A 72089-nucleotide genomic window follows, 5' to 3' on the forward strand; every position below is an offset into this window, starting at 1 on the left:
CTCACTACATTGGTTAAGTAATAGAGATTGGAACTATAGTATAAAAGTGAGGATAATTATCTCGTTGAACTTATGATTTTTATATTAATTCCAAAAACATAGCCATAAAGATTTATGTCGAAAGTGGACAAGAATTCATATCTTAAGTCACTATTCTAAACTTGCCATTTGCATCAATCTGAAACCTCATTCTTGCATGTGGGCTCCTCCAATAGCATGCACTAAAATTAGGGGTAAATTTAAAATTGAAGCCCTATTTGATGACTATTTATGCCTTATATTTGATAATAATTTGGAACTTATTTGATAATCATTTAATTTATGGTTTTGAAAATTACTACAATTGATTTCTTTGTTTGGCTAAAAGAATTAAATACAAGGGACAAAATAAACATGAAACATAAATTTTCCCTGAAATTTTGACACAGTGGATGGATGCGATTCATGACACTTGAAAATAAAATTCTCTTTTATCTTCTAATGAGCAATAAAAATAAACCTAAAATCAAGAAAAATTAAAAAAGAATTCAACTTGATAAAATAAAAATAATGGAAAGAAACCTATACTAAGAAAACAAAAGTAAAACGTGGTTGCCTCCATGTAACATAATTTTTAAGGTCGTTATGCTCGACCCGACTCGGCTTCATCATCCATATTCATCACAAACTGCCAAGTCACCATCTCTTAACCTCAACTTAGAGGGTCGAGCACTATCCTGAAAATTTGAATAACTAGAACATATAAGCTAAGAGGCAGTGGAAATATCAATAATAATAAAACCATTAATTCTAATAAGGATATCTTTTATAAATTCTAATGGCCTGACAATGGAGTGGTATGCTAACTGCACCAAAACATCAGAAAGGTACAAGGTACGAGACTGGAAATTACACAAAATAGAAGCATTCACAATATTAATAATAGACCCTAAATCTAGCATGACATGATTAAATTTTCTAGTGCCTATCAAACAAGGCACGTAAAACATACCTAGTTCTTCCTGCTTAGTAGGTAAGTTACCTGAGATAACTACCTCCTATTTCACTTTTCCTTCTTTCTTTTCCTCAACAGAGATCTCAACCCAAACCCTAAACCCTTTTCTAATAAGCTCTTATAACCAAAAGATTATATAGAATGCACATTCCTTATGTACAACCTCTTTAGCAACAACAAACCTACTAGGAAAATGTGATATAGGAACATAAGAATTTAAATTCACAGGTGGATCAAATCTTACTCCACGTCTTCTTGGCGAGCCGATCACCTTTTCCTCGACATTCTCAGCACTCTCAATCTCAACTGGCTCAATCTCTAATTCAAAAATAGGCCTAGGGAGCTTTCAATGTAGTTATAGCAGTGGTGACACTGACACACACATTAGACATAGGTTGGGAAGGAAGCTTTCCATACTGAATGTCTAACTTGTTGATAGTGTCAACCAACTGGGAGATCTTAGTGGCCATAATTTACCTGTGGGCAGAGGTGGTTTGCTGGAACAGCTTCCGATTCTTCTTGATCTACATAGTGGACTTTGCTACACTGTTCATAATGTCCTCCAAAAACATACTCAAACTGCTATGGCATTGGTTCCTTGACTACCTCAACGATTGTAATTGTATGATCGTCCACCTTGTTGATTCCCAGCAAAAAGCACTTCAGTAGTAGGCTCCTAGAACCGTGCCTTAGTATAAGAAACCTATTTCACTAGAGTAGATAATTCATTAAGCTTAGCTCTAAGTTCACTTACCTCTTGTGTAGATTTGGATGATTAAGAAACACGATCTTGTTGGGATTGATGCCCTAAATCTTATAGGGTTCTATAGTTTGTAAAGTTTTTTTTAACAAACTCATTGTTTATTTAATAAAATATATGATAATTTATTCCATATTTTAGTTGCATTAACCACAAACATGTATGAGCCATATGGGTGTATCATGTTAAAGTAATAACCTAAATGGTCAGTAGTAGATGGATAAGGTTGGGTACCTTATCCTAGTGACATTATGAGTATGGCTCACTTTGTACGTGTTAATTTTTTAAAGTACTACAAATGATCTGATCCTGATCATTCATGTATAGACATCTGAGCGGGGATATTCTATACAAAGGAGTTTCTATAAAACCGGACCACAAAATATTTAGTCTTATTATATAATACCATTCATAATAGAGACATACATTTCACCACGATGACCATAGGTAACATAACTTGAATCCTGAGTGAGTTGTGAACTCCTGCCTATGAGGGCGGTCCTTTGATTTGTATGGGTGAGCGTTGCCAGATTGCTGACTTAATAAGTCTACCATTTTGATGATTCGTTTGATTGAGGAGCTACGATCACAGCTACACAAAAAGGAATTAACTTATTCTTCGAGGTCGGGGTAAGTAGATAAATTGCTCCCTTAAGGGCTGATTCCGAACAATATGACGCCACACCCTCTCCTGACTCGAGAGGGATTTAGTCATAGTTGGACTTTGATCTATTGTTCATAAGAGGGATCAGTGGTTCTTAAGGAGTTAGATGTAACTACAGGGGCAAAATGGTAGTTTTGGCCCAGTTGTACTTACGAACAATTTGTGAAAGGTCATCGTACTGTTGATTGGTTAATCAAATGGACACGAAATATCTATGTGGTGCAAATAGTGCAGTTGTCGGTCTTTAGTGGAGTGCCCAACAATTAATGGATGATGAATAATTTAATTAAAGAGTTTGATTAATTATTCATGCACCATTGGAGCTTCAAGCTACAGGTCCATGAGATTCCCTTGGTAGATCAATAGGATTAAACGAGAATAAGTTTTTGGATTAATTTGAATTACTCAAATTAATAAAGGGATTTAATTATATATGATATAATTATTATAATGTATTTGATACATTATAGCATTTGTGAGAGGAAATATATATTTCAATAAGATTCAAATATTAATTATATGAATTGGATTCATAATTGTTAAATTTAATATAAATTTGATATATATTAAATGCCATATGAAACAGAAAAGAAACTATAGATTATATGTTATATTTAACATATAATTTAATATATATATATATATATATATATATACTATATGATATATATATATATACTATATGATAAGTTAGTTATTATATTTAAATATATATTAGTTGTTATTTTAATTTAAGTGAAGGACGAAGTTATAACTCCCCCCTCCTCTTTTCTCTCCACTCACGTAAGTGGATGGATGGTGTTATTTGTTTTTGGATAAGGGAGAGTCTCCTTGATCAAATGTGACAGAGTAGAAGACAAAAAAAAAAAAAAAAAAAAACGTTCTGTGAGAGTTGTTGTTCTTAAAGATCAATCACAATTCCTCATCCTGCTCTCTATTCTCAATCATTCCCCCATTCTGAAATAATTAGAGTCCACCACTCCTGGGTTTTCTACTTGAGAATACCAAGGTCTCATTCGTGGTAGTGTTTGTTTCTTGATCGAGGGAATCTTGAAGAAGGTCTTCAAAGGTAAGGGTTTATGAAATCCTAAGTTTCCTTTTAATTAAGGATGCTATAATTTATGTAAATGCATAATTTGTTCTTTCTTTTTGGTAAAAAATACTTTCTCTAAAAAATGGAAATTGGGACGATCCTACTTTCGCTCAAGGTTTTCTTCAATGTGATCCTTCAATTGGTATTACAGCCATGATTGTTGGTTTACTAATCCCAAATTCCATTTCTTATTGAATCAATTTTTACAGTAATGGTGGGTTTTAATGTTCTGCATTCTGTTCATGATTCATGCGAGAATGGTTTAATGATGAATGTGGTTTTGTTGATGGATGTTTTAGGATAGGATACTTAGTTTTAAAACTTTATTCTTTTACAAGTTTGGTTTGTAAATGCTCTTGTTTTGGGCATATTTATGCGATAGAGTCGATATTGAAAGAAATCAGACATAAGGATTTCAATGAGCAGCGGAATGATCGTAACAAATTTCATTCAAAATTGAACAGAAACAATTACAATCAAGGAACAGAAACTAACCGGTCATGCACAATACAAAATTACAGCATGCTTTACCAGATAAACAAGGGAAATATTATACATACCTTTGAAGACTCATCTTCAAACTCCTTCGATCATGAACGCTTGTTCAATCTCCAAGACTGCAACACATGAACGCTCGAACACAGCGATCGCAACACCACACGATCAATCAGCAACCACCACCAAACACCGTGAACACAACAAACGGCCTCCAAAAACCTCGATGCCAATCGAGTTGAGTAAGACTCCACTACAATAGCTACCTTGGTATTCTCGTCGTGAGAATCCAGAAGTGTGGCCTATGTGTGGACTTAGTTAAAGGAAGAGACCAGAGGAGTAACAATCGTGTAAACAATTGAGCAAGTAGGAGATGACAAGAGTCTATCGTATAGACAACTGCCCAATCGTTTAGAAGATGGCAAGCTATCGTATAGCAAAAGCCCCGCGATCGTTTAGAAGACGATCAACTGAGTAAACTGTCATGTAGTGTTACTCCACGATCGTTTAGTCTCTCTTCTGCTATCATTTAGTGAATCCTATTCACTTGATAGCAACACCGTGAATATTTGCCAAAAATAGAAACTCTTTCTGAAATCTACTAAATTTAGGAAAAAAAATTTCATTTTATCTCACGGTTACCATGAAACTACCAATAACCTCCCACTCAATTGATTATTAGAGAAAAAGATATAATTATCCAATAATTGATATTTTTATAAATATATGTGATAACAAACTTACCATAATATATTTATAACCTATAGTTTTAATATTTCATCTCATAAAACATATAAACCATAGTTCTTTTTCTATTTCATGGTACTTAATGTAAATATCATTTACATTAATCCTCCACTTGATGTATCTCATACATCACACCGATCATATCATATATATCGAAATTCCAATTGTCAATTTGAACATTTCAAATCAACACCAAGAACCAATTCTCAACTTGAATCCATTGAGCTACCAAGGGGACCTTATGGACTTGTAGCTTGAAGCTCCAACGGTACGTGAATAATTGACTAAACTCTTTAGACACGGGATCCACCATCTGTTAACTTCCAAGCACTCCACTAAAGACCGACAGCTGAACTCTCCTTACTACATATATATTTTGTGTCCATATCAACCAATCAATAGTGCGATAACCCTTCACAGAACGCTCCTAAATACAGTTAAGCCAATAACCGTTATGTCCCTGTAGTTACATCTAACTCCTTAAGTACCACTGATCCCTTTAATATACATAAGTCATAGTCCTACTATGACTGAGTCCTCTCTTCCAAAGAGAAGTTGTGGCCACTACGATCAAGACCCGGAATCAGCCCTTAAGCGAGCAATCTGCTTCAGAGAAGGAGTGAATTTCATCTTATGTAACTGAGTTCCCAACTCCCAGATCAGACAAATCCCCAAAAAGGTAGGCATGTTGAGTTGGAAATCTGGCCAGTCTCACCCATACTACTCAATGGACCGCCCTCAAATGCAGGAGTTCTCAAAATACTCAGGATTGAGGTCATGTCACCTATGGTCATTTAGGTGAAATGTAAGTCTCAAGTATCAACGACGTTATATAAAGAGACTTGTCATCTCGTGGTGTGGTCTTAAAAAAAACTCTCTGTATAGGACACCCCCGCTCGCATGTCTCCACATGAATGGTTCGGATCTACCATCTGTAGTAGTTTACAATACTTGCAAGCCTCTACAAAGCGGGCAATATCCGAAATGTCACTAGAATCAGGTGTCCCACCTTAATCCGTATACTATAGACCTTTTTAGGTTATCACTTAAGTCATGATTCACTTGTATATCTCATATACATGCTTAAGTTTAAATACAATAACCATGGAGCTTTGTTTATTGGATATGAGTAAATGCCAAATAAAATAACTCTTATTTTATTAAAAAAATGTGTACAGTTTACAAACTACGAGACTGGGAGAATTATGACACCAATCCCAACAGATATTTAATGTTTCGAATCACTTGTGTTATTTCATGTGAGCTTCAAAGAGGAAATTCAAACCACTACTTCAATGAGGAAGAAAGCATTTATGCAGAATCATGTAGCTTTTTGCAACACGATCATGTAGATTTTGCTAAACGATCGTATAGATTTGTTAAATGATTTTGTAGCATTTTCTAAACGATCATGCAGCTTATGCTACAAGATCGTGTGGGTTTTTCTACACGATTGTGTAGCTTTTGCTAGAAGATCTTGCAGCAAGTTTCTACAACTTTTATTACATTGTTTGCTACACGATCATTGCAGAGAGTTCCATAGTACGTGATTTGGTTTGAGTGGTTCAAGGCATGCTTCACTTGCTTTGAACTGGATGGCTCTTATTCTTGTAATAATTAGTTTTTAAATTCCTTTTACGTGTCCTATCCCGGTCCATTCCATGTTAGTATTAAATATACATATGATGTATGTTTTTTCTTATATGTCATATTGTATGTCATATTGTTTCAAAACCCACCATAGGTTATGCATCATTTTATATTATAAGTGTTATAATATATGTATATGCATTTAAATTATATAGCATGCACACGCACCATATAGTATAAATGTTATAGTATATATATGCATGCATTTATAGCATATCCATGCATCATTTATATTATAATTGCTATAATATGTGGTTGAATGAATGTATGGAAGTATGCTATAATATGATTCATTACCTTATTATATAATTGTTATCTATGTTAGTAATGAATTTAGATTGCATGAAGCATGACACTACCTTAGGTTAATTTATAAATGTTATGATTAACCGAAGTATGTCAAGCATGCAATGAATGTTTTAATTGTTCCTTTATTTATAATCGTTATAACTAAATGAAATTACAACTAAAATCAATAATTAAGAGTTGCATGCAAATCTTAGGTGATAACCATTTTTTAAAATTATTTTAGAACATGATTCAGATAGACATAAGATCATACTTCTAATAAGATTAAAATTATTAGTTTAATCTTTTTAATCGGTTTAACAAGATTAAATTGATTCTTAATAAAAGATTAAATATGTAACAAATGTGCTTATAAGGAACCTTTTGTCTATGGTGGGTTCTGTCTAGGCTGGGGTACTTAAGTTGACGGAAACGTCGCACCCCTACCTAGGAACCTACCTGAAAAGGTGAATTAGATAGATTTGTTACATGCATGCAAGTTTGATTAGAGTCTATTAAAGAGTTTAATGAGACTTGAATAAAAAAAATTTAATCATTAAAGACAAGTGTTGTTTTTTTAGCAAATTAAACACTCACCTAGTAAAAATCAATAGCAGAGTTTTTCCTAAGTTTATTAACCCTAGGTAAAACACTCAATGGGAGGAAAATGGGGTATATGATACTTCATTTTATCCTCTATACAGTTTTTCTTGTAAATTCACATCGTGAGATCTACACTCGGCCTTGAAGCACCATGGTTGTCCCCCTACTTGTGGCATTTGGGTAGGTCAATAACATGGTGAGTAGAGAGAGTGTTTATAGTAAGTGGGAGTGGGACGTGTGACAGCATCGCCTCATGGCACTGTGAGTGTTCCTCTAAAGGATGGCACTATTGCATGACGCTTTATTCAATCTCCAAAACTGGATAGAGTTGCTTTAGTTTCATGTTTCAACCGGTTTTTTTCCCTACGAATGGCTCATTGGAGCGGAACTCTATAACCTAAAATGAGGGGTTATACTTACAAGAATTATTAAGCAAGTTAATTGATTCTGAACCGAACAATGGTGACTGTTAGTCACAATAACAAGGTGTTGTTGCTGTCTAATGGTTGATAGTCTCATTTCAGTGAAGGGATACTTGATCACCCTACAGTGACTTTTGTCTCACCTCACCGAAACATCATTGCAAAATTAGATGTCACTTACGGTACATTAAAATTTTGCTTAAACTAATTGGTTATTTGATTGGGTTAATGAAAATTAAATTAATTGTAAATAGTTTGTTCCTTTTCATCAACTTGCTCGCCACGGATAAATTATTGGCAGAAAATTATACTAGTTGGAAAAACATTATCAATACAATACTAATCATCGATAATCTTCGTTTTGTCCTGATGGAGGATTGTCCTCCCATTCTAGCTCCCAATACTCCTCGAAATGTTCAGCAAGCTTACGAGCATTGGACACAGGAAAACGATAAGGCCCGAACGTATATCTTGGCAAGTCTTAACGAAGTCTTGGCCAAGAAGTATGAGCTCATGCTCACAGCTCGTGAGATCATGGAGTCCCTGAGAGGAATATTCGGACAACCGTCCAAATAGTTAAGGGATGACGCTATGAAACACATCTTCAATGCCCGTATGCAAGAAAGGGCATCTGTTCGAGAATATGTTCTTAACATGATGGTCCACTTGAACGTGGCAGAGATGAATGGGTCAAGCATCTATCAAGCCAATCAAATTAGCATCATTTTGGAATCTTTACTTGAAAGTTTCCTACATTTATGTAGCAATGCTGATTTGAACAGGATTGACTACAACCTGACCACTCTACTTAATGAGGTACAGATCTTTCAATCCTTGATAAAAAGAAAGGAACAGTAGGGTGAACTAAATGTTTCTTCATCTTTTAAGAAGTTACATAGAGGTTCAACATCTGGGACTAAGTCTGTACCTTCTTCTTCTAGCACCAAAAAGTGGAAGAAGAAGAAGGGTGGAAAGGGGAAAGCTAACCCTGTAGTTGCTACTCAAAGGGGCAAAAGACCGATCAAGACTTCAAAGGAAATATGATTTCATTGCAACCAAGATAGGCATTGGAAGAGGAACGGCCCCAAATACTTGGTAGAAAATAGAAGGCCAAGCAAGGTAAATATGATTTACTTGTATTGGAAACTTGCTTAGTGGAAAATGATGATTATGCCTAGATTATAGATTATGAGGCCACTAACCACGTTTGTTCATCATTTCAAGGAATTAGTTCCTAGCGGCAACTAGATGCTGGTAAGATGATAGTGCGGGTTGGAACTGGGTACGTCATCTCGGTTGTGACAATGGGAGGTCTCCGGTTGACTTTATAGAACAAATTTCTTATTTTAGAAAATGTATATGTAGTTCGTGATTTAAAAAGGAACCTTGTTTTTGTAAAGTATTTGCTTGAACGTTCTTATGCTATCAACTTTCTTGTAAATAAAGTGTTTATTTCTAAGAATGATGTTAATATTTGTTCTGCAAAACTGGAAAACAATCTTTATGTGCTAAGACTGTTAGCAACTAGCGCCCTCCATAACACAAAAAATGTTTAAGATTGCAGTAACTCAACATAGAAGGCTTAAAATTTCTCCTATAGAAAATGTCCAACTTTGGCATCTAATACTAGGACACATCATTCTCATTAGGATTGAGAGGTTGGTGAAAAATGGACTTCTAAGTGAGCTAAAAGAAAATTCTTTATCTGTCTGTGAGTTTTGCCTTGATGGCAAAATGACTAAAAGATCTTTTACTTGAAAGGGTCATAGGGCCAAAAAACCTCTAGAGTTAATACATTCAAACCTTTGTGGTCTGATGAATGTCAAAGCAAAGAGAGGTTATGAATATTTCATCAGCTTTACTGATGATTATTCAAGATATGGGTATGTTTATTTAATGCTATATAAGTCTGAATCTTTTGAAAAGTTCAAAGAATTCAAGGATGAAGTTGAAAATGCATTAAACACAATGATTAAAACATTTTGATCTAATCGAGGTGGAGAGTTCATGGATTTAACATTCTAGAACTATTTGATAGAACATAGAATAGTATCCCAAATCTCAGTACCTGGTACACCTCAGCAGAATGGCGTATCAAAAGGAGAAATCGAATCCTGTTGGACATGGTTCGGTTAATGATGAGTTACGCTTCCTTACCTAACTTTTTTGGGGTTATGCAGTAGAGACTACAGCATACATCATGAACTGCGTTTCATCCAAGAGTGTTGCTAGAACACCTTTGGAATTATGGAATGATTGTAAAGGTAGTTTATGCCATTTCATAATCTGTGGTTGCCTAGCACACGTGCTTGAGGCTAATCATAAAAAATTGGAACCACGTTCAAAATTGTGCCTATTTGTAGGCTACCCCAAAGGAATGATAGGTAGTTATTTCTTCGATCCTAAAGAAAACAAAGTATTTGTATCAACAAACGCTACATTTTTTGAAGAAGACAACATAAGGGAGCATAGGCCTCAAAGTAAGATTGTGTTGAATGAAATTTCCAAAGAAACTACTTAATTTTCAACAAAAGTTGTTGAAGAACCTAGTACCTCAACAAGAGTTGTTGAAATAGGATAATTCAATAGGTCAAATCCATTTCAAGTGTCGAGGGAACCTCAACGTAGTGAGAGGGTTGCAAACCCATCTGTTTGCTATATGGGTTTAACAGAAATCCAGCTATGGTAGCTGATGGTGAAATTGAGGATCAATTGTGTTAGAAGAAGGCAATGAAAGATATTGACAAAGATGAATGGATCAAAGTGATGGATCTCGAAATGGAGTCTATGTACTTCAATTCTGTATGGGATCTTGTAGATCAACTTGATGGGGTTGTAAATAGATCTACAAGAGGAAATAAGGTGCTGATGAGAAGGTGCAAACCTTCAAGGCTAGATTAGTGACAAAGGGTTATACCCATGTTGAAGGTGTTGACTATGAGGAGACTTTCTCACCTATTGCCATGCTAATCTATTAGAATCCTCCTATCCATTGCCTCATATTATGACTATGAGATTTGGAAGTTGGACGTCAAGACTGCCTTTACAAATAGCAATCTTGAGAAGACCATTTACATAGAGCAACCCGAGGTATTCATAACCCAAGGTCAAGAGCAAAAAGTTTGCAAGCTTAATCGGTCCATTTATGGACTGAAGTAAGCTTCTCGATCTTGGAACATAAGATTTGATACTACGACCAAATCTTATGGCTTTGATCAAAACATTGATGAGCCTCGTGTATACAAGAAGATCATTAATAGTTCAGTAATTTTTCTAATACTATATGTAGATGACATCTTACTCATTAGGAATGATGTAGGTTTACTGATTGAGGTTAAAAATTGGCTAGCGACAACATTCCAAATGAAATATTTGGGAGAGGCTCAGTTTGTTCTGAGTATTCAGATCTTTAGAGATCAAAAGAACAAAATGATGGCTCTGTCTCAAGCATCGTATATTGACATGATGCTTGTCAAATATTCAATGCGGAACTCCATGAGTGGCTAATTGCCTTTCGGGCACTGAGTTACATTGTCTAAGGAACAGTGTCCTAAGACACCTCAAGAGGTTGAGGAAATGAGACGGATCCCTTATGCATCGGCTGTGGGCAGCCTAATGTATGCTATGTTATGTACTAGACCTGACATTTGCTATACAGTGGGCATAGTTAATAGATATCAATCTAATCCAGGATTCGATCACTGGACCGCCGTTAAAAACATCCTCAAGTATCCATGAGGAACGAAAGACTACATGCTTGGGTATGATTCTAAGGATTTGATCCTCAAGGGATACACAAACTCTGATTTCAGACTGATAAGGATTCTAGGAAATCCACATCAAGATCAATGTTCACTCTTAACAGAGGGGCAATAGTATGGAGAAGCACCAAGCAAGGGTGCATCATTGAGTCCACCATGGAGGCTGAGTATGTAGTAGCTTGTGAAGCTGCTAAGAAAATTGTTTGGCTCAATAAATTCTTGATTGATCTGAAAGTCGTTCCCGACATGTCAAAGTCCATCACCCTTTATTGTGATAATAGTGGTGCTGTAGCTAATTTTCCAGAGCCTATGAGTCACAAACGCGGGAAGCATATAGAGCAGAAGTATCATCTCATCCGAGAGATTGTGCATCGAGGGGACGTGATCATCACGTAGATAGCTTCGAAGCACAACGTTGTTGATTCTTTTACAAAGGCCCTCATGGTTAAGGTGTTTGAGAGTCACCTGTAGAGTATGGATCAATGGGACAGGCTACGTGTTATTCCCTAGTTTATTATTTCTGTATTTTGTATTTTTACTATATTGTACACTTCACTAGCTTTAGGTCAAGTGGGAGATTGTTGGGGTTGATGCCCTAAATCTTGTAGGGTCCTACAATTTGTAAATATTTTTTTTGAAAAAACTCATTGTTTATTTAATAAAATATATGATCTTTTATTTCATATTTTAGTTGCATTAAGCATAAACCAATAAACTGACATCCAAGGTTATCTTGTAGCTTAATCATGTATGTAGAGACATACGGGTGGATCATGTTTAAGTTATAACCTAAATGGTCTATAGTAGATGGATAAGGTTGGGTACCTTATCCTGGTGACGTTATGAGTATGGCTCACTTTGTAGGTGTTACAATTGTTTTAAAGTGCTACAAATGATATGATCCTGATCATTCATGTGTAGACAAGTGAGTGGAGATATTCTATACAAAGGAGTTTGTATAAGACCGGATCACGAAATATTTAGTCTCATTATATAACGTCATTCATAATAGAGACTTACATTTCACCAGAATGACAATAAGTAACAAGACCTAAATCCTGAATGAAGTGTGAACTCCTGCATATGAGGGCGGTCCTTTGACTTGTATGAGTGAGAGTGGTCAGATCGCTGATTCAATAAGCCTACCATTTTGAAGATTCGTCTGATTGGAGAGCTAGGAACATAGCTACACAAGAAGAAATTCACTCCTTCCTCGAGGTCGAGATAAGTAGATAAATTGCTCTTTTAAAGGCCGAATTCGGGGCTTGAACAATGTAGCACCACGCCCTCTCTTGGCCCAAGAGGGGTTTAGTCATAGTTGGACTATGATCTATTGTTTATTAGAGGGATTAATGGTACTTAAGGAGTTAGATGTAACTACAGGGGCAAAATGGTAATTTTGGCTCAGTTGCACTTATGAGCAATTTGAGAAGGGTCATCGTACTGTTGATTGGTTATATCCAATGGACATAGAAATATATCTGTGGTGTAAAGAATGCAGCTGTCGGTCTTTAGTGGAGTACCTGACAATTAACATATGGTGAACAATTTAATTAAAGAGTTTGATTAATTATTCAGGCACCATTGGAGCTTAAAAGCTACAGGTCCATGAGGTCCCCTTGGTAGCTCAATAGAATTAAATGAGAATAAGATTTTAGATTAATTTAAAATTTTCAAATTAATAGAGGTATTTAATTATATATGATATAGTTATGTTATTTTCATTGTATATGATATATTTATTATAATGTATTTGATACATTATAACATTTGTGAGAGAAAATAAATATTTGAATAAGATTCAAATATTAATTATATGAATTGGAATCATAATTGTTAAATTTCATATAAATGTGATTTATATTAAATGTCATAAGAAAGAGAAAAGAAACTATAGATTACATGTTATATTTGACGTAACATATAATTTAATATATATATATATATATATATATATTAATTGGTTTTTTAATTTAAATGAGGGAGGGAGTTATGCCCCCCCCCCCCCTCCCCTCATTGTTCTCTCCACTCATATAAGTGGATGGTTGATGTTATTTGTTTTTGGATAGGGGAGAGTCTCCTTGATCAATTGTGACAGAATATAAAGACAAGAAACGTTCTATGAGAGTTGTTCTTAGAGGTCAACCACAATTCCTCATCCTGTTCTCTACTCTCAATCATTCTCTCATTCCGAAATAATCAAAGCCCACCACTCCTAGGTTCTCTACTTGAGAATACTAAGGTCTCCTTCATGGTAGTGTCTGTTTCTTGATTGAGGAATTCTTGGAGAAGGTCTTCAAAGGTAAGGGTTTCTGAAACTCTAAGTTTCCTTTTAATTATGGATGCTATAATTTATGTATATGCATAATTTGTTCTTTGCTTTCTGTAAAAATTACTTTCTCAAGAAAATGAAAATTGGGACAATCCCACTTCCGCTCAAGTTTCTCTTTAATTAGATCCTTCAGATATCCAGTCCCAAACTACTAGGCATTGGCTGTCATGGTGGAGATGAGTGTATTGGCATCTGAAAGGGTCTTATTAACTAAGGCCCTTTATAGAAATACTGTATCATGAGTGCATTAGAGATCCGATCATGTGAAAAACTGCAACAAATGGGTTTGAAGTGCTCCCAAATACTCGTATAGGGTCTTCCCTCCAAATTGGGTGATGCCATCAATCACATTTCTTATTGTTGCAGCTCTTGAGGCAGGAAAGAATTTTTTTAGGGACTGCTTTATCATCTAACCCTAGGAGGTCACTGATCCAATAGGAAGATGATAAACCCAATATTTTTGCGTCGTCTTTGAGGGAGAATAGGAAAGCCTTTTGATTCATTTGCTCCTCTGTAATACCATGGACGTGCTTGTGTGAGTCCTTTCCTGCCAAACCATAAAAAACAAGTAATATCTAAATCAATCCAGACTTAAGCTTAAAGTTACTTGTAGTCTCAGAATATGTAGTGTAGAGGGGGTGTTGGTCAACATTAGGGGCAACAAGGTCCCTTAATGTAAGCTCTTGCTCAAGCTGGGCCATCGTTCCTTCCTCTTCTTTTGAATGCTCTTCTTCCAACAAGCCTTCTGCATGGATTTGTTCTTCTCTTACTCTCCGTTCTCTAGTTTCTCTCCTATGTCATCTTTCCTCCCATTCTAGCTCTGCAAAGTATAATAAAGAATTTTGATTCTGGAAAGATCGGGTCATACAAAGAAAGAAAAAAAATGGCAAATAAAGTACTAAAAACCCTTCAAAAGTGAAATTTATTGGCTCCCCAATAATGGTGCTAGTTTGGTCGAACATATTTTTTCGCCTAGATCTAGACCAAATAATTTTAAATCATTTCCACGAAATATCAAGTAATGGTAGCTCGGGTCGATCATAACGAGCTCCCGAATTTCTCAGTTAAATAGTCTACACCCAAGGGTAACCGATAGGGGAGTTATTGAAATTGATTTGATGCAAGGAAATCTAGATAGTCTAAAACTAAAGAACATAGTTGTGATAGCGGTGAGAAAAATGTCAAGCTTGCGTTGTATGGAATTATCCATATTTAAAATATTTATTCATTAAATTCTTATTACCAAAATTAAATGATTGCTTACACCTATCCAATTTAATTAGGTAAGCTAATTAAATTGTCGTAATCAACTAATTAGTCTAGATAAAAAAGATGAAAAGCATGCATATTCAAATTTTCCTATTTACGTTAAGACCTAGGAAATGTTAGGTGGAATATTTAACTTTCAAGCACCTAGTTAAACATTCGTTTAGTTCAATTCTAAGTTGGTTGGATCAATATCAATCTTAATCGATTTGTAATTCAACCTAACCTAATGCTTCCTACGGATCAACATACAATCAAGTGGTACGAATTATATATTAAATCAAAGTGACAACCACAAATCCACGAACGTACGACAATATGATAATAATTTATTAAACACAAAGTTGAAACCAGCAGATACAGTAATTCGGTTTGAAAACTCACAAATACATCAAAGTAAGGAAAAATTATAAACCCAAGCTAGAAAACGATTACGTTAGCCCATAATTGACATGTTGATCAATGGGGATATTGTTGGATATATGTATTGACCAAAATGTATGAAAAAAGTGGAGCGAATCGGTAGAACTAAGGTTGGAATTCGAGATGTCTGACCTAGGTAGCGAAAATAACTGTTTATAAAATCGAGATGGCACCGCGATGCTGATGGACATTCGTGCGCATCCATACTTCAGAGAGTTGTGGTGCTCTAATATAGTGTCGCGATGTTGTGTGTTCTTCTCGAATAAGGGGCATTTTTCCTTTATAGTGCCAAAATGTTGCTATAGAGCACCGCGACACTGTGAAGGCAAGGTCAAAAAGGAAATTCTTCACTTTTTCCTTCCCGATTGGTGCAACATGGCTTTGCTTTAGCTCAATTTTGTCACTAACGCCTGATTCTTCCTTTAATGTGCCCAAAACCTATAAAACAACCAAATAGACATGTAAAATCCTAGCAAAATCCCAAATTAAGCAAAACAAGATAACACATTTTCAATGTTATCAATATGTTACTAACATGAATTTGTTGTTTGATGCTATTTAATTATCTTAATTTAAAATTAGTTTAGTTGTCATATTTAGAATTTTAAAATTAAAATTGGTAGACAACCCTATTCATCCTTCTCTAGTGTTACTAGTATATCATACATGCTCTAGGCTTGTCTTATGATACATATTATGATGACTTAATTGATTTTTCGGCTGATGGGTAAGAGGTAACGAGGCATCTTGATTTTTTTTACCAGTTGTTAGTTGCTTGCTTACTTTTGTTAACTTGGTTTGTTGTTTATTTTCCCTCCCCTAGTATCTATAGTTTTCGACATTGGCTATTTTGTAGGCCAAACAAAAGGAGAAGAATGAGTTTAGTTTAGCATGCTAGTACTACAGTTTCTTATCAAATCTTGTTTGATATCTTTATTTATTGGTTTGTGTTTGTTGTTGTTCTTGTATAGTTTGCTTTTTATTGTCATGGTTTATTGTATGGTTTGTTTTTTTCTTAAAAATAACCAAACGAGGAGATTGTTATGCAAAACTTTAACAATATACGTTTCTGTAACATGTTTTGTGTCATACTAGTTCTACCTTGAGATTGATTTCTTACATGTTGATATGTGTAGTGCCTATTTATTGGTGTGCCTTCCTATCATCTGAGACGTGTTTTGCAACATGCTATGATAGTGGAAATGCCATTGTAAAGTGAAAGAAAACAAATTTTGCGGAAGATGTTTTTCTTTATCTGGCAACAGAATTGTGTAGATTTTGTGGTCTACTGTTTTTTCTCTACAGAGAAGATTTATTCTTTCTTTCAAGTTTTTCTCAAAACTAACCATATATATATATATATACATACATACATACATACATACATATCTATATATGTATATGGCCTATTTTCAAATATAGAAAAATAAATCAAAATATTTACAGAATTTAGCAAAGTTTTAGAACTATCAATGATAGATGTTGATAGATACTGATAGAATTCTATTGGTGTCTATCACTGATAGACACTGATAGACTTCTATTGGTGTCTATCACTGATAGACACTGATAGATTGTATCAGTGTTTATCAGTGATAGACACTAATAGAAGTTTATCAGTGTCTATCAGCGATAGTTCTAAACTTTTACTATATCTTGTAAATATTTTCAATAATTTTACCATTTGAAATAATTTCTCTCTCTCTCTCTTTATATATATATATATATTGTGGTTTTGTTCAATTTTAAGGTTGGTCCCTTTGAAGAATTATTGTGTCGTTTATCTTAGGTGTTTTTCATAAACCACAACTGTGTTAATCCTTAGTATTGTGGAACTTCGTTGCTATTGTAGATCTTGAGTAGCGATTCCATTTAATTGTTAGGAATGTGGAACTTTGTTCTCTGGATCCTGTTTAATTGTTCGACTACAACTTGAGAAGGGATTCATACATACATACATACATACATACATATATACATAAATACATACATACATACATATATACATAAATACATACATACATATATATATATATATATAGGGTGTATCAACATATGGATAGACTTCTATATGCCTCTATTATAGTTTATCAATAATAAATATACTAATAATAGATTTCTATCACTATCTATAAGTAGTAGACTTTTATCATTGTCTATTAGTAATATAACAAGATTAAACTAAAAGAAAAGATGCTATGCGAAGATACAAATAAAAGATCATTGAATCACAAACTAAACTTTATATGATCTACAAATTAAAAGAAAAAAAAATGAAATCCTGATAGATCTTGATAGATTGACATTATTTGATTATCATAATATGTCAATGACATATACTTATAATTCTATCATTAGTATTTTTATATACTTCTATCATAGTCTATCAGCAAATTATAAGTTTAGTTGTCTCTTTAGCATTAAACTATCAAGGTGGTTGTATGTAAAGAACTACCAATTTATCACTAACACAAACCTAAAACAAATAAAGTATTAAATAAGTATACCAATGATAGACTTCTAAGATGTCTATCATTTCATGCAGTGATAGAAATATAATCAATAATAAAAGTCTATCACTGATAGATAGTGATAGAAGCCAATCACTAATATACTTCTTCATTTTATCACGTCCATTGTTGATAGAGTTTTATTTGTTACTTCAATTTTATAAATGATAGTAGTTGATATAGTTGAAATAACAAAGAAAATCAATGATAGACTTCTATATACATCCATAAGAGTCTATCAGAAATAAACAATCATATAGTATATATCAAAGTCTATCTGCGTCTATCAATAAAAATGGTTTATCAATCATATATTTGTAATTCTATTAGTGACACACTGCTATATATTTCTATCAAGGTCTAATCTAATTTAATCCAAATTATTTAACCAATATGAAATCTAAAATTAAATGTCAAGTTAGTGAAATTGACTTCCTTAGAAAATGCGGGGTGTTACAGTATCTGTGGTGTTTGTATATACTTCTATTACGGTCGATCAAAGTACTATAGATTTTGTTTGTCTCCTTGACCTCAAATTATCAACATGGCTACATGTATAGACAAACAATAAGTTTATCACTAAACACAAACCTCAAATAAATAAAATATCAAATAAGTTTATAGATTTTTATCAATATCTATCAATGATAGAAATAGAATCACTAATGGACATGATCTAATAGACATTGATAGAAGTTTATCACTGTTTATCATTAAAGTCGGAAATTTGTACCCTTTAGCGTTTTTTTGTGCCCTCTAATTACATATAAGTTTTGTTATTTTTGCAATATTTTAACCTCATTTTGCTTTATATGAAAGGAACCCTTTATGAAACTATTTTTTATTGTTAAATTATAGCTTGGTTTTTCTAAAATGACTCCCAAAAAGCAGATAAAAGAATAAACAAATCAATAATTTGAAACAGTGAGCCTCAAATTATCAACGTGGCTACATGTAAAGACAAAGAATAAGTTTATCACTAAACACAAACCTCAAACAAATAAAATATCAAATAAGTTTATAGACTTTTACCACTATCTATCAATGATAGAAATAAAATCAGTAATGGACATGATCTGATAGAAATTGATAAAAGTTTATCACTGTCTATCAATAAAGTTGGAAATTTATACCCTTCAACGTTTTTTTTTCCCTCTAATTAGATTTAGTTTTGTTGTTTTCGCAATATTTTAGCAACATTTTTCTTTATATGCAAGGAGCCCTTTATGAAACTATTTTTTATTGTTAAATTATAGCTTGGTTTTTCTAAAAAGACCCCTAAAAAGTAGATAACGAAATAAATAAATCAACAATTGGAAACAGTGATTATAATATTAATTTTAAATAACCAAATGGTTATCAAACGAGGTTTTAGTTTTTAATTTTTAGTTTTAAAAAATTAAGCCTACAAACACTACTCCGAACTTTTATTTGCATGATCGATATATGTTTTGTTTTACATTTGATTTTTTGTTTTTGAAAATTAAATTTATGAACACTACTTCCACCAATTGGTTTCTTTGTTTTGTTATCTACTTTTTATGCATGTTTTAAAACTTTTATTTGCATGATTGATATATTGGGTAAGAAAAATGTGTATAATAAGCTTCAAAAGAAAGTTAAAATAATAAGTTTCACTAAATCAAGTTGTTTATATCATTACAAATACTTAAACTAAACATATTAAGTAAGTCGTTAGTGACAGCCAACGTCTATCATCTTTTGGTCAATGATTTAAACAAAACTAAAGAAAAAAAACTTCATGAATAGCTAACCATCAATATTTTAATAAAATTAAACTATAACACCATTTTTTTGAACTGATTCTCGGACAATCACTTCAATAAAGAAAAATGACCTACCAACTAACTCTTCAAAATTCAATTTAAAATACTTTTAGATTTTTCTAAAATTCAATTCTATTTCATGCCAAACATCAATTATGCGAAAATCACTCCCATAAATAGGGTTAGCCAAGCTTAGACTAGCAGCAACAACATTCATTTGAAATTGTATATATGCAAACAAGAGCTTTCCAAGTTGAATTGATATGAGCAAAATTAAGGAGACAAATCGGCACAAAAACCAAAACGTACAAGTTAAGCAATGTCAAATACGAATATTCTAAAATAACAAGACAAGATTATGAATGTGATTGGGAGTCACATGTACAAAGTACTATTAAATTAACACCATGAATTGCTTCTCACCAAAACTGCTGATAATGATAATGACAATAATAATAATAATGAAACAAAGATTTTCACCTATAGAAAAAAGAGATGTTTTTAAATGTAGAAAAAATAAATCAAAATATCTACCAAATATGACAAAATTTTAGAACTATCAATGATAGACACTAATAGACTTCAATTAATATCTATCAGTGATATTGATAGACACTGATAGAAGTCTATCAGTGTCTATCAGCGTCTATCATTGATAATTACAAAATTTTACTAGTAAATAGTTTTATCATTTAAAATAATTTCAATAGTTTTATCATTTGAAATAATTTTACTAGAAAAAATGTCAAACTATTTATAGAAATAGCAAAAGACACGTTGGTAGACATTGATAGACTTCTATCAAACTCTATCAATCATAGACTTGTATCAGTTTCTATCACCGATAGTATCAATGATAAATTTCTATCAATTCCTATCATTGATAGATACTGATAAACTTTTCTGAGGGTCTATCAATGATAGACTTGTATTAGTTTCTATCATTGATAGACTTCTATCAACGTCTATTTGTGATAGACATTGATAACAATATTTATTATAATTATAATTAAATTTTGCTGTTTGTATAAATATTTTTAAAATTCCCCTAATAATAATAATAGAGAAATTGATGTATGTTATTCAACCGTTTAGTTTAGGCTTTGTCAGTTTATGAGACATGTGAACCTATGACGCCAACCCCATGCTACATCTTTCTTCTTTCATTATTTTTAAATGCTTTGTTCGATGAACAATTCCCCACTTTATTAAATTACTCAATTAGATAATTAATTGCTCTTTTTATGCAGAAACTTATGGGAGTGTGCATTTGTTCTTTCATTAATTAATTAGAAAACCACTTTGCTTGTTGATTTAAACATACTCAAATAGATAATGTACTACTATTTTAAAAAGTTAATGGTTCGATCTTCGAAAAAAACGACTTTGGATTAGTAAACTAATGGTTTTGAGGTTGTTTGCTAATTTGAGTATAGTTTAGTGATAATTGTATCCATTACCATTTCAAAAATCTATAAATCGATCCCCACTATAAAATAATTGAACATAAACAATAAAAAATAATTAAAAAAAGCCCTCATTTGATAACAATTTGGGCTCCCTTTGATAATCATTTGGTTTTTCGTTTCTGTTTTTGAAAATTAAATCTACTTCAGACACATTTCTTATAATGATTTGCATCGTTCTTAATTACAATGGTTGAATTCTTAGTTAAATTCCAAAAACAAAAATAACTTTTTGAAAGCCACATTTTTTAATTCTCAAAATTTAGCTTGGTTTTTTAAACAATTGGTAAAAAGTAGATAAGAAATAAAGAAATTTGGAGGTTGAAATAGTGTTTATAGACTTAATTTTAAAAAACAGAAACAAAAAATAAAATGATTATGAAACGAGGTCTTGGTTTTTTGTTTTATGTTTTTTGTTTTTGAAAATTAAGCCTATAGACAATACTTGACCTTCAAATTTCTTTTTTCATTATCTTCTTTTTACCAATGATTTATAAAACTAAACAAAAATTTGAAAAAAAAAAAAATATATCTTCTAAAATTTTATTTTTTGGAATTTGGAATTTGACTAAGAATTCTAACTATATACTTAAAAAATGTAGCAATCATCGTAAGAAAGTAGAGGAAATAAATTTAAATTTCAAAAACCAAAACAAAAATTGAAATAATTACCAAATAGAAGGTATGTATTTTGAGAGGTTCATATAGGTCTACTAATTTATGGTTTCCAAATTGGTTGTTAGAGTACTATAAATACTTTTTTATATTGATAACATTTTTCTTCGTGTTGTTTTTTCTCCATGAGGTTTTCTGATTTTGAATTATCAAATTTTTTTCTACGAACCATCTCTTTTGATTATTTTCCCCTATTTTTTGTTATAGAGGGAAGAAGCGTTTGTTTTTATATTTTTCTAATTTTTTTTTTATAATCATTCGATTTTTTATTTTTTGTTGTTAAAATTAAACGTATAATTACTACTATTACTTAAGTGTTTTTATTTTTTTTTTCCATCTATCCTCTAACAATGCTTTTGAAGTTTCAGATGATTTTCAAATTTTTTTAATTAAGAATTTGACTAAGATTTTAAACACTTATTCAATAAAGTAAGTTAGAATTTCAAAACCATAAGTTAAGAACCATATCGCTTTTAAATGGAGTCTTGCCTTTTAAGAGAGTCTTATTTAGTATTCAATATTTAATATGCCGATAAAGTCATCTTCGTATCATGGATTGTTGATTATTAATATAACCGAAAAATTCTAGAAAAAAAAAAGACGCTAGACCCGACTAAAACTATATTCAACAAATTTCGTAGCTAAGTTAGTTAAAGTTTCCTCTAAGGTACGAAACTTATATAATGAGGCATATTTAATTTGAATGTAAATTAAAAATTTCACATGCCATTAAATTTAAGTTATTTTTTTTCGTAATACATTCAAAGATGAAAAACTTCTTTGTCAATTTAGAAATTAAAGATTTACATGTCTTCTATAAATCACTAGTCATAAATTTAAGGTATTTCCCTTTAAATCCACAAAACTATAAAATTGAAGTCTCTAAAACTCAACAAATAAACACATCAACAAAAATAACTTAGATTGATATTTTTTTCCTTTTTTTTTTTTTGGTTATCTTCTCGTTAAAAAATGATGGGTGAGTTTTTGAGTAATGTTCAAGGGAGTCTGTCTTTTCCCAAATGAAAGGGTGAGGTTCTTTTCTTCAATAACATCCTCTTATAAACTACACATGTGAACTTTTTTTCCCCCTAAAGAAACCAAAAGAAATTCATGTGAACTTAACAAGTGATGTATGCCCATATGTTATTTAAAATACAAATAAAATATTGTATTAATTATTGTCCAATGATTTGTTATTGCATGGAAAATCACATCTCTATTTTTTTAAAAAAAAATGAAAATTTTTTAATAATTTTTTTTTAAGATTTGAAAATCTCATCTCTATTAACCATCAAAGATTGGAATAACCTAAATATAATTATTACAAAATCTACGATTTACTTAAATTTAAGCATTGGGAAGAGATTTTTTTTAATTCCCATTTTGTCCTTTGGTTTTTTTTCCCATTTTGTTATTTGTTACATAGAGCATGTACATAAAACAAACAATCTAATAGTTGAGATATATTTGAATTTACAGTCACATCTTTTGTCCATTACAACTATTCGGATCGAAGTGTTGTATCATTTCGTGTATTAATTTAGATTATAGATAAGTCGAGATATGTTTGAATGGACGGTGAGTTCTTTATCCGAGTTACTATTATTTTGGACAAAGTAGTTATATAATAAAGGGGTGTATCCTTTCTTTTGACCATAGATAAGAAACATAGAACTATTTAATAATATGAGATACTTTTGAAAAACGTATAGTCATACTCTTTTAATCTTATAAATATTTTTTTTATCTTTTTATTTAAATAGTTACCACTGTAAAACTATATAAAATAATATTTCATTAGTTAGAATCTGTTTAATTTTTTTCAATGTGTTAAAATAAAACTATAAAGTACTTATGTGCAAGCATAGGTTATGGGCTAGTATTTCATAAAAACTTGGAATTTTGATGGCCAAGAAAAGAAAAAACAGACAAGTATTAATGAGAGGAGGGACAATTCTATATCAAATAAAGAGGCAAATTTTATCAACAAAAGCAAGTCAGATGACACATGTGCTTGGCCCATATCTACATAATGTGCCATTATTTGAATGGAAAAAGATGCAACAAACAATAGAAAATTACCCTCTCTTTTATTTTGTCTCATCTTCTTTTCTTTTCTCTCTAAACAATTCCCCAACTACAAATGCAAACCACTAACCCACCATCCCTTCCTTTCTCCACACCTTCTCTATAAATACCCCTTTAGCATACACCAAATCACCACCACCAAATACAAAAGAATATTCTCCTTCTAACTCTTCCAAAACCCCCTTGAAAATGGCTTCCCCCACCATTATTCTCTCTACCATGTGTTTGGTATCTTTCTTCCTAGCTACCATCTCCAAGGCCCAAAACTCCCCCCAAGACTTCGTCGATACCCACAACATCGTTCGAGCAGCGGTCGGTGTCGGCCCAGTCTCCTGGGACGACACCCTAGCCGCCTATGCCCAGAATTACGCCGATAGTAAGATCGATACTTGTGAGATGCAACACTCCAATGGTCCCTATGGCGAAAACCTCGCCGAGGGGTATGACGAGATGACGGCGGTAGAAGCAGTGAAGTTCTGGGCGACCGAGAAAAAGTTCTACAACCATCATTTGAATCGATGCGTCGGGGACGAGTGTGGCCACTACACACAAATAGTGTGGAGGGACACTAAAAACATAGGATGTGCTAGAGTGAAGTGTGAGAACAATTGGGTTTTTGTGATATGCAACTATAATCCTCCCGGCAACTATATAGGCCAACATCCTTACTGAAATCGAATTATAAAAGTTGACTTTATAAGAAAAAATTATATGATGTTGGTATTGATAGTATGCATTTTTATTTGCATATATGTATAAGAATATTAAATAGTTACATGAAATAAAATATATGTATATGAGTTATTTATATGTCTTTTTTTTACTGAAGTTATTTATATGTGTTAGCATATATTCATATTTTTATTTCTCATATTTGTTGAAACATAGCCTATGATAGGAGTAAAAAAAGATCAAAATAAATAATAAATAATTTTAACTCCATTCTAAAAAGAAATTACTCGCTGATTTTACGTAGGTGATTAGGGGAAAAAATTGCAAAGTCTAATACTACTTATTACGGTTAACATGTTGGTTGATCATTTATTTATATTGGTTTGTTTTCCATAATATTTCCTACATTCAATTAATTACATGAAATCATAACTTCATCCCATATATATATTAGTAGCATGAATATAACTCAACTGACGTTAATTTGTACTATCAACTTCGAGTTCAAAGGTTCAATTCACACACCTTACATATTATTAAAAATATCTCAAACATTGAGATGTCAACCGTTCTATTTTTCTTCGGGCTGGGTGGGTGGGGGATGTCAATATATACTCTTAAAATTTGGGGTTTTATATCAATTTACCATATACACTAATAATTATATCATTTTAAATCTTGGATTTTCATGAGTATATCAATTTACATCTTCATTCAAAATTCGTACGAAAAATACCGCGGAAGACTTATAATTATTTCAATTAAATTCTTGAATTTGTCGTAAGTGAATTAATTTAGACTTTTTATTAAGATTATTTTTAAAAATAGTCCATTTAATCAATTCATACACGTCTTTCTTCATATATCACAGTAAAGGAATTGATAATTATAATTACTACCTGAATATTTCTCAAAAGAAATTCTAATTGAGAGTTAAAATTCATTCGCCTATAAAAAAAATAGGATTTAGTTGGTAATACTACAAGTCTTTCACAATATTTCTCTAAACAAAACATAGCAAATATAATAAATTGATACACTTATCTTACTTTAAAATTTAAACCAATATTTTTTTTAGTTAAATTTTAATTGATAGAATCTTGAAGTTTATTATAAATATTTTTTTTTAATTAAATGTCACGACCTGAATATAAAACGATATGGTTTTTTTGGTTGATTATTAAATATGATGCATCAGAATTCTGACAGAAAAATTAAAAGAGATATAGATATGGCATTAAAAGCTTTGAAGTTTAGTAAATATATAATTGTTGTCACCATCGAGTAGTAGAGAGAGTTAGGGTGGTTTTAAAAAACAACCTATTTTAAAATAAAATTGGAGTGTTTGGTAATTACTTAAAATAGTTTTTGAGATATATTTTAAATAATTTTGAAACAAAAATGAATTTTTTCAAAATTTTTTTTTTAAGTCAATCAAAACAGATCCAAAATTTTTCTTTAATTGTATTACGTGAACCACAAATGGAAAAGTTACAGAGATAAATTAGATTAATAGTTCTTTTAAATTGAATTAGTTGGTGTTAATTCTAGAATCTAGAACAACCAAAATTTGTTTTTATTAGTTTAATGAGACGGAAAATATAATATAAGAAATCGAATTAACAAAATTGATTGGACCAAAGTGTAGTTTTTAACTAGAAATGTTCAGAAAAAAATGTTGAACCTTTGCACATCTCCAATGGTAAATAGATTTGATAGTTAATTTTTTTTTTAGAAAAAGGTAAATGAATATTGAGGTTTAATATTTTTGTATTATTATAAATTGTGTAGGTTTATTAGTTTCTAAGATGACAATAGTGATCTTTTATACATTCTCGACTGGAAATGAGATGGAGAAGCAAATCTCTAAGTTCAAAGAAAAATTACCCTTGAGCTAAGTAAGCTCACTTTGGCCATAGATCACATAGTTGGATATATTTGGAGTTTATCCACACCTTGTCACACCCTTGACCTTCTCTCCTCAAAGGAAGATATACTTCTCTTATTCTAACGTTGGGTACAACCCTATGTAAGTTTATAAAAACTCGAGGAGAGGAGGTCGAGAACATAGCTTCATAAAAATCCATGAGAACCCGACAAACTTGGATACCTCAATCCTAGGGTTGGATTGGGCTAGATTTGTTTTCGGCTTTGATTGGGTTAGAATGTGGGAGAACGAAAATTTCTGTATGAGTTATTGGGTTATAGTATTTTTTATTAGATTGTGCATGCAATACTAATAGTTGTGGAACTAACACCTTTCTGAAGACACTTAAAAAATCAATGGAAAAAATATTCATATAGAAAACAAGAAAAAGGACAAACCACCTCATTTCTTGTACCTTCTAATATAATGATGGAAAATGAGCTAATACTAGTAACTTTGTGAGGCTACAATGTTTAACCAACAGACGTATATAGAATGTATAGCATATGTTAAGATGATAATCCTTGTTGAATTACCTTTTAGATTCATATGAAAAAGGTTTATCTTACCACATATACATTTGGAATTTATAACAAAATGTTAACTACATTGTAATCATTACACATTTTATTCATTCTGAATGACCTTTGTAAAAGAAGATTTTGAACTTTTTGTCAAATTTGCTAATTATAAGAGAGAAACTATTGCATAAGGTGATTGATAGTTGTCTGTTGAAATGAAAGATCGACGAAACTTTTTCCATCACTACTAATAATAGAAGTTCCTATGATATGCCTATTCCTTATATAAAAGAGAAGACTCAAAAATTGAAAATATGTAGTTTTAGATGTAGAAATATGAAACATAATGTGTTGTACTCACATAATTAAAACATTGTTGTTAATAATGGGATGAATGATATGCATGACTTTATTACTAGTATCTACGTAGTAAGATATCTTACGATCAATATTTTAGAGCACTTCACATAACGTTCCGAACTTTTAAAATTTGGCTTGAGTATTTAAATATAATTATATATATGTATGTGAGTTCCCTTTTTTTAAAAAATTAAGTTTTTGAATAATTCATATAATTTTGGGAATATAATATTTTCTTAGGTTTTAATTCAAGCTTTAAAACCCAATCCTCAACTTTTCAATGATTTACCCCAAATATTTTTAGGCTTTAAATTAGAAAATTCTATTGGAAGTTAGAATTTAATGTAATAAATCTTATTAGGATTGGGAAGTTCAATATGGATCCTATTTAGGTTAGACTTTTAAAATCAATAGAACCATTGAGTTAGGTTAGAACTGTTCAATTCTCAATTAGAAAGAAAATTTCTCTAAGAAATATTTTCAACTTTAACATTCATGCTCTTTCTTCTCCATTATTGATCAAGAAATTATTATTTTGGTTTGGGCACATGTCAATTAGGTCAAACAAGTGTTTATGTGAGTGGTTTGAATAACTACTGAATTTTATTAATTTAAGGTAGGTGGCACTACTATTAGAATACCTTTGAGCAAGACAAAATTATTGTGATAATATTTTTTCATTAAGCATGTCTTCCTATGTGCTTATTTATGATTGACAAACATGTATATCAATTTAGCATGAATTGTGATTTTATGTGATTTAATGTGGAACGACCTGCACATGCATGTTAAATGATTTTTTTTTTCTAACAAGGTACAAGAGGATGGGTCAATAGATACAATCACTATAAGAGTTATGGGCTTTAATGTCGGTTTAAAATCGACATTAAAGGGCTTTAATGTTGGTTGACAACTAACATTAAAGATAGTGTTATTAATGCCCTTTAATGTCGGTTGTCTTTAATATCAGTTTTAAGTTGACATTGAAGAGGGTGTACAATATCTGTTTAAAATCGACATTAAAGAGATTTAATAACACTATCTTTAATATCGGTTGTCAACCGACATTAAAGCCTTTTAATTCGGTTAGCCTAAAATTCTTGTCCATTTCTTAAAATTATTATCCGTTTTTTGTAAATACCATGTCCGATTTTTCAATTATTGTCCGTGTATTTAATATGATTATTGTCCAATCCATTTTAATGTCTGTCAAAAAGTTAAAAACGACATGTCCCTAAAACCAAGGTAATCAACCTGTCCATGCAGAAAATAAATTCTTAATTGCATTCACAAATTCATAATAATAAGTCATAAAAGAGGAATTGGATGATAATTTAACTCTAAAACCAAGGTAATCAACAAATTACCAAAACTCATAAGCGTAAAAAAGTGCACACACACTTGTTGCCATTATATAATGTTTTCCAAGTAGTCATTCAATTGCTCCTTCATTATGTTCTCTCCACCATCTACCACAGATTTGATCCAAATCGCTTCCTGCAAGCAAAAATAAATAAAAAAAGGCAAACAACATATAATAAGAATTCAATTACCTCATACAAAGAATTTATGAAATTAAGCTGGGGAGCTATGGAAAGACAACATGGGAATTTATGATTTCGAGTCTTTATGGGAATTTGCAAAGAAAACCAAGATATAATGTTCTGTTATAAACAACCACACAGAAGCCCGAATCACATAATAAAAATCCAAAATATGCCAAAACATAAGCATAAGCATGATTCCAAGGGCAAATCTAAAAAGCACACCAAATGAATACAAGATTTCAATTAAATGAAACCACAAAAAATATCTCCAACTAAAATGATTCTATCGATGGTAAATCCTAGATTATCCAAACAAGATTCCAAGGACGAATTAGATTCAAATTGACGAAGAAGCACAATAAATGGTTAAAGAAGAGATAACAAAAGATTCGACGATGATATGAAGAATTAACCTAACTCACAATGCATGAATAACCCACAAACTACCATAGTGCAACCACATTCATTTAGACAAATAATGCATAAATATAAACTACCAAAGGATACCTAAGAATTTCCTACCATAAACCACTCAATGGAAGTCATAAACAACTAAGCTATGACTACCATAATTGCAGGATAGTCATATCATTCCAACACTGAATCTAATCCAAATTTTATAACAAATAGACTTTTAAGATAAGCATCTTATAAATATTACCTTGTACTTGTTATTAATATCGTTATGAAGTCATTTTTGTGTTGGGTGCACTTTCTCCACTTGTCAACCTTCTTAAAACATGTCAAATGCAATCTTCCTATCTTCCTTCCAAATCCCCAAGAATCAAAATTTAGCCTTACACGTCAAACTTGAACCTAACAAAATGAAAAACTTCACTCAAAATCATTTCATTATTGTTCAAATGAGTTAGCTCAAAAATTCTAATTCAACTAGTTTCCAAAAGAACCTTACTCTGAGATAGTTTAATTCTTATCTCAATTTAACATATGCGAACGATGAATCAATAATGCTAAAAAGAAAGTCTAATAATTTAGATTGATTCATTTATGAAAATTAAAGAACTTAATTCAAACCGTAATTATTTTGAAATGTTAGTTGACAACTCCTAAATTGAGTTTTGAAATTGGGATAACAACCTAGTACCATTCTTACATCCAAATAGGCATGTATGAGGGAACAAGTTTCATGCACCTACTAATAAAACAAAATCATTAATAAGGAAATACCTTAATCAAATTCAATATAATTATTGGATTCCCATATCTCAAAACAAGATTTTCAAACTGTAGTCTTGTGGCTTCGTAATTCTGATCCTTCTTTGACACTGGTTCAATGCCGTACAAAGTTTATAAACAAGTTGATCAAATAGGTTCAATGCCGTCTCAAGCTTCTGAACAACAAAAAGAGTGTAATTATAAAGCCATTGAGAGAAGATATTGTGCAACTTCTTCAAAATGGCTACCATAAAACTACCTTCAATAGGGTACAATTTAATCATTTGGGTTTTCATTATTGTTACAAATTAAGAACAACCCCTCTTCAGTTTCTTTAAAAAAATCTTGTTCAGGTTGAGTCGATTGTGAAAGATGAAACTAGAATGGCAGCTTATGAGATTTTGGACAATTTTTGTGAATTTATACTCTTAAATCTCTCCTACATACGGAAACAGACCGACCAAATGACATAAAATGTTCTAAACATAGAAGAAAATCTTAAGAGGAATAAATGTTTATGGGTATGTTCCATTTCGTTTCTCTTGTAAATAGTCGATATGTTTGGATGAACCGATTTCACTAGCTCTGAACTGAAATACTACCATACTTGCGGCAAGTAGCACTCAAACACCATGAATTTCTTATGAAATCATGAGGTGTTCAATGTCTAGTATGCTTTATGATGGGGATGTCAATAATATACGCTCAAATCACATATGTGTACTTAAGGAACTAAATGTACAAAGACTCCATTGGTATGAAAATCTAGTGAAGAAATTAAGGCATACGAACCAGTTTCCTTTTCTTCATTTCTCTGAGAGCTAGTTCACCAAGATCGACCTTTGGGAGATGCTTGGCTTTTGGCACAACATTAGACATTAGATTTAAGACCTTAACAACTGGTTTTGGCGGTTTCACATCGTCTGCACTCTTAAAAAGCAATGAAATCCCTATTCACATACCTGTACAAGCTAAAACAATATAAAAAACACTTTTTCCATTGCAGAATTGTTTGAACTTACTTTACACATGAGAGCCACAAGAACCACTCCATCCCATAGCTTTGGTTCTTTCAAGTACATTATCAAAGTAATAGCTTCCCCCATGGACTGTCCGAATATGAAATGAGGCAATCCTTTCAATTCTAGTCTACCTGCGAGTTGAAATAAAAGATCCGGTAATAAAAAAGGATTCAGAAATGATGGTAAGAGTAATTATCCGCATACACAGTTAGTATCAACCCACCAACAAACCTTTAAACTTCTTGTATTGTTTTATAACATCCTCAACTAGTTGATCAATGTCAGGAATTTAACCATGCAATCCTTTCGAAAGACCCAAACCCGAATAGTCCATAACACAATTTCACAATGCACAACACAAAAATTTCATTCAACACTCATCCGTCAACAATCAAACATCGAATCCTCGATCATCCATACCAATCACAGTCACAGAATCAAATTCAAAACTCAATCAACCTGATTAACAAGCTGCTGAGGTTGAAGGAAAGGGTCAGTGAGAGAGCGAGCTCGAGAACTCAAACTCCACGACAAGGCGTTCCGATTCTTCTTACCGGAGGTCAGCTGCCGGAGCAAAGTAGAGTGATCAAACGACAAAGGATAATCGAGTGGACGTTTCTGGTAAAGCATTGTCGTTGCCTCCAAAACCTACTCTGAACTCAGTGAGTCTTCGATCTTCTCTCTCCGCAAAGAGCGCATTTGAGACCATCGATTGCTGGAAGTGGACAAGGAGGGGGGTCAGAAGGTGTTAGCAAGATGCTTGGTCAGGTTGTGGGTTTCGCGTGGAAGGATGAAAGGAGTCGCATTGGAAGGGATTCATGTGGGTTATGTGTGAGTGCAAGTTTAATAATGAAAGGAAAAGGAAAAGGGGGGAAGAAAATTGGTTATGTTCTTTTTTTTAAAAAAATAAAAGCGGATTTTTTATGTCGATTTTTAAACCGACATTAAAGGTGTACCTACAATGTCGGTTTAAATCCGACATTAAAGATCCGTTTTTTAAAAAAACAAAACCGACATAATACATCTGATTTCACTTTTTCCAACCGACATTAAAGCCCAAAATTCTTGTAGTGACTAGGACATCCCAACTAGGTCGACACCTTTTTAGCATCCTCATCACATCTGAAGACAAAAAGAGATGTACTCAAACAAATCACAATATTTATACAAAGAGAGCTAGAGTAAAGCTCCAACCATAAAAGCTAACGAAAAAGCAGTAAAAATTAAAGAAATGTCTTTCAGTTTAGAACAATGGAAGAGACATCATAATTACAAAAATTTACACTGAATCATTATAGCAAACAACCTTTGTGCACTGAATATACCATCCTTTGACGACTTCCACATAATTTGATCAGCAGCCTCGTCATTTGTTGGTGGGTTCCAGGGAGAAGAAATGTCTTCCCAAGTTTCGAGCTCCCTCTATAGAGTGGTTTTCGGGGTTTAAGATTCCATTGAGAAGTAGTCGAATTCCATATTTCTCTAATAGACGTCATAGAACTGCTGGTTAAAGCAAACAACCTTTGTGCACTTTGATGAAGAATGCCATTTGATGACTACCAATCATACCAAAACAAAGTGTCTTGTCCACTATTAATTTTCCTGGTGATATGTTGGAGGACATGGTTTTCTAGTTTGGCATTATTGTTCCATGTCGATTTCGAGCTACTAATGCCTGCAAATATTTGGAATGGTCCCTGGCTGTTTGGTTTTGTATTTTGCATCAATGAAGGAGCGCCATAAACCGTCTCTTTTTAGTAAGATATCTCCATAACCATTTCCTAAGGAGGACAGGGTTTTATGTCCTAAAATTTGTAGTTTGTAAAACAATAAATTTATTCTGAAATTCAATAAAGTTGTTAAAATTTGATTCAATAAAGTTGTAATTGAATTTATGGATTGCTTATTTCGTTTTAGAAATAAATCCAATAAACTAAAAGCTCAATGACTTTTATATGAGTACTTGAACTTTATGTGGAGACATAAAAGTGGATCAGATTCGAGTAAATAGTTAAAATGATCTATAGTATATGAATAAGGTTGGTGCCTTATTCTGGTAACACTATTGGATGCAGTCGACTTTGTATGTGTTACAAAGAGTTGTAAAGTACTACAAACAAAGTGATCCTAATTCGTTCATGTAGTGACATGAGGAGTGGGGGTGTCATGTGCAATGAGTTTGCATAAAATCGGACCAAGAAATAAGTCACTCTTACTTTATAACGCTGTTTATTATTTAAGACTTTCATAGCGATGACCTAGGTAACTTAACTTTAATCTTGAGCTAACTATAAATTCCTGTTTGTTCGGGATTATCCTTAGATTTGCATAAGTGAGGGTTCGCTCAACAACGTCGGCTCAATAAGCCTTCCATTTCAGGGATAAGATCGGGTAGATAGCTTGGGACATATGTTACAAGATGGAATTCACTCCTACCCGCTTTCAAGGATAGTAGAGAGGTTGTTTCCTTAAATGCTCATTCTGGATTTTCAACAAGGGGCCCCACCCTCTCTTTGTTCCTAGAGAGATTCTGTTTGTTGATTGGTTCCCAAAAAAATTATTCATTAGAGGATCAGTGGAACTTAAGAAACAAGAGGTAATCTCAGGGGTAAAACAGTCATTTGACCTTGCTGTTATTACGAACAATCAGTGAAAGGTTAACTTACTAATCATGGTTATATCATGTGGACACAATATATCTACAGTGAGAGAAGTGCAACTACTAGGCTTCAGTGGAGTGACCTTGTCGTTAGCGAATGGGGGTTAACTCAATGTAAAGAGTTTAGCCAATTAATCTCGGATCGTTGGAGTCCATGATTTTTAGGTCTATTAGATCCCCTACTAGCTCATAAATGGATTAGCCTTAGAATAGCGTGATAAGTTCATTTAAAATATTCAAATTCGAATTAAGGGAATTAGTAATTATATGTGATATAATTACACATTTAATTTTAGAATTAAACGTAGTTAGAGAATATAAAAATATGATTTAAATATTCATTTCATGAATGAGGATTCATGATGATGAAACTGGTGACAAAATTAATTTAATATTTGATATTAAATTAATTAAATTATTTAATTAATTATTAATTATTCATTTTATTAGAAAAATTGATTATTGAATTAATTTTTTGAAAATTAATAAAATTTAAATATAAATTAAAGAATTAAAATTGGAAAAAGTTTAAATTCAAAATGAAAAGGAAATTGAAAATTGAGAAAAATCCCATGGTGGGATTTTCCAATTTTCAAGCTTACACCTTAGTCATCTTTGCACCACATTTTTCAACTCAATTTTAAAGGAAGAGCTAGAATACATATATGCATTCTGATTACATGAATTGTCTGAATAAAACCACTCTTGATTGAGTGGAAAATACTATGCAAATAAGTGGTATTTGCTGTGTTCTTCAAGTTGAAGAAAGTTTCTTCAACAGTGCTGAACCAGTGTATTTTCTCCTCTCAATTCCCAAATTTAAGCTTGTTTTGAGTCCCACAACTCAAACTAAGGCTTCTAGAGAATAGTAGAAAAGCTCTAGTGGTGTTCCACGGTCTGAATTGGAGAACATTGTAGCTGTATTTCGTTGAAATAGAGGATCTTCAAAGGTATGTAATGAAACCCTCTTGATACCTCATGCTTAATTTGATGCCAAAATTGAGGAATTAGAATACTTAATAATCCTGTTTTCTTCCACTGTTTGTTTCTTTAAACCAACAAAGAGAGATAAGTACCAGATGTACGAGTAAAAAATATTCATTTATCTCGATATTAAGTGCCTTCAATTTACCTGGGAAATTGGACATTTCCATAATGTACTCCTTTATGTTTCCATTGCCCTTATACCCCATAGAAGTTAAAGAAGTGAAAGGACTACTTCTGCTTTTTTCATTTTTAGCAAAATATTTATCAATTTCAGCAAGCAACTTATTTGCATTTTCAATTTCCGAGATAGAGCCTTGAAAAGACTTCGTAATGGAGTGCTTAATGATCATCAAATATATGCAATTTGACTTCTCTCTATATTAGTCGTATTTGGTTATTCCTTAGTAGAAGTAGGTTTATCGGTCCTTAATGCAAGGTCCAAATCCATACACCCGAGAAGTATCTCTAGGCTTTCCTTCTAAATATTGAAGTTCAATCCATTTAACTTAGGGATTGAACTCAGATTTCTAGATATTTGAGTAAGACCAACTAAAACAATAAACAACAAAACATATACTCACAAATAAACTATAATAAAATAATTTCACATATGTGGTGGACCCCTTTAACAAGATACCTAGCACAACATTGATGTCCAGCCTTTAGACAAAAAACACCAACTGTAAATGGTACCGTCAATGTAGTAATCAAAGTACTGACAATAAACTCTGTCAAAAATAGTCTTTCTTTGGACAAACTATTTTTTCGCATGACCAATCTTTATAATTGTAACAGACTCATTACCACATGCATACCCAAAATTTGGCCAAATAATTATTTTTCTTTGGACCGATAATTATCCGCCTAAATTCAACGATATGCACATCTTATATTTTATAGTTAAATTAATCTAGATAACATAGGCTACTTTGGTAACATATTATTTTGAATAATTCATTTTAAAATATAAAATACAATAATATAACAATATTATTATAAAAAATAATGGAAAAAGAATACAAATAATCTTTATCGTAAATTCACCAAAAATTTGCATAGTACAATTAAAGCAACATGTGAAATATTACAAAAAATCAACAACCAAATTCAAACTCAAGTCCATTAAATAATCAACTAAATTTAACTTGAAATTGAAATATGATCAATTAAGCTTGAATTCACATCATAATTAATCAAACTAAACTTATCCACAAATGATTAATTAAACTTGAATTTAAATTCATAATATGATTAATCAAATTTAATTCTAAATTTATAATATGATTTATCAAATTTAAATTTACTACGTGATCAATTGAACTTGAATCCACACCATGATTAATCAATTTTTTTTTTTAAAAAAAATGAATTCACAATGTTATCAATCAAATTAGAACCTAGATGTACAAAGTTATCAACTAAAAATCTAGGTTTAAAATTCACAAAGGTTTTAAATTCACAAAGTTTTAAATTCACAAAGTTATCTGTTAATAATTAAATAAAACAAAAAAAATATATATATTCTAATTCTTCAAAGCAAGAACAAACAATTTATACTTGAAATCGCGTCATTCACGTGGGCAAGATTTTTAATTGAAATAGATTTTTCCTTGATCGTACACCATCACTGGCAAGGCTTCCAACCAAAACCCGTGAAACCTACTGCCAACGATACCTTATTGGTCATGCATTTTAGAGACTGTTTGGGACGTTTAGATTAAGTAGGATGTCTGGAGTTTATATGTCTGTGGAGTTTATACATCTATGGAGTTTATATGTCTATGTCTCTGGTGCAGAGTTATTTAGTATGAGATCCTATGTCGTGTTTGGGGTGCTGAGTTGAGTTCATATATTTTGGTATCTGATTCAGTTTTTTGAACTCTAAATAATATGCTTTTATGATTAATATTTTTGTTTTGAAACTTTTTTATTCAATAATTCTACTCATTTGTAAATATAGATTGCATTTTTCTTCTTTTAATTCTAAGAACTTTTCCCTCTTTCTTTCTTTCTTTTTTGGACAATGAACAACAATTAATCCAATACATTTCTTGCAGAAATATGGTTAAATAAAATGAGAAACTAAAGCGAAATCTAAACTTTGTAGCCAATTTTTCTCCAAGAATTTGCGAAATCAAAACTTTCTAGCCAATTTTTCTCCATGGATTTCATTAACATCTTCTTCTTTTTTCTTTTTCCTATTGTTGCTCTATATTTTTACTATGTCATGTATTTTTTTAATTAAATGTCCCCCGTCATCGTAACAACCAATGGAATATCACCGCATTTCTTCAACAGTTTAACTTTCATTTCTTCTAAATTTTGAGGATCATCAGAGAACAAATCTCTATTTTTTACTATTTTTGCTGGAAAATGTTCTAGGAAAAAAAAATCATTTTATGATTTCTTTTGTTATATGATATATACTTTTCAACTACATACATACTTTTTGTCTAAATATTCTTAACACTCAGTTGATATGTGAATCCATTACATATACATATCGCACTTAATGTAGATAATAATATTTTTTATAAATCAACAACCCTACAACATACTTTAACAGTCATTAGCCTTATAGTAGTCGGAAGTGGTTGTTGAAGTTGATTATCGAAGATGATTTTTGCTGAAGTTGATAGCTGAAGGTGGTTGATGGAGCCTGAAGTTGGTCACATGAATACGTATTGAAGCTTGTTGTCGAAGTTTGTCATCAGAGGTGGTTTTAGAATCCTGGAGTTGGTCGGGCGAAAGTGGTCGTCGAAGTTGATCATCAAATATGATTTTTGCTGGAGATTGTATTCAGATGTGACTGTCGGAGTCTAGAGCTATTCGCATGAAGGTGATATTAGAGTTGGTTGTTGGAGTTTGTCGTCGAAGGTTGTTGTCGAAGCCTTGAGTTGGTCGTCGGAGTTGCTCGCTCAAAGGTGATCATCGAAGGTGATTTTTCTTGGAGTTTGTAGTCCGAGGTGGTTTTCAGAGTCTACGAAGGTAGTTGTCAGAATTAGTCATCAGAGTTTGTTGTTGGAGCCAATTGGTAATCGGAGTTGGTAGCGCGAAGGTGGTTGTCAGAGTTGGGTCACCAGAGGTGGTTGTCGGAGGCCAAAATTGGTTGTCGAAGTTGGTCGTGCGACGTTATTCAGAGCTCAGAGTTGGTCGCCAGAGCTGTCATCAGAGATGGTTGTCGAAGTCCAAATTTTGTCACAAGAATTTTCATTGAAGGTAGTTGTCGGAGTCTGGAGTTGGTTGTCGCAGTTGTCATCAGAGGTGGTTGTTGGAGCCAATAGTTAGTTCTCAAAGTGTGACAATGGCCAATGAGTGGAGCCACTGAAAACATGGGAAAAAGGTGAGTTGGGGTGAGTTGGTAAAATATACCAACTCAACTCCACCAACATTTAAAGTCGGTGGGCCAAACAATGAGTTGGTATATTATACCAACTCAACTCAACTCATGATAATGAGCCAAACACCCTCTTAATGAACACCAAAGATCGTTCGCAACCCCGATTGCATTCTTGCAATTGTTGACATGAAGTGAGGGTTTCAACTTTTTTTCTTCTAATTTTATTTAATTCTTTAATCAAATTTACTGAAAGCAAGGATTTAATCTCATGTCCAACGGAAAACAAAAATAAACCAATAATTCAACATGAAATTCATGCTCTGATACCACTTGTTAACTTACGTTATATCTATATTGAATAGATAAACCCTAGGATTATTCAGGCCCAATTGTCAAGAATAATAACATATCGGATTCCATGGAGAAACTAATAATAGCTTCAAGATGATGGTAGATGACTATGGTCTTCCTCAACCAAAACTTTGAATGCCCTTAGTGGGATTCTCTAAAGACTGAGTATTTATTGTTTTGGTATATCGGGGACCATAAACCTAAGGACTCTTTAGATACTAATTTTAGGGTTCTCATTAAACCCTAATTAACTAGGAACGAGCTTCTATCATTAAGTTCATATTAAATTAGGAATCTAGGGTCTTAATTAATTAGATCACATAATATAGTCTAATATAATAAAATAACCCAATGTGATAAGTTATTAATCCACATACATAGCCCATACTTTAATTAAACATATTGTTATTTAAATATATCTAACAAATACAACAAGGTTTTTCCATTTGAAGGTTTCATCTTTACTTAAGTCACCAAATTTCAATGCTTCTATGTAGTCTAATTTTGTGCTTGAAAGATTTGATGAAGACTCTAGTGATTTTGTTGAGCTATCCTTGTATCTTGCCACATCTGCATATGTTTTGTTTTTCACCTCTTTGTATTTTGAACATTCTGCTTCTCGTTTGTTTATTTGACGATAAACATTAAGCTTTGCTTCTGGTTTGGTTTCTCGATATGTTATCATGTTAAGGAAAGTCATCCATCCATTTCTATCGTAACCCTCTGATATCATTACACAATACTTTCTTCCTTTCTCGTCGAGTCGATAAATGTCTGCAATGTATCCCTTTTTATTCGTTGTTTTCTCAATCCACATAACAAATGCATCATATCTTTTTTCTTGGAAGTATCTGTTATTCCTTGGGATTTTTAGTAGAGTGTCGAATGAAATTCGAAAACAATCTATTGATTCTAAGTAAATGGTCATGGAGAAAGATTTGTAGTCTCCTACCTCAGTTAGTATCACATGTTTCATTGCTCTCTCTCTCTCTCTTTTTTTTTTCTTTTTATCAAAATTGATAGTAAACTCTTTTCTTTCTATTTGTATTCAATACGACAATTACATGTCTAACACCATTCGTACCCGTCAAAGATAATAATCTTTGAGGTAATGAAAAGTTCTTCCCTCTTCACAAGTCTACTCTCTAACTAAGAGATAGTTAGTGTTAAATGAAATTTTGAACTTGTCAAACCATAAAACAATTAACATTTGTAACAAAAAGAATCGAGACAAAAAGAGAAGTAGTAGTCAATTTATCTTTGTTTCTTCTTTCTATTTTGTTTGTTGTAACCACTAACTCACTAAAAGCTTCTTCCGTTGAAAAAAAGAACCTGTATAAAAGGAGAAAAGAATGAATGAGTAAGAGAGAGTGCATTCATTCTATAAATGAAAATTAAAAGAAGAAGCAATAAAGATACCCCTCCTTTTTGCACAGTGGACGCAGGTCTGTGCCCGAACCACTTAACTTCCTGTGTTCTTTCTTCCTCAATGATCGTCTAGTTCTTCTTAAGTATTGTCTACATGATTGTCTAGTTCCTCTTAGGATCGTCCACACAATCGTCTAGTTCCACTTAGCATTGTCTACACGATCGTCTAGTGCTTCTTAGTATCGTCTACACTATTGAACTATCGTCTAGTTCGTCAGAGCATCGTCTACACGATTGGGCTCGCATATAGGTAAATGATTGAAGTTTTGAAGCTCAAAGATATCGTCTTTCCTGAGTATTGAAGTGAAGTATACTGTTTATGCTGAATAGATTGAGTCTGCAAAACAAGAGAATTATAGTTAATTTGGGCCACAAGTTGTATCAGAGCCAAGAAAATAACTCAAGACTGATCCAATATTTGAATTCTTGCATACAAAGATTCAAACAAGGCAATCTTGAAATTCAAGGATGGCTACAACCAGGTTTGAAATTTAAAAGTTTGACGAAAAGACAGATTTTGAATTGTGGAAAGCTAAAATCAAGGCAGTGTTGGGACAGCAAAAGGCACTTATGGCCATCACAGACCCAACAAAGTACCCTGAAACACTCACAAATGCAGAAAAAGAGACTATAGAGGTAAATGCCTATGGAACTATTGTTTTAAATGTTGCAGATCATGTTTTAAGGCAAATAGTTGACCAGCAAACTACATTTCATCTTTGGAACAAATTAAATGAGATTTATCTCAATAAAGATCTTTCTAATAAAGCTTTCTAGAGGAAAAGATTTTTCACATATAAATTGGATGCTGCAGAATCCCTCACTGAAAATTTGAATGAATTCAAGAGACCGTCATCATAATTCAAATCAATAGGAGATAATATTGGGGAAGAAAATGAGCCTTTATCCTACTAAACTCCCTATCAGACTCGTTTAAAGATGTTAAAATAGCAATGACGTATGGTACAGAAAAGATCACTATAGAAGCAATTATTTCAGCAGTTCGAGTTGAGAAATTGAATTATAGATGAGCAAGAAAGATCAGCAAGAAAGATCAACAAGGAAGAGAATGATTATTTTCAAATGGGAAAACAACGAACAATAGGAAGGGTAAGCAGAATAGGGGTGACAAGTCTAAAATCAAGTGTCATTTTTGCCATAAACTTGGACATGTGAAGAAAGAATATTATGTCTTGAAGAGAAAACTAAACCAACAGAACAAAGAAGGAAAACATATAGAGGCAGTTGTAGGGGAGAATTCTATTGTGTATTCAAATGCCTTGGCAGCAACTGGATAGTGTGGCAAGCATAATTCATGGAAACTCAAGATTGGGTTATAGATTTTGGTTGTTCAGTCCATATGACACCATCTATAGATTCTGGTTGTTCAGTCCATATGACACCATCTAAAGGGTGATTTTGTACTTACAAAAAGTGAGATGGAGGACTGATTTACATGGGAAATAATAATACCTGTAAGGCAGTTGGTATTGGCTCTTTATCCTTAAAACTACAAGATGGTACAGTGAAGTTAATTAGGAATGTCAGGCAGTTCCTACCTTGAAGAGAAATCTCCTATCATTGGGATGCTTGACTCCATTGGTTGTAAATATAGAAGAGTTGGAGGTACTTTTGAGATAAACAAAGACTCAAAGGTGGTGTTGGTGGCTACTAAAATAAATGGCCCAAAGTAAACGATCGTTTAGAGTTTGTAGAGCTAAACGATAGAGCTAAACGATTGCGTAGCTTTTGCTAGACAGTCGCATAGTTTTATCTAAACGATTGGGCATCGACCTATACGATAGGTCTCTGACTTCTCCCACTTGCCCAGTCGTGTACGCAATCGTTGTTTCCTCCGTTCGTCTGCCTCACACCATGTTCGAACAGAGCCCACCCTCTAGATTCTCACACTAAGAATACTAAGGTCGCCTTGTTGGTGGTGTCAGACTCAACTCGACACTGTCGAGGTTTTTCTGGAGGCCGTTCGTGGTGTTGGGGAGGAGTCCATTCGTCGTTGCGTAGGAGTTCGTGACCGAGGAGATCGTTGAGGACGAGTGCGAAGTGTTCATGCTGTGTTCGTACGGTGTTTCGGTCGTGTAGATCGAGCACTCGTGGTTGTTGTTGTTCGATCAGAGTGTGCATCGGAGCGTGGAGACGCTTCAGCCATTGTTAGTACAGTTTTCCCCTCTGTACATTTGTTGTTTCATGTTGTAATTTCTCTGTAAATTGTATAACCGCTTGTATTAAAGTCGACTGTAAATGATTTGTTAATTCATGATTGTAGTTTGGAATAGTTTTGTTCCACTGCTCTTGGAAATCTCGTTTTCGATTTCCTTCAATTGGTATCAGAGCCAGGTTCTCTGATATTCCAAATTACAGATCTAAATTGAACGTTTTTTACAGTCGCGGTGGGCTTCTGCATTTATGGTTAACTGTTTTCTGCATTTGTGGATAGATTTGATGAACGTTTCGGGTTTAAATTGTCTTTTTGTTAAAGCTTTCGGTATTACAAAGTGTTAATTGTAAAGGCTCATGTGTTTTTGGACGAAATTAACTTTGCAATTGAGTCTGTAATTCGAAAAGTTCGAGTTCATTGAGTCGTTCGTATAACTGTAACCCTGCTTTTTATGCATGCTTTGCTTGTTTCATTGTTGTTTTATATAAGTGTTATATAAAAGAAGTAGCAATGAATGGACAATGCATTGAGCATGACACTTAGGCCGATTATAAGCATTATGAATGCCTTGCATGTGTTAGCTTAGCATTGTGGTTGTTTCCGTTTATAAGTATTATAAAGGAAATTAGACCTAAAATCAATAATTCATAATTGCATGCGAACTTAGGGTGAACTCAAGTTTTTTTAAAAGGGTTTTAAAATTGAATTGAGATAGACCTAGGTTCAAATGGTTCTAAAGAGTTTAGTAATCTAGATTAGTCTTTTAAAATCGGTTTAATAGGATTAAATTGGTTGGAATAAAAGATTAAATTCTTTGTAAACCTATCTATAAGGGACCTTTTGTCTAAGGCGGGTTCTGGCTAGGCTGGGGTTCTTAAGTTGACAGAAACGTAACACCCCTACCTGTGAACCTACCTGGAAAGGTGAATTAGTTAGATTTTCAACAAGCATGCGACATTTTGGTCAAAGACTCTGTTAAAGTGTTTAATGGATGAAGATCAAAAGTTGTTCAACTATCCAAGGTAAAAATTACTCTTGGGAAAACCTAAAAGTCACTTAGTTAAAATCCCTAGCCGTGTTTTTCCTAAGTAAACTAAATCCTAGGTTATAAAATACTTAGTGGGAAGAGGAGGCGTATCAGATATGTCTATGATTCCACTCAAGTTTCTCCCTATATGTTCACACCGTGAGATTCATGCTTGGCCTTGAGATGCCCTAGGATGTATCCCCCTTCGGATGGTGTTTACATTAGTCAATATCAAGGTGAACGGAGAGAGTGTTTATAGTAAGTGGATGAAGGGTGTGTGACAACACGCCCTATGGTCTCTGTCAATTGTTCACACCGTGAGATCATTCTATACGCCCTCGAGTCACCTTCGATGCTGCCCCCTTCGGATGGGTTTTGTGTAGTTGGTCAATATCAAGGTAAATTCCATAAATGGATAGGGTCGCCTTAGGTTTTGCCCCAATCAGATTTTTTCCCTTCGGATTAGCCTTTTGGGACGGACCTCTAGGTCTTAAAATGGCGGGTCACATTTACGGGACATTGTTAAGTAAGTTAATGAATGATGGCTAGTCATTATAGGAACCAGATTTGTTTTGGTATTAATGACTGATTGAGATCTTCTTAATTCAGATGAGGGATAACTGACCTCCTTTCGGCGGCTTTTGTCCTAAACCTTTGAAGCGTCGTTATGAAACTAGATGTCACACGAGGTTCATGTTAGTTTTGCTAGAACCTTATTGGATGTTGTTTTTGTTTTACAATGGGTATTTTCTTAAAACCTAACGTAGGTCAATATGTTTTTCTTTTCAGCAACTCGTTAGTATTTCCCTTTAAAGCTTTTAAAAATGACCGATGTATTACACTAGAAAGAATCGTGTGAAACGAATTTCGTGGTAAACGACCTCCATCCCACTACTCTCCAAAAGAGGAGACAAGACAGTAAATATGATTTATTGGTCTTGGAGACATGCCTGGATCCCTTATTTAGGTGCTACCAATCATGTCAGTTTCTCTTACCAAGGATTTAGTTCCTAGCAAACATTTCTACAGGGAGAGATGACTCTTCGAGTCGGTAAGGGTGAGGTTGTTTCAACTGTTGCTGTAGGTAGGTTGAAGATATTTGTTGACAAGAAACGTTATCTGTTACTGGATAATGTTTTTGTTGTTCATCATATTAAGTGGAACTTAATCTCGGTTTCTTGTCTCATTGAACAAGGCTATACCGTCTCATTTTCTGAGAATAAAGTGTTTATTTTCAATAATGGAATAGAGATTGGTTCTGGTTCAATGGAAAATAACTTATATGTACTAAGGCCGTTATTCATAAAAGCCTTGTTTAACACTGAAATGTTCAGTACGACAACAATAGCTAAAAGATCAAAGGTTTCTCCAATGGAAAACGCCTATCTTAGGCATCTAAGATTAGGTCACATCAACCTCAATAGGATTGAGAATTTGGTGAAAAGTGGACTTCTAAAGAGTTTGGAAGAAAACTCCTTGTCGGTATGTGAATCATGCCTCGAAGGCCAGATGACCAAACGACCTTTTACTGGATAAGGTTATAGAGTCAAGGAAGCCTTGGAGCTTGTACATTCAGACCTCTATGGTCCGATGAATGTTAGAGCTTGAGGTGGGTATGAATATTTCATCTCTTTCATAGATGATTATTCAAGGTTTGGGTATCTCTTCCTAATGCAACGCAAGTCTGTAGCCCTTGACAAGTTCAAGGAGTATAAGGTTGAAGTTGAAAACTTGTTATATAAGAAGATAAAAACACTACGATCTGATCGTGGTGGAGAGTATGTGAACCTCCAATTCCAGAAATATACGATAGAACATGGGATTACGTCCCAACTCTCGATCCCTGGTACACCTTAGCAGAATGGTGTATCAGAAAGGAGAAACAGGACCTTGTTGGACATGGTTCGGTCTATGATAAGTTATGCTCATTTTCCAGACTCATTTTGGGGTAATGCAGTACAGACTGCATGTTATATCCTAAACAACGTTCCCTCAAAAAGTGTTTCTGAAACACCTATTGAGTTATGGAGAGGCCGTAAAGGTAGTTTACGCCATTTCAGGATTTGGGACTTTCCGGCACATGTGCTAGCGACTAACCCAAAGAAGCTGGAACCGCGTTCGAAGGTTTGCCTCTTTGTGAGCTACCTCAAGCAAATGAGAGGAGGATTCCAAGTGAGAACAAAGTGTTTGTTTCCACTAATGCTATCTTCTTGGAAGAAGATCACATGAGGGATCATAAGCCATGAAGTAAGCTCGTTTTATGTAAAATCTCTAGTGAGACTGTGACCGCTGAGGGTTTAACAAGAGTTGTTGAATAAGCCGACAAATCAATAAGAGTTGTTGAGGTCGGGACGTCTAGTCAACCAGCTCAAGAGTTGAGACTACCTCTAACCAGGAAATAGAGTCTATGTACTTCAATAACGTCTGGGAGCTTGTTGATCCACCTGATGGGCTCAAACCTATTGGGTGAAAGTGGATTTATAAGCGAAAGAGAGGTGTAAATGGAAAGGTACAAACCTTTTAGGCTAGACTTGTGGCAAAGGGTTATACCGAGGTTGAGGGAGTTGACTATGAGGAAACTTTCTCACCTGTTGTCATGCTTAAGTCTATCAGGATTCTTCTATCCATAGCCACATTTTATGATTATGAAATATGAAAAATGGACATCAAGACTACCTTTCTTAATGATAATCTTGAGGAGACCATCTATATGACTCAACCAGAGGGGTTCGTAGTTCCAAATCAAAAGAAAAGAGTTTGCAAGCTTAATAGGTCCATTTATGGACTGAAACAAGCATCTCGATCTTGGAACATCAGATTTGACACTGTTGTCAAGTCGTTTGGCTTTAACCAGAATGTTGATGAGCCTTGTGTTTGCAAGAAGATCATTAACAGCTCAGTAGCTTTCCTGGTACTGTATGTGGATGATATCCTACTCATTGGGAATGATGTAGGGTATCTGACTGACATTAAGAGTTGGCTAGCTGCCCAGTTCCAAATGAAAGATTTGGGTGAGGCCCAGTATGTTCTCGGGATCCAGATCATTCGAGATGACAAGAACAAACGGTTAGCCCTGTCTCAAGCATCGTACATTGATCAAATGTTGATCAGGTACAGGATACAGGATTCCAAAAGATCAATGTCCTAAGACACCTCAAGAAGTTGATGAAATTAGATGGATTCCTTATGCTTCTACTGTAGGAAGCTTGATGTATGCAATGTTGTGTACCAGACCCGACATTTGCTATGCAGTAGGGATTGTCATTTGGTATCAGTCTAATCCAGGATTTGATCACTGGACGACGGTCAAGACGATCCTCAAGTATCTTCGGAGAACGAGGGACTACATGCTTGTGTATGGAGATAAGGATATGATCCTTACAGGATACACAGACTTTGACTTTCAGACCGATCGAGATTCTCGCAAATCGACTTCGGGGTCAGTGTTTACGTTGAATGGAGGGGCTGTAGTTTGGCGAAGCATCAAGCAAGGATGCATCACGGACTCCACTATGGAAGCTGAATACGTATCGGCTTGTGAAGTAGTTAAAGAGGTTGTTTGCCTGAGGAAGTTCCTTACAGATTTGGAAGTTGTTCTAAATATGGATTTGCCTATCACTCTTTATTGTGATAACAACGAGACTGTAGCAAATTCGAAGGAGCCTTAGAGTCATTGTCAAGGTAAGCACATAGAACGAAACTATCACTTGATCAGGGAGATTGTGCGTCACGGTGATGTGATAGTCGAGCAGACTGCATCGGAGCACAACGTTGCTGATCCCTTTACAAAGGCCCTCACGGCTAAAGTGTTCGAGGGTCACCTGGAGAGTCTGGATCTGCGGGACATGCCGCATCTTGTCTAGGGCAAGTGGGAGATGATACTGGGTATGCCCTAGTTTATTGTATATTGTAAATTTTTATATTGTATTGTACATTAGTCTCTCGAGTCATTAGGACAAGTGGGAGATTGTTGTGATTGATGTCCTAATTCTTCCGGAGTCTCGTTATTTTGTAAAGATACACATTGTTCAATGAATAAAATAAGTGTTATTTAATTATGGCATTTACTCGTATCCAATAAACAAAACTCCTTGGTTATCTTGTGTGAACTTAAGCATGTATATGTGATATACAAGTGGATCATGCCCTAAGTGATAACCTAAATCGGTCTGTAGTATAAGGATTAAGATGGAATACCTGATCCTGGTGACACTACGGATACGACCCGCTTTGTAGAGCTTTGCAAGTGTTGTAAACTACTACAGATGGTAGATCCTGACCATTCATATGGAGACGTGGAGCAGGGGTATCCTATACAAAGAGTTTGTATAAGACTTGGACCACGAGATAACTAGACTCTGTATATAACGCCGTTGATATAAGAGACTTGCATCTCACCTAACTGATCATAGGTGACACGACCTCAATCTTGAGTGTTTTGTGAACTCTTGTCTTTGAAGGCGGTCCTTTGATTAGTATGGGTGAGAGTGGCCAGATTGCTAACTTAACATGCCTACGTTTTTAGGGACTTGTCTGATCTGGGAGCTGGAAACTCAATCCACAAGATGGAATTCACTCCTTTCCCAAAGCAAGGATAAGTAGAGAGATTGCTCCCTTAAGGGCTGATTCCGGGGCTTGAACATAGTGGCCACAACTTCTCTTTGAAATAAAAGACTCAATAATAGTAGGACTATGATTTATGTTCATTAGAGGGATCAGTGGTACTTAAGGAGACAGATGTAATTACAGGGGCATAACGGTTATTGGCCCTGCTGTACTTACGAGCGATCAGTGAAGGGTTATCGCACTGCTGATTTGTTAAGATGGACACATAATATATATATAGTGAGGAGAGTTTAGCTATCAATTTTTAGTGGAGTGTTTGGCAGTTAACAGATGGTGGATCTCGTGACTAAAGAGTTTAGTCAATTATTCACGTACCGTTGGAGCTTCGTATCTACAGGTCCATGAGGTCCCCTTGGTAGCTTGGATTCATGTTGAGGATCAGTTCTTGGTCTTGATTTGAAATGTTTAAATTAACAACAGGTATTTTGATTATCTATGATATAATCGCTATGATGTATGAGATACATCTAGTAGAGGATTGATGTAAATGAGATTTACATTAAGTACCATGGAATAGAAAAAGAACTATGGTTTATATGTTTCATGAGATGAAATATTAAAACTATAGGTTATAAATATAGTATGATAAGTTGGTTATCATTTATATTTATATTAATTATTAGATAATTAATACTTTTTCTTTGAAATAACCAGAGTAGTTGGTGGTTATTGGATAATGGTAACCATGAGTATAAAAGAAAGTGGTTTCCTATTTTTGAAAAAGAACGTTATTTTACAAAAGTTTGAAAAAGTTTTTGAGTTTTCTCTTCGGCAAAAAGAAACTCACGGAAGTCGTTAAGTAAATACAGATTTACTAAATGACGGCTGGATGAGCTGAACGATCATACAGGTGCGAGCTAAACGATCGTGCAATATTTACTAAACGATCACATAACTTTTCTAGACAATCGCTGACCCAAGGTAAATGATCGTCTAGAGTCTGTAGAGCTAAACGATAGAGCTAAACGATCACATAGTTTTTGCTAGACGATCGCATAGTTTTATCTAAACGATTGGGCATCGACCTATACGATAGGTCTCTGACTTCTCCCACTTGCCTAGTCGTGTACGTGATCATTGTTTCCTCCGTTCATCTGCCTCACACCAAGTCCGAACAGAGCCCACTCTCTGGATTTTCACACTGAGAATAACAAGATCGCCTTGTTGGTGGTGTCAGACTCAACTCGACACCGTCGAGATTTTCTGAAGGCCATTCGTTGTGTTGCGGAGGAGTCCATTCATCGTTGTGGAGGAGTTCGTGATCAAGGAGATCGTTGAGGACGAACGCGAAGTGTTCGTGCTGTGTTCGTATAGTGTTGTGATCGTGTAGATCGAGCGATCGTGGTTACTGTTGTTGGATCAGAGTGCGCATCGGAGCGTAGAGACGCTTTTGCCATTGGTAGTACAGTTTTTCCCTCTGTACATTTGTTATTTCATGTTATAATTTCTCTGTAAATTGTATAACCGCTTGTATTGAAGTCGACTGCAAATGATTTGTTAATTCATGATTGTAATTTAGAATAGTCTTGTTCTGCTGCTCATGGAAATCTCGTTTTCGATTTCCTTCAATTACACATGTGCAAATGACGCCTTGGTGGCTTCAGACGAGGGTCCTATAGAGGATGAGCTCTCGCACAAGAGGCTATCCCATATTAGTGTGAAAGGGTTGCAAGTTCTTTCCAAATAGGGGATTCTTCCTAAAGGGGTTGGAAACAGTTTGAAGTTTTGTGAGCATTGCATCCTTGGAAAGGCAACTAGGCAAGGCTTCCGTAAAGAACAACATACTACCAAGGAGATACTTGAGTATGTGTATTCTGACCTATGGGGTCTAGCTCACTCTTCTTCACTAAGTGGAGCAAGGTATTTTCTTTCTTTTGTTGATGATTATTCAAGAAAGAGTTGGGTTTATTTTCTTAAAACTAAAGATGAAGTTTTTGGGATATTTGAAGAATGGAAAACCCTGATTGAAAAACAAACCTTTAAACACATTAAACACTTGAGAACTGAAAATGGCTTAGAGTTTTGTGGAGAAAAGTTTAACTTGTTTTGCAGAGAAAATGGAATTGTAAGATACAAAATAGTGAGGTATACACCTTAACAAAATGGAGTTGCTGAAAGACTCAACAGAACAATGCTTGAAAGAATGAGATGCCCACTGTCAAATGCCTTTTTGCCCGAGAAATATTGGGCAGAGGCAATGTCCTACACAGTCTACACCCTAAATAGATGTCCACATCAGTCTATTGAGCAGAAAACACTAGAAGAAAGATGGACAGGAAAGCCTCCCAAGTTGGAAAACTTGAAGATATTTGGGAGTGTAGGGTATGTGCATCAAAGCCAAGGTAAACAGAAACTAGGGCTATCAAGTTCATATTTCTAGGTTCTACACCTGGAGTGAAAGGATACCGATTATGGCATCCTATTGAGAAGAGATGTATCAACAGTAGACATGTTGTGTTCACAAAAAAATGAGATGTTCAGGATATCCGAGCAACAACCTACACCTATGCCTAAGATCAGTAGTACAAGGTTTGAGGTGGAGCCTCAAAATGAACAGGGAGCTTCTACTTCTTTTCAGAACCTAGAAGCTGAAGGGAAAGACATTGTTGAGACAGGTGAAATTGTGTCTAGTGAACAAGAATAGACACAAGAATACCTACAAAACTATTCCTTAGCAAGGGACAAGATAAGGAGAATCATTATGCCCCTGCAAGGTATTTAGAATCTTACTATGTTAGTGTTGCTTTGAGTGCTGCCATTTCATTAAGCAACAATTAATCCAACAGTTTGAAGAAGCTATTAACAGCCGTGATGCTAGACAATTGATAGAGGTCATGAATGATGAAATGAGGCTCAAGCTGTCACCAACGTATTGGTTTGACAAATTTGATGAGGTAATCTCTAAAATGGGATTTAAGAAAAGCTCCTATGACTGGTGTGTGTATACCAACACTAAAATCTTTAAAGGACTAGTATATCTACTCTTGTATGTAGATGACATGTTGTTAACTGGAAGCTCCAAGGTAGTGTTAGGACAAGTCAAGACTCTTCTAAAGAAAGAGTTTGACATGAAAGACCTAGGGTAATCTAGGAGGATTCTTAGTATTGAAATCAACAAAGCTACAAAGAAAGACAGACTTTATGTAAGTCAAGCTGATTACTATGAGAAAGTACTACAACGATTCAAAATAAGGTGTTAAGCCTGTTGTCACTCCCCTTGCACCTCATTTTAAACTTTCAGGTGCTAATAGTCCAAAAAGCAGAGATGAGGATCACATTAACCATATGAAGGTTGTTCCCTACTCTCAAGCAGTGGGACCATTTATGTATCTAATGACTTCTACAAGTCCAGACCTGTCCTATGCTACAATTTTGGTCAGTAGATACATGTCCAACCCTGGTAAACATCATTGGGAAGCAATTAAATGGATATTAAGGTCACTTTGATCATCTAATAAAGCTTGAATCATATACAAACAAAATGACTCCTCTAATGAAGAAATGTATGGTTATGTGGATGCTGATTACGCAGGGGATCTAGATAAGAGAAGCTCACTATCAGGATATGTTTTCCTATGTGGAAACAATCTAATAAGCTGTAAAACAAGTCTACAATCTATTGTGGCCCTATCCACAACAGAAGCTGAGTTTATAGCTCTGGCCAAGGCTATTAAAGAAGGTTTATGGCTAAAGGGATTACTAAACGATTTGGGCATTATACAAACTAAAGTGATAATAAATTGTGACCATCAAAGCAGTATCTATTTGTCTAAATATCAACAGTTTCACAGTAGAATGAACTAAATACATCGATATTAAGTACCACATTATCAGACAAGAAACTGAGAAAAGGGAAATAGAGGTAGTAAAAATACACACCTCATGGAATGTGGCTGATATGTTGACCAAGATAATTCCTCAAAGCAAGATTGGTTGTTGCTTGGACCTCCCTGGATTCGAGTTACCTGAAATGGGTTAGCTCAAAATCAGCTCTACAAGCAAAAAGGGAAACGTTCACTAGATGATTACGAAGGTGGAGATTGTAACGAAAGAACCATAACAAAAAGAGAAGTAGTAGTCAGTTTATCTTGGTTTCTTCTTTCTGTTTTCTTTGTTGTAACCACCAGCTCACTAAGAGCTTCTTCCATTAAAAATAAGAACCTGTATAAAAGGGGTAAATAATAACAAAGTAAGAGAGAGTACATTCATTCTGTAAAAGAAAATTAAAAGAAGAAGTAATAAAGACACCCTCCCTTTTTACACTGTGGATGTATGCCTTTGGCCGAACCACTTAACTTCTTGTATTCTTTCTTCTTCAACGATCGTCTAGTTCTTCTTAAGTATCGTCTACACGATCGTCTAGTTCCTCTTAGCATTGTCTACATGATCATCTAGTTCCACTTAGCATCATCTACACGATCGTCTAGTGCTTTTTAATATCGTCTACACTATTGAACTATCATCAAGTTCATCAGAGTACCGTCTACTCGATTGAGCTCACATATAGGTAAACGATTCAAGTTTTTAAGCTCAAAGGATATTGTCTTTCCTGAGTCTTGAAGTAAAGTATACCGTTTATGCTGAATAGATTAAGTTTGCAAAACAAGAGAACTATAGTTAATTTGGGCCACAACATTCCAGACATCCGACACAACTAGTGCTCTAGAATGTCACATGACACGACTGACCTTCCAAACACAACAAGAATTAGCGCTCTTATGTCACATGACACAATCATTAGTATCTTGAAATGGCAAATAACATGCTTAGCACCTTGGAACGACACATGACACAGTTTTGGTCAGTTTTGGCTAACATTTAGGTTCCACTAACTTTCAAGATTTCAAACTCATGTTTGCATATGTTTGCATAGTCTGACAATAATATTGATGTTACTTATTGAGTATTTTCAATATTTATTATTTTTAAAAATTTATTTTTTAGGTAATGTTGTACGAACATACAAAACGGTTGACAAGGAGATTTGATGATGGTGCCATGGGTCTAGTATTAATGCTTCCACTCAATGTCATGTTTTCAAGATGTTTTTGAATGTTTACTGTGAATTATTGAGTTTAGTAATGTTATTTTTCAATTAAAGTTTTTAGGGATCCAAATTAGATATTTGTTTTGGCTTTTCTTTAAATGGTCCTGATAATGTTTTCTTTATTAAGAAAAAATTAACTTGAAGTTTAAATTGTCAATTAGTTTTAGTTGTAAAATTGCATGCACATTGTAGTAATGTCTGTAGTTAAAGATTACGAAAAGATAGGATCGTTATAGTACTTCATATTTACAACTATCGAAAGTTGCTAGCTATTATTATAATAGTCAAAACAATCCCAAATTAAACCTCCTCCTCACTTAAAGTTTAGGTTCCATGATCCAGTTTAAGAATATGTCTATATGTACACAATGATCTTTACCTACTCTAATCTCAGAAACTAAAAATTACATCAAATACGATCGAATTTTTTTTTTCGCTCCATTTCATAACCATATTGTTTTATAAAGTTAAATTTATAAATATTATTTCTACGTATAAAATTATTGATTTTGTTGTCTAGTTTTTTACTAGTATTTTCAACTACCAAACTAACTTTTAAAGAAATTAAGGTCCATTTTGGTAATCATTTCGTTTTTTATTTTTGGTTTTTAAAAATTAACTCTATTTCCTCCTTGTTTCCACTTTATTTTCTCCTTATTTCTTACCATGATTTGTATCTTTCTGAAGTATAATGGTTGAATTCTTAATTAAATTTCAAAAACAAAAACAACTTTTTAAAAGCTACTTTTTTAAGCTTTATTTGGTAACCATTTGTTTTTTTTTTTTTTTTGTATTTTTTAACATTAAGACTGTTGATATTACTTTTACTTCCAAATTTCTTCATTAGTGATCTACCTTTTATCAATGGTTTTAAAAAAATCAATCCAAAATTTGAAAACTAAAAAAAGTAGCTTTTAGAAACTTGTTTTTGTTTTGGAATTTAGCTAAGAATTCAACTATTGTACTCCATAGATATGCAAATCATTGTAAGAAATGAGAAGAAAATAGGCTTAGTTTTCAAAAATAAAAAATAAAAACGAAATGGTTACCAAACGGCCTTTAGTTTTCAAATTTGGCTTGATTTTTTAAACCATTGGTAAAAGGTAGATAATAAAGGAAGAAATTTAGAGGATAAAGTAGTGTCTATAGATTTAATTTTTAAAAACAAATTCAAAAACCAAATGAATTTTTAAACTGAATTTTTGTTTTTAGAATTTGACCAACGATTGAATTCCTTACATGTTTTTAAACGAAATTGTTATGAAATGCACAAACATTTTACTTTTTGACTTATATGAATTATATGGATAAAATATGGGTATATGGTTTATATTAAGATCAAAATCCCTAAAAGAAAGTCTAGACATTGACATGCATGTTCTTATGTTATAAGGAGATAAATGAAAGGAACAAGATTATGAAAGTGATGGCCGCTCACATGGGCAAGCTAGGGAGGTGTTATTATATATTAAAAACCATGGCTTTGCATTGGCAGCCGCAATCTTTATAGACTTTGTCAGTTATGGGGCTTGTAGTGTAGCCATGTGAACCAATGCCAATACCGGATGTTGACACATTATCATATTGAAGAAAAACATTTGTACCTTTGGGTTTGGGTATTCAACTTTATAAAAATATCTTAATTACCCTTCTTATGCAACAAGTTTCGATCTCATTGCAGGCTTCTCGTGGGTTTGACTTTTAACCTATTTTTACTAGTCTAATCTCGCTTTTCAAGTACACTTACGTTAAAGATCCTCGTATTGGTGTGGTATCGAACCTACCACACTTCGATGCTTAAGTTAGTACATGAAGTATATAATTCAGTCAAGCACATAAAAGTAAGATAATGGATCTTCTTGGGAGATTACTAATTACCCCTTTCTCTTTTGAGGTGGTTGAAATGGGCTATTTATAGTGCATTCCTTTGGTAGTCCCCTGCGGTTACATGTGACTCTAGCAATATCACAGTAATTTATGACACTCAAGGTCGTAGAGCGTCAGACCTAGTGCAGTTCGGTTTTCTTTATTAGTAAATATTTACTTACTCGGTTAGGCAACCTAAACCACATAGTTCTGACTTTTTTCTTTTGGGATGCACGTTTATCCATGTTGCTTCCTAGTTTTTTTCTTAGACTTGGACCTATCTATGAGTTTAAGTCTTGCCTGGGACACTCTCAACAATTTTATTCCTCTCATATTATTTTGGTTGTTTAAAAATAATGTTGAACGACTTGAAAAGAACTGTATGATACTAAAGTAGAGGAGATTATTAGTTAAAAATCAAAACTCTTAAGCTAATAATATTAACAATTCACTATTCGACCATTAAAATATAAAATTACTCAATATATTTGGAAAGAGTGTTTAAGAAAAGGGATATGTTAGGTCTCAGAGATTGGAGTCTCTCCTCGTCTTTTCTCTTGCCTCTTGATAATTATGTTGTTTTATCTCTCTTTTTTGAGCTCCTCTCTAATTTACATGGATCTTCTTGTATATTTCACTTTTAATCATGCATTGATTTTGGTTTTAGGATATGTTAAGGTATTAGGAATGTACCAACTAAATTGAGACATTTTGATGCATCTACTAATCCTTTATTCTTCGAACTCTCACTAAACATAATAATAATCAAAGATTATTAAATATAGATAAAACCCTTATTTGCTCACACTATTGTGTTGAACGAATTGAGTACTTTAACGATGCTAAAAACTCAGATGGGACAGAAACAATGGTTAGAAATGAGGGGTATTTGCAACTATAATAAATAAATAAGTAAATTTAAAATTTGGTGTGCCCTAGGTTTTACTTTTTTGCAAACATGTAAAAAAACTCCTGTCTGAAAATTTGGTTACTATATTATTTCTATGTGATTGTTATGCGATTGTTATATGGTTTTTATGTAATTGCTACTCCTACAATTTCAAAAAAATTAAAGTCATGATTTTCGTTTCCTAAAATGTATTTGTCATACAATGTAATTTTCCTAAAAATAGTTGAAAAATTAGAAGGATATTTGACGAATTTATTTTAACGTTATATAACTACAAAATCATATATGAAGAAATTAGTGTTTAATTAATTTATATCCAAAAAATATGTGTTTTTAAATTAAAAAAGGACATCGGGTTAAATTATAAAAGTGATCTATTTAGGGAGAATGAATTCAATTTAAGGTGGTCGTCTACTTAGAGTTCAATATATATCTTATGCATTTTATTCACACTCAAATGTTGCAGGAGTAGACACGTTGTCTGAGATCCATGCAAATGCATGCAATCCTGCCCGATACACACAGATATTAAAAGAACAAAGAGAGAAAAAAAAAACTCGAGAACAAATAAACTAACCTAACGGTAATCCATAGTTAGAATCCATGGCGCATATGATGCCTCTATTTTTGTTTCTTTATTTAGCATTCAAACGCCAACCATCATCTAAAAACTATTTCATTCTCACTATAAATAAACCTTCACCAAATAATGTCCATACTCCCACACGGTGCCTTTCACATTCTTCCTTTATTCCATCAACCCTTAAAAATAAGATGTCCAAAATCGCACTCGCCACCGTTCTCGTCGCCCTTTGCATTGTTGTGCTAACCCTAACCCCCATTGTCGTTGCCCAAAACAGCCCACAAGACTTTCTTGATGCACACAATGCGGTTCGAGCAACAGTCGGGGTTGAACCCCTTTTTTGGGACGAAGAACTTGAAACTTACGCTAAAAATTACATCGGATCAAAGATTAAAACTTGCGAGATGGTGCACTCCAATAGCCATTATGGTGAGAACTTGGCAACGGTAAACGGCGAGTTGACGGCAGCGGCTGCCGTGAAGGCATGGGCGGATGAGAAGAAGTACTATGACCATAACTCCAACAAATGTGTGGGAGGCGAGTGCCGACATTATACACAATTGGTGTGGAAGGATAGTTTTTTGGTGGGTTGTGCTACTGTTAAATGCAAAAACAATTGGACTTTAGTCTCATGCAACTATAGTCCTACTGGCAATGTTGTAGGAGAGCTACCTTATTAGGTGATGATCAAATGTTATTCATTTCACGATCTAATTATATGAAAGGAAGATTGACATTTAACACAATCCCTTCAAAGTCAAACGTGGTTGTCTCATGTTTAAATATGGTAGACTTTGTTCTAATAGAATGAAAACACGAGGAAAAAAAACAAAAAAATATATAAGTGAAATATTTGTTATGATGTAGAAACATTCTTACAATTATTTTTGAAAAACAAACGTGGTGGTTATCTAAATATTCTAGATGTCTATATTATCAGTCATCTACAATTATAATTTAATATATATATAAAGATTCTGTTTGATCTTGATTCCTAGAAAACAAACATCTCTTGAAAGGCTAAGTTGTAGAATCATTAGTTGAATTTACATTATTGGCATTGGTTTGAGGGACTTTGCCATTGAATCGAAACTTGCATTCGTGATCGGCGCAGGGATTCCATATCAGGGAAACAGGTCCCACCCGTTTTCCCTTTTGTTTTCCTGGGATTTTTTGTTGTAATTTTTTTCCTAAAATTCTATTTTGTTCGGGTTTGTACACTTTTTTTGGGCTTATATTGGACTAAATTAAAAACTATACTAAATGTCAAAAAGTTAAATTCCTGATATATATATATGGTAGATTGACAAAAGACACAATTTAAATAACAAATAAATGGCATAAACATAAAAGAATAATTGGGATGTGTATAGATCTCTTACGAGGAAAATTTTAAGAAAGATTGACATTTAACATAATCCCTATAAGTGAAACATGGTTGTCTCATATTTAACTATGGGAGACTTTGTTCTAATAGAATAAAATACGAGGAAAGAAAACAAAAATAATATATAAGTGAAATATTTGTTATGATGTCGGAAACATTCTTGAAAAACAAGCGTGGTGATTATCTAAATACGCTAGATGTCTATGTTTTCAGTCATCTACAATTACAATTTTAGATATATATAAAGATTCTGGCTTCTTTTGATATCTAGAAAACAAACATCCCTTGAAAGGCTAAGTTGTTCAATCATTAGTTGAATTTACATTATTGGCATTGGTTTGAGGGACTTTGCCGTTGAATTGAAACTTGCATTTGTGATCGGCGCGAGGATTTTGTATCGAGTAAACGGGTCCCTATAAGGACCCATTCCTCGTTTTTCTTTTTGTTTCCCTGGACCTTTTTGTTTTAATTTTATCCCTAAAATTATATTTGGTTCGGTCTTGTACATTTTAGTTGCGCTTAGATTGGGCTAAATTAAAAACTAGACTCAATGTGAAAAGTTAAATGCCTAATATATATATATATATATATATATACACACATATATATTTAAAAACCTAATCAGGACGGGGATGGGACGAGGATACCCTCGCGATCGCCACCCTATCCCTGGTTTAGGGACCCTAAAGGGATCTCCGATTTGACCCATCCTCAGTTAAATCGGGGATTCCCCACCAAGACCAGGGTGGGGTCCCGTGAGGAATTTTACCAACTCTAATTGTGGGGAATGGATATTGGCATCAACATCTATATGGGGTTTTGATTTCAAATCAACAAACATGTAGATTATTTCTTTAATAATTAAATTCCAAATGATGCAGTATTTTGTGAGTTTGAGAGACGACGATGTTAGAATATATTATTTGACATTTAGATTATGTGATTTGAGTTAGATTTATTTAGGCTCAATTATATTTCATAATTATTTCTGTTGACGGCAAGATCCGGCAAAGGGAACTCCCTTGAGTTTCACGTGTGATATCCCAAATTTTTATGTAATTTAAATTTTATTATGTTATGGTATATGAGAATTATTTTGAATTTTGGAGGTTGAATTGAATTATTGTGAAATGATAATTCAATTTCTAAAGTTTTCTCGGTGAAGAATTTTGGAATTTAAGTTTTAATTTAAGAAGAATTTAGGATTTATTTCAATTTTAATTTAATTTGAAAAATAGAATTAAATTAAATCGATTTAATAGGATAACTTATTTAAATTCATTCTTTCAAAAAGAATTTGGAAGTTTAATCTTTTTTAAAAAATAGAGATTTGGAATTGGAATTGGAAAAGGAAAAGGGAAAGTGAGTTTATTCATATATATATATATATATTTTTTTTCTTGGGACGGTAGAAAATATAGACATTACCCTGAAGTATTAACAGATATAACATAATGTAAAAAAAAATTACAAATATGACCAAATTTAAATAGTCTATCAGTGATAGACCATATTATTGGTAGCAATCTATCAGTGATAGACCATATTATTGGTAGCAATCTATCAGTGATAGACCATATCACTGGTAAGAGTCTATCATTGATAGAAATCTATCACTAATAGACTTGAGAGTCAATCAACGATAAAAGTCTATTGCTGATAGACTTGACTATATTTGCAATTTTTTTTAAATGATGTGAAAGACTTGGTTATTATTCCTAAAAATACTACCAATTGCAATTACACTTTTTTTCTTTTATAAGGGTTAAAGTTATTAAAGTTAAAAAAAAAATTATTTCCTTCCTTTCTTTTTCGCGTGCAAGCAAAACACCCCCCCTTCTTTTGAATTTATCCTTCACGTGAGCAATCCCAATCCTAACGGCGTCGACACCATCAAGTGAAGCTCGTGTTGCATCTCTCCTTCGACCAAGCCTCGTCCACTGCCTGACACACAGCCATCCGATCACTTGCGTCGCCGGAGTTTGTCTCCATCCACTGCCTTGGGGCTGCGCCGTTCCCTATCTTTCAAGACTCCATTCTCTGCCATCGTCGACGCTTTTACCGTCATTGACCTGGTGGGACTGTCACTGCCAAGAGTTTTCGCTAGAATCTTGATTTAAGGGTAAGTTTTAATTAGTTTGATTCGGTTTTCCTGAGGATAATTGAGCACTCATTAAAGTTTTAGCCCTGATTTGTTGAAACTCGTCGTATTTTGGATGTTGGTACGTAGGCCAATGAAATTTTTGTCAAAACAATTAAAGACCTAGTCGACAAATTTGAGTGAGTGAAAGATTTGGATCTTGAGGACTTTAGGTGCTTTCGTTTGGGTGTTTCAAGTCGATCCCGTGGATTGTCAGTTTTGTTGGGCAAGGAAGTGGTTAAGCTTGCTAGTTCTTAATTTTGCAATCTGAGGTAAGTAATCTTACTACTAGAACTGTCTTTGTGTCAGGTGATAAAACTTAAGAACAATTTAATGATTATAAGGCTGCATGAATCATGATGCATGATTAAAGAGGAAATTGAACATATGATTGTCCTTGTTGATGTATGTGATAAGAATTAGCATAATCTTGTTTTATAAGATATTTTATAAGAAAGTACGAGCATGATCTATATCTTATTTGGCATATATGAGGATGGATGAGCTTTATGTTATGATTTATATGTGGACTCTATTTTATGACCCATGATATTTATGTTAGTGATGGTTACCCCCTATCCGTAGACATGACCTACCAAAGGTTAGTGCTTCCTTCAGGATTCATTAAAGGTTAGTTATCTTCTTTGGGATTTCACCAGAGATTTGTATTTCTTGTGAGATTAACCAAATGTTAGTGAAGGTTTATGAAAACCCTAGACGGAAGTGAGAAAATTTCCAATTTTTAATTTACATAAAAAATAAAATTTAAAACACTATTATGCATTCCAAGTAATTTACAGCACGCTTAGAACAATAATACAGAGAAGATGAAAATAGGGTTCAAAGATACTAACCCTTGATGGCACAAATTATTTATGAAATCCTCTCAATCGACCACGAATCTTCTTGGATCATGAGCACCAAAGAACACTGCAACACCCAAATCCCAATTTAGTCAGACACCACCAACAGAGAAACCTCTGTATTCTTCTTAGGGTCGAGAATCTAAGAGAGAGTTATGAAGGGTTATCGTACTGATGATTGGTTATAACCGATGGATACAGAAATATATTTATGGTAAGAAGAGTTAAGCTATCGGTTTTTAGTGCAATGCTTAATAGTTAACAGATGGTGGATCTTGGTGCTAAAGAGTTTAATCAGCTATTCACATACCATTGGAGCTTCGAGCCATAGGTCCATAAGGTCCCCTTGGTTGCTTGGATTAAAGTTGAGAATAAGTTTTTGGGTAAGTTTGAAATGTTCAGATTGACAAGAGGGAGTTCGATTATATATGATATAATTGAACTGGTTAATTATATATGATATGATTGATTTTATGTATGATATACATTAATTGGAGGAAATTGGATTTAAATATGATTTATATCTAGTGGAAGAGAAAACACTATGGTTGATATATGATATTAAACTATAGGTTAATGGATATAATATGATTATATTTCATATATATTAATTTAACAATTATGGGATAATTGGCCGCTATTTTCTCCATAACCATGCGTTAGTGGGAGGTTCCATTCGGTTTTCGTAACTAAAGAATAAAATAAAAATTGTTTTCATTTTGCAGAGAACACGGTTAATAGCACACGAGGTGTTTGCATCTTATCACTTAGTGAATTGAGAGCCTATACGATAGCTCGAGTTTACTAGACGATCGCTTACACGCGCGTGTTGTCTTCTAAATGATTGCCCACGATTTACAAAACGATCGCTTAGCATCGAGCTTTTATTCAACAATCATATAGATGATCATTTACCTTTTTCCTACACGATCCTAAACGATCAAGCATCTTGTCTATACGATAGACGTTACCTTCCCCCACTTTCTTGATCGTTGTATATGATCTCTTTTCATCCTTCCCTCTACCAAATCCGAACAAAGCCCACTCTTTGGATTCTCACTCCGAGAATACAAAGGGTTCCAAGTGGTGGTGTCGTTCCCATTCTTCGTCTGTTTGTGTGGAATCCATTCGTGGTAGATGATCGGGTGTTGCTGAATGATAGCTTGTCGTTCCAACGAGAGCAAGAGCGTCCGTTACTAGAGAGAGCATGACTTGCTATGAAGAGAGTCTTCAACTGGTAAGTTTACTCGTTCTTTTTTTTATTTATCTTCAAGCATGCCGGTAATTTAGTAGTTTAATGCATATCTGTATGTGTGAATGTAAATGTGGTAATTCTGTCACAATGCTTTTGGAAAGATCTGCTTTCGCTCAGAGGTACTCTTGTATAAGAGCTTCTTCAATTGGTATCAAAGCCAAAATTCTAATATTCCAAATCATTATTGCAAAGAATTGCATTTACATTCTCGGTGGGTAAAAGCATGTCTACTCTCTGTTTTAAGCATTAATTTGTTTATGGATGTGTGGATTAATGGAGTTTCTGGGATGAAACCTCTGGTTTGTTAAATTATTTTACATTTCGAGTTAATTGTAAAGGCCTCTACGTTTTCGCACATGATTAAATGCTATCGAGGTCGTATTCAAAGTTGGTTTAAGTCTGTGAATCGTTCGTGAAGAAGCTTCATAGTAAGGGTTGCTATTCATCGAAGATTAGAATGACCAAGCATTGGTCGAGTCGTGTAGATGATGGGGTAGACGATCGTTGAGTATCGAATACTCAGGAGTTTTTTAACACGCGTGCACTAGACGATCGTATAGCTCAACAAGCTTCATCGCTTAGTTACTGACTATACAATCTAGAGTAAATTGCATAGTAAATCGTTTACCTTTCGCGTGTTAAGCAATCGTTTACCTTTGTTGTCGTCTAAGCGATCGTTTAGCATCCGCGCATTATCGTCTAGTGTGCTACACGATCGTTTACCTAGAGGCGTTTACTAAACGATGGGAGCTTCGCCCCACGTTTCAAGACTCGGTTCGTCTGTGAACCAGTTTGCTCGGTGCAAATATGTAATAGATAGAATTTTTCATTTCAGTTTTTAGGTGGTTCATCTCGGTCCATTAATCTATGTTATTATACATGAGATGTATGTTTTATATATATGTCATATGGTATGCACATATAGAAAAATCCCACCTTAGGTTATGCTTTGGTCATGCATCATCTCTTTAATATAAGTGTTATGATTTAGAGAAGCATGATTTAAATTATGTAAGAATATGCTCATGCATCATATAATATAAGAGTTATATTTATGCATGCATAAAGCATTGACATACATTATCTTTATATTATAATTTTTATAGTATAAGGGTGTATGGAAAGCAGGTGTGCTAGGTTATTACTTGTATATAAAAGATATGTATAGTAATGACTGGACATTGCATGAAGCATGACACATAGGCTAAATTTATAAGCGTTATAAATACCTTGTTGTGTGGCAATGTTTCTTTTAGTTGTTTCTTTTATAATGGTTATAAAATAGATTAGAACTAATGTCTATAAGAAAGACATGCATGCCAACTTAGGTTAATTCATGATTTTAAAATGTATAAACTTGGATGAGATAAACCTATGATCACGACTATAATATGATCAGTAACCTTAGGGTTTAATCTTTTAATCAATTTAATAGTATTAAATTGACTAATAAAAGGTTAAAGTATAGCAAATCTATCTATAAGAGACCTTTTGTCTAAGGCAGATTCTGTCTAGGCTAGAGTATTTAAGGTGACGAAAACGTAATACCCCTACCTGGGAAACTACCTGGAATGGTGAATTAGATAGATATGATGCATGCATGCAAGTTAAGGACAGTCCATTAAAGAGTTTAATGTGACTACTTGAACTTGTATTATTTCAAAGACAAAAGTTGTTTTTTAGTGGACTTATAAATGACTTAGACTAAAAGCAGTAGCCAGATTGTCTAGGTTAATCAACCCCTAGGTAGGACATTCAGTGGGAGGTACTTGGGGTATATGATGCTTCATTTAAATCTCTTGTGTTTCTCCCTTATTGTCCATAACGTGAGATCTTCCCTCGACCTCGTGGCACCCTGGGAGTGTCTCCCTAAAGGATGGTGTTTGGGTAGGTCAATAACAAGGTGGATGGAGAGAATGTTCATAGTAAGTGGGAGGGGGAAGTGCGAACGCATATCCCACTGTCTCTCTCGTTAGGTTGAATAAAGTTTTTGTGCATTACCTCGAGGCACCCTGGGAGTGTCTTTCTAAAGGATGGCAGTTTTATGCGTTTCTTTATTTGATCTCCTGTAAGATGATGAGGTTACTTAGTCTTTTGTCCTAATCTTCTTTTTCCCTACGGTGGGCTCATTAGGGCGGGACTCTGGGGCCAAAAACGAGCGGTCACACTTACGCAGAATTGTTAAGGGTTGACAGTTTTGGAACAAATAAATGGTGGCTGTTAGGTTTAGTTTCAAGAGTTGGTTCTTCCTAATGGTTGAGAATATGTCATCCCAATGAAGGGGCATCTGATCACCCTATCGGTGACGTTTGTCCTGCCTCGCTAGGGCATCATTGCAAAATAGAAGTTTTAATAACTTAGGCTACTTGAAAACTGTTTTTCTAAAACTAATTGGTTAAAATGTGGTTTAGTAAAGTCTTATAAAAGTTTTTTCGTTTTTCACCAATGGTTTTTAAAATGGCTACAGCCACAATTGCTTTGTTAAGCATTGAAAAACATACTGGCGACAACTATTCGAATGGTAAACATATGATCACGACGATACTCATCATCGAAGATCTGATGTATGCCCTTATGGTGGTTTGTCCTTCTATTCCAGCTCTAAACGCCCCTCGAAATATTAGAGGGGTGTACGAGCGATGGACATAGGCAAATGAGAAGGCCCGAGCCTAAATCTTGGCCAGTCTGAGTGACGTGTTGGCCAAGAAGCATGCCTCGTGGTCTCAGCATGTGAGATCATGAAGTCCCTGTGGGGAACGTTCGGACAACTGTCTGGATAGCTCAAGTACAAAGCTCTTAAATACATCTTCAACTCCAAAATGGAGGAAGGAACCTCTGTTTATGAACATGTGCTTAACATGATGGCCCACTTTAACGTGGCGGAGATGAATGGGTCTAAAATCGATGAGCGCAGTCAGGTTAGCATAATCTTGCATTCTTTGTCGGAGAGCTTCCTCCACTTTGTAAGCAATGAGATTCTTAACAAAGTGGAATATACCCTTAGAACTATCCTCAACGAACTGTAGACATACCAATCTTTACTGAAAAGTAAGGAGAGAAAAAGGGGTAAGGCAAATGCTGCCTCATCTTCTAGGATGTTGCATCGAGGTTCGACCTTAGGAACGAAGTCTACACCTTCTATTTCTGACTCTGGAAAGGGGAAGAAGAAGAAGGGTGGTAAGGGGAAAGGGAAAACGCCTTCTAACCCACCATCTATCGCCCCAAGGAGGCGTTCACCGCCAGTTGAAAAAAGAAAATTTTTCCACTTCAACCAGGACGAACATTGGAAGAAGAGTTTTTCGCACTGGCTAAAGGAAAGGAAGGCAGCCAAGGCTAAGGCCAAGGCAGACAAAAGTAAATATGATTTACTTGTGCTAGAAACTTGTTTAAGTTCCCTCCATAACATATAGATCTTTAAATCTGTCATAACTCAATCTTAAAAAAATGCCCAACTTTGGCACCTTCGATTAGGGCACATCAATGTCAATAGAATTGAGAGATTGGTGAAGAATGGCCTTCTAAGTGAGTTAGAAGAAGATTATTTACGGGTGTGCGGATTTTTCCTTGAGGGTAAGATGACTAAAAGACCATTTACTGGAAAAGGTTATTGAGCCTAAGAGCCTCTTGAGTTAGTACATTCTGATCTCTGTGGTTTATTAATGTGTGAGCCTGAGGAGGCTATGAGCATTTTACCAGTTTCACTGATGATGCAACGAAAGTCTGAATCCTTTGAAAAGTTCAAAGAGTTCAAGGCTGAAGTTGAAAATGCATTAGAGAGACGAATTAAAACACTTCGATAAGATCAAGGTTGTGAGTTTTTGGATTTAGGATTCCAGGACTATTTGATAGATCATGGAATCATTTTCCAACTCTTAGCACTAGGTACACCTCAGCATAATGGTGTAGCGGAGATGAGAAATAGAACCTTGTTGGACATCGTTCGTTCGATGATGAGTTACGTTTCCTTACCGGACTCGTTTTGGGGTTTCGTAGTGGAGACTACGGTATATATACTCAACTATATTCCTTCTAAACAAGGCGACCACATATCATCATTCCTATTCCTAGGGTGCATGCGATGTAGTGTTAACAAACAGAGCTTATCTCTAAGTCCTTATCTCTTGCTTATGCCGATCTAATCTTGCTCTCTTGAGTCTTCATTCTAACCTAGCTCTCTCGAGTCATTAGGTTCTTTCTTTAGACTCTCTCTCGAGTAGCTGTAAAGGGGTGTTGGGCACAACATAAAAAAAGACAAACACATGAACTTGGTTGATGCAAGATTGTTACTATCTCTAGTGAACAATGAATACATTGCTTAATGCGTCCAACCACTTACCCTCTCGGGCAGTTGATTGTTGCTAACTTTACTCATAGACAAGCAATGCGTTAGCCTATAGACAGGCATTGCAGCAGCTTCACACTAAGAAAATAAGGTTTTCTCACACACTCACGCAATGCACACCTCTCTGTGGGTTGCTACATGTTTCATATCCCTAATCCACATTACTAAGTATGCAATACCCAAGCAATCCCACTAAGTGTTGCAATGGAAGTAAAGATGTTAAGCAAAGAAGATGGAGATGGAGTCGAAGGAATAGAGAAATGCATTGAAAACAAATTGTATTAATTCCTTAATTCAAAATGTCATACAATACAATATAGGAAAAGAAAGGAAAAGAAATGACTGGCTGGAAGCAAAACTTTGCTTCCAGCGGATATGTGTCAAGGCTGCTGGTGGAGCCATGGATGGGCGGAGGAGCTGACTCTCTCGAGATCTAGCTCTAGTCGTCACTCGGAATGGATGAAGGAGGTGAAGAACTCTCAGCCATTTTCTCAAGCGTTTGTCTGGATCGCGGGGAGAATCCCCCATTGAGGGATAATCTCCGAATAACTTGAATTTCAGCTCGTTGGCCTCTATTTATAGAGCTTGGATCGCTGAGAGCATTAATTGGACTGCTCTGAGTCTGACGTTCGACGCGTTAGTCTCTGAACCTTTGCCACTAACGGCGTGGTAGGTGAAATGTCAACATCAGCTTTGGATTTTCTCGAGGTAGATGCGTTGATGTGTTCATTCCACCTACCTTGTGTTGATTCCATTAGAATGCATTGTCGCATAGCCATAATCATTTAATGGCCGCATTTGCTTAATACCGCAACTCTACACGATGACCACAATCACCTGATGAGCGTGATTCTCATGCGATGAACACACGCAACTGATCACCACAACTTTGGGCTTAACTTTTGAGATTGCGTTCATTCAAAATACTTAAAAAATTTTGTGATGGCTTATTCAAATGCGGCGTTGAACCTGGTTACGCCCTTCATTTTGGCTTACCCCCACGTGTCTCACGCAGGGATCCAACTTCGATTGCGTTCCATGTTCAACTCAACTCTTATCTTGTTGATTTGGCTTGCGTCAAAGAGAAGTGTTACGCTAATGCACTGATCATGGTGACTTGCCTTCGTTTTGGCTTGCCCCCACGTGTATCATGCGGACATCCAACTTCGAGCAAGTGCCTTTCACAACTTAACTCTTATCAACAAGGGTTTCCCAGTGCGTTGAAAGTGGAGTTATTATTCTCAAAATCTCACTTCAACTTTTTTTTTTTTTTTTGCATTGATCGCAATATAATGAACGCAATTGGATAGAACTGGAAGTTGTTCCAAATATGTCTAGGTCCATTACCCTCTATTGTGATAATAGTGGGGCAATGGCGAACTCTAAGGAGCCTAGGAGTCACAGGCACGACAAACACATAGAGCAAAAGTATCATCTGATCTGCGAGATATTGCATCGCGGGGACGTGATTGTCACGAAGATAGCTTCGGAGTACAATGTTGCTGACCCATTTACGAAGGCTTTCATGGCTACAGTGTTTGAGAGTTACCTTCAGTGATACTTAAGGAGCAAGATGTAACTATGGGTGCAAAACGGTGAATTAGCCCAGCTGTACTTACGAGCATCTGTGAAAGGTCATCGTACTCATGATTGGTTATATCTGATGGACACGAAAATATATCTGTGGTAAGAAGAGTTCAATTGTTAGTCTTTAGTAGAATGTCTGGTAGTTAATCGATGGTGGATCTCGTGGATAAAGAGTTTAGTCAGCTATTCACGTACTGTTGTAGCTTCGGGCCATAGGTGTAAGCCCTTGTCCCTTTTTCTTTTGTTTATACTTAGCAGCAACCTAGATAAGTGAGCTTATGTACCTAAATTAATAACTTGGATTGTATGACCTAAAAAAGTTCTAATTCTAGGAATTAAAGTTGGAAATTACTTAACAAATGCAAGTTCTTTTAGAAATGTATTAATACATGTTATTATTGGAAAATTTTTTCATAATCGGGCACTTGTATAGTGAACATGAATTGTTATTGACTAAGGGTTACAAGGAAAGAAAGAAAATTTTTTGTAGGAAATGCAAGTTGTCCGAGAGGGGTGTTGGAGTTGTTTGTTTTTAAAAAAACATTTTTGGATTAATTTGCTAAAATATAAAATTAATTTAACTTGATAATTCTTGTAAGACTACAAAGGATAAGGAAAATGAATAAAAAGCCACGTAGTAGGGAAAACAAGCAACTGGGTGGACGACTTTGATTGGAGGAAAAAGTGTGCAGCTTCGGCCAGAAACTTAGGGTCTAAAGAATTCGATGGTTCTCTCAAAATACTCGTACAAAAGCTTCAATATTTAATCTAAATTAAATATTATTGAGTTTTGAGTCTATTCTAGGGCTGATCAAGTTATTTGGGATCGGAAAACTGGAGAAATCAGGAAGATAGTGAAGGTTGCCCGAAAAATTGGAAAATCCGAGTAAGCTATAGTCGAAGAAAGATTTTGAGCTCTACAATACGAGTTAAGAGCTGTAATTTTGAGGTTAGTTAGCTTAAAGGTTTCTTAACATATTTCATGAAGAAATTATGTGCCAATTTTCGCTTTATGTTGGGTTAAAAGTTGGTTAAAGTGAAACCAGTGTTTTCTCGAATAGAGTAGCAGCAGGCCAGCCACCCCCCAAGGCTGCAAGCCCCACCAGCGCGCCTCCTGCCATGCCAGCGCCCCCTCAGCATGCCTCAGCCCATCCAGCCCTGCTTACCCATAGCCAACCTCGCCCACCCACACCCACAGCCCGCACCCATACCCATTTATAGTGCCCAATTGCTTGTTTTATAGAATTTTAGGTGTTGGTGAGCATTTTTTAATTCCAATTAAGATTTTCTTGATATTTTGACCCTAGAATGAATACTTGTGGATTAAAAACTTATTTTTGGGCCATTTTGGGTATTGTGAGCAAAATGGACGTAAGGAGCAAAATGTGAATGTTTAAGTGGTTACATTGAATCACTATGGGCTGTTTAGGGTCGATTTGATCTCTCGTGAGTGCCTAGTAACCTTGGGACTTTATTTCAGGAAAAATTGAGGTTGGAAAGGCTTACAACCTGATAACGGGCAAAAATGCACGTCATCTTAGGCCTTCTATTTAGAATTATGAGGGTTTTTAAGTAAAATATGCAGCGAATATTGATGATGAAAATTAGGTGAACGCAATATGCGATGAATGTCTTAAGTTATGCGTTTGTTCTCATGCGTCGGTGGTCATGCGTTGGAATGGAATGTATGTGTTGATCTCTTATGCAATGACCATGCGTTCCTGTCACAAGTTTTCATGCGCTCTCGCCATGTATAACGTGAACACAAGTTTCTCAGGTAATCCGAGGTTGAACTTAGGGACTTGTAGCTAAAAGGTATGTTGTGATGTGTATGTGGCGGATGAATAAAAGAATGATGGGGGTTATAAACTATGAACTACTGCTACTTCTAACTAACAGACAAAGAAGTGGAAGTATGAATGAGAGATAGGGACATGGCAACTGTTGACGTATAGTAAAATGCATGAAAAAATAGATAAAATATGAGGATGTCTTAACTGCAACACTAAGCTTGACCGCAAGGGCAACCCCAACTAGCACAAGCTATGCGATCATGTTACACATACTTGTTCTGAATTCTATAACACATGCGATGTATGCGTTGATCTCATATGCAATGACCATGCGTTCCTATCACAAGTTTTCTTGCACTCTCGCCAAGTATAACAAGAATGCAAGTTTCTCGGGTGATTCGAGGTCGAACTCAGAGACTTGTAGCTAAATGGTATGCGGTGATGTGTATGAGGCGGATGAATAAAAGAATGATGAGGGTGGTAAGCTATGCACTACTTCTACTCCTAACTAACAGACAAAGCAGTGGAAATATGAATGAGAGGTAGAGACACGACAACTGTTGACGCATAGTAAAATGCATGAAAAAGTAGATAAAATGGTGAGGATGTCTTCATCACAACCCTAAGCTTGACCAAAAGGGCAACCCCAGCCAACGCAAACTTATACGATCATGCCATACACACCCGACGCAGATGCACATGATGTTTAATAGCAAACGGAACTTATTCCTAAGTCTCCATTCTTGCTTATGTGATCTTAATCTAGCTCTCTCAAGCATAGATTCTAACCTAGCTCTCTAAAGTCTTAGGTTCTTTCTTTAGACTCTCTCTCGAGTAGCTCTAAAGGGGTGATGGTCGTATGCATAAGATAAGGTAATCTCATAAACCTGGCTGATGTAAGATTATTCCAATTCCTAGTGAATACTTGCTTACATTGCTTAATGCGACTAGCCACTTACCCTCCTAGGCAGTTCGTTGCTGATGATTCTACTCATAGACAAGCATTGCATCCGCTTAAAAACAAGTGTTGCTATAGCTTCACACTAAGCAAATAAGGTTTTCTCATAACACTCACGCAATGCACACCTCCCGGTGGTTTGCTACATGCTTCATATCCCTAATCCAAATGATTAAGTATGCGATACTCTAGCAATCTCATTTAGTGATGCAATGAAAGTTAAGGATGCAAAGTAAATGAAGATGGAGATGGAATCGAAGGAAATATAGAAATGCATTGAACACAAAATGTATTAATTCCTTAAGCCAAAATATAATACAATATAAGGAAAGAAGAGAAATGAAAGGACCAGTTGGAAGCAGTGTCTTGCTTCCAGCAGATGTGTGTCAAGGCTGTCGGTGGTGAATGGACGGCGGTGGAGTTGACTCTCTCGAGCTTTAACTCTGGCTAAGGCTCCGGTCGTCACTCAGAATGGATGAAGGAGATGAAGAACTTTCAAGCTATCTTCTCACGCTTTGGTCTGGATCATAAGGCCCCGCCCTAAGGCAGGGAGCCTCAGGCGAAAAACCTTGGTTGGTTTGAAATTTTGCTCATCGGATTCTATTTATAGAGTTTGATCGCCGACAACATTAATGGACCTGCTCTGAATCTGACACTCGCAGGGTGATGGTTCTTTTCTGAATCTCTACTGCTAACAGCGTGGTAGGTGAAATGTCAACATCATCTTTTGATACTCCCGAGGTATATACTCATGTTGTATTCCACAAACCTTGCGATCGCCCTTCTATTATGGTCATCGTTATGCAGCCGCAATCTCTCTGCGATGACTGCATTCGCTTGACGCAACTTCTATGCGATGGACGCATGCGGTTGATGGTCGCAACATCCATGCGATGGATCCATGTGATACATGGGGGCAATATCCATGCCTCGAGTGTATGCGATCGTCTCCGTGATAGCCTGGCTCCCGCGTATGCGATCGATTTCTGCGGTTGCTACAAAAATAAACAATTGAACTCATAATAACGCATAATAGTTGGTTAGCTAAGATTCTTGATGCCGATCGACGAAAACTCATTTTCTTACGAATTCCTAACATATTTTCCGCATATTTTAGTTAACAGCTCTTATAATTCTAAATAAAAGGCCTAAGATAACGTGTATTTCTGTCCGTTATCACAACCCAAGGTTCTCGTGCCAGTGATAGTGAGTGGTTTACTTTCGATTGTTTTGATATAGAAACTAATTATATGTTATAGTATGTTATGATTTATGAAATGTGATGGCATGATCTGTCTTACTTGACTGATATTTCAAAAATGTTTAAAGCATGATTTCTAAACTCTTGATGGTTTCATACAATCTTGATTTATCAAAATGTAGTTTGAAATCAGGGTTTACATACTTGTAATTTGTATGTTTTTTATGAAAAACTCTTGATGGTGAAATCAAGGTTGTTAAACGGTTGTGGAAATGGTTTCAACCTATTGATTCTTGTACCTCAGAGATGGT

At 34.4% G+C, this 72089-nt stretch overlaps 2 protein-coding genes and 1 long non-coding RNA gene across 3 annotated transcripts; 2 read left to right on the plus strand and 1 right to left on the minus strand.

Moving 5' to 3' along the window:
* The first annotated feature begins 24147 nt into the window (after positions 1-24147).
* Positions 24148-24837, plus strand: LOC120078291 (basic form of pathogenesis-related protein 1-like). The gene has a single exon (XM_039032524.2). The coding sequence runs from the start codon at positions 24217-24219 to the stop codon at positions 24697-24699; it is 483 nt and encodes a 160-aa protein (XP_038888452.1). The 5' UTR covers positions 24148-24216; the 3' UTR covers positions 24700-24837.
* Positions 24838-28852: 4015 nt separating this feature from the next.
* LOC120078771 (uncharacterized) lies at positions 28853-30397 on the minus strand. The gene is made up of 3 exons (XR_005482091.2): positions 30243-30397; positions 29716-29870; positions 28853-29004 (listed from the first exon to the last, which is right to left on the minus strand). It is a non-coding gene; the product is annotated as an uncharacterized LOC120078771 (long non-coding RNA).
* A 26011-nt stretch (positions 30398-56408) lies between these two features.
* On the plus strand, positions 56409-56932 carry LOC120078568 (pathogenesis-related protein 1B-like). The gene has a single exon (XM_090314231.1). The coding sequence runs from the start codon at positions 56444-56446 to the stop codon at positions 56930-56932; it is 489 nt and encodes a 162-aa protein (XP_090170357.1). The 5' UTR covers positions 56409-56443.
* Positions 56933-72089: the final 15157 nt, after the last annotated feature.

This window comes from Benincasa hispida, chromosome 5 (assembly GCF_027475165.1).
Source record: "Benincasa hispida cultivar pf3 chromosome 5, pf3_genome.v1.1, whole genome shotgun sequence".
NCBI classification, from domain to species: Eukaryota; Viridiplantae; Streptophyta; class Magnoliopsida; order Cucurbitales; family Cucurbitaceae; genus Benincasa; species Benincasa hispida.

What these genes read in the sequence shown, in the direction of transcription:
- LOC120078291 (XM_039032524.2), top strand. Translation starts at nt 24,217, where the DNA reads ATGGCTTCCCCCACCATTATTCTCTCTACCATGTGTTTGGTATCTTTC.
- LOC120078568 (XM_090314231.1), top strand. Translation starts at nt 56,444, where the DNA reads ATGTCCAAAATCGCACTCGCCACCGTTCTCGTCGCCCTTTGCATTGTT.